Here is a 72,089-nt window from a genome sequence, read left to right on the forward strand (position 1 = left end):
GCTCACGGGTTTGTCAACATAGTTACATTTTTAGGTGCTTCAACGTAGTTACTATAGGAGATAAATTCACAACGAAGTTGGGGAGCTAGCAGGTATCATTTATTATCACTGAGGCAGCAAGTATCAGCTGGGTTTTGGGCAGCCCCGTCTAGGCTTTCTTTTTTAACATGCGCAGCCCACGACCTCGGATGGGAGGTCCATAGGCATGTTTGTATTTTCTTGAGGGCCATCATGTATCGACCGGCCTATGGACCTCCCATCCGAGGTTTTATTTTTCCTAAAATATCGGCAGCCCAATTTATGTATTTTTTTGAAGAAAACGCAGAGGTCTGTTCAACTTTTCTATATAAGAATAGGAACGCCTCGTCCAACTTATGTTTCCCTTCTAACTATATTATATATATTTAAATTATTTATATGTTATTATATATTATTTTTATTGTCATCATATATTTAACAGATACTTACATATGTAAGAAAACAATATCCCACATCTTATTAACTTATAAAAATAATTTCTTAAAAATAAAATCCTGGATTGTTTTGGCACGAAAATCCTAGTGATTGTTTACAAAAACTTGGTAAGATTTAAGGACGAATGTAATAATATCACTTATTATTTAAATATATTTATAACAAAATGCTCAGCCCCTGTTTATTTTTTGATAACATTGCTGGTGTCGGATATCGTGTTCCGGCAAAACCCTTAAGGTTCGAACACTGGGGTGCACACGAAGTTTTCCTCCTACCGAATCTCGCTCTCAACCTCGCCGCAATCCCTAAGCTAGATCGATGAACTCACAGGATAAGAGACACAAGATTTATACAGGTTCGGGCCACCGTTGTGGTGTCATACTCTACTCCTGTGTGTGGTGGTGGATTGCCTCTTGGGCTGATGATGAACAGTACAAGGGAAGAACAGCCTCGCGAGGAGAGGTGTTCTTGAGCTGGTATGGTGTGCTGCTTTGGAAGGATTCAATCCCCTTCTATGGTGGTGCCTAGCTCTATTTATAGAGGCCCTGGTCCTCTTCCCAAATATTGAGCGGGAAGGGATCCAACAACGGCCATTTTGAAAGGGGACAACTAGTACAAGCTATCCTGACTAAAGGTGATCTTCGTTTGCCAAAGGCGCTGGTGATGACGCCGTCTTGGGCTCCATGGTGACTTCCGTCCTGCCGTCCTGCTGGTATTGGTCTTGTTGCACCGATATGGAAACCTTTGCCTGAAGCCTCGGTACTCCGCACCTGCGCTTGCCCCTTTAGCACCAAAGGGGAAACGAGGACACTGTGCAGCTGGCGCCCGCCTGGCCTTGATCGTCATGGCTTGCATCATGGGAGACCTCGCGAGGTACCCCTTGCCTTGATCTCTCCGCCTACTTGCGAGCCTGCCTGGTGAGGCCGCCCCTGAGGAGGCCTTGCATCATTCACCCCGCGAGGCTTGGCCCCTCGCGATGGTCTTGAGTGTTTGGCTGATGAAGATGGGCCGTACTGGGCCACTGGTTGAGCCACACCGCAGGCTGATGTCTACTACACAACCTTCTTCTTGTAGACGTTGTTGGGCCTCCAAGTGCAGAGGTTTGTAGGATAGTAGCAAATTTCCCTCAAGTGGATGACCTAAGGTTTATCAATCCGTGGGAGGCGTAGGATGAAGATTGTTTCTCTCAAGCAACCCTGCAACCAAATAACAAAGAGTCTCTTGTGTCCCCAACACACCCAATACAATGGTAAATTGTATAGGTGCACTAGTTCGGCGAAGAGATGGTGATACAGGTGCAATATGGATGGTAGATATAGGTTTTTGTAATCTGAAAATATAAAAACAGCAAGGTAACTAATGATAAAAGTGAGCGTAAACGGTATTGCAATGGTAGGAAACAAGGCCTAAGGTTCATAATTTCACTAGTGCAAGTTCTCTCAACAATAATAACATAATTGGATCATATAACTATTCCTCAACATGCAACAAAGAGTCACCCCAAAGCCACTACTAGCGGAGAACAAACAAAGAGATTATGGTAGGGTACGAAACCACCTTGAAGTTATCCTTTCTGTTCTATCTATTCAAGAGTCCGTAGTAAAATAACATGAAGCTATTCTCTCCGTTCAATCTATCATAGAGTTCATACTAGAATAACACCTTAAGACACAAATCAACCAAAACCCTAATGTCACCTAGATACTCCATTGTCACCTCAAGTATCCGTGGGCATGATTATACGATATGCATCACACAATCTCAAATTCATCTATTCAACCAACACAAAGTACTTCAAAGAGTGCCCCAAAGTTCCTACCAGAGAGTCAAGACGAAAACGTGTGCCAACCCCTATGCATAGGTTCATGGGCGGAACCCGCAAGTTGATCACCAAAACACACATCAAGTGGATCACGTGATATCCCATTGTCACCACAGATAAGCACGACAAGATGTACATCAAGTGTTCTCAAATCCTTAAAGACTCAATCCGACAAGACAACTTCAAAGGGAAAACTCAATTCATCACAAGAGAGTAGAGGGGAGAAACATGATTATATGTCATAACAGTAGTTCATCTCATAAAACTTCTCACGAACAAGTAACAAGCAATTCACATGTTAAAGCATAGACCATAAACTTTCTTGGAAACTAACAAACTTCATTCTTAGTCATCAAACAATTGCAATTGATCTTACTTTCAGGAAGGGTCTATGTCAGAGCTTTGATTTAGCAAACTTCACATACTCAACCATCATATAGTGTTCTACAATTGCTAACACTCACGCAATACTAATGGTTATGGAGTTTTAATCAGACACTGAGAAAGATAGGGGCTTATAGTGTTACCTCCCAACGTATTTACCTTTGGGTGATGTCAACAATAATAGTTCATGCTAACTTACATCCAATTGGATATATATATCAAGATCTTTCCAACACGAGGAAGGATAAAATGGAAAAGGGAAAGGTGAAGATCACCTTGACTCTTGCATAAAAGTAAAAGATAGGCCCTTCGTAGAGGGAAGCAGAGGTTTTCATGCGCTTTTATGGTTGGATGCACAAAATCTTAATGCAAAAGAACGTCACTTTATATTGCCACTTGTATATGGACCTTTGTTATGCAGTCTGTCGCTTTTATTTCTTCCATAACAAGATCGTATAAAGCTTATTTTCTTCACACTAATAGATCATACATATTTAGAGAGCAATTTTTATTGCTTGCACCGATGACAACTTACTTGAAGGATCTTACTCAATCCATAGGTAGGTATGGTGGACTCTAATGGCAAAACTGGGTTTAAGGATATTTGGAAGCACAAGTAGTATCTCTACTTGGTGCAAGGAATTTGGCTAGCATGAGAGGGAAAGGCAAGCTCAACATGTTTGAATGATCCATGACAATATACTTTAACTGAGATGTGAGAAAACATAAACCATTACGTTGTCTTCCTTGTCCAACATCAACTCTTTAGCATGTCATACTTAATGAGTGCTCACAATTATAAAAGATGTCTAGGATAGTATATTTATATGTGAAATCTCTCTTCCTTCAATATTCCTTCATGAATTGTTCAAATGACCAATACAATGCTTGCTAACCTTCAATAAATTTACAACCTCTACTTCTTAGATGTGAAGTCATTACTCCCCATGGGATAAGCAAATGAAACATATATAATTTCAGATTTATGACATTCAAATCATTCAACCATTTACTCATAGGATAAAAGTGAAGCACACGAGTAAATGACAGACTACTCCAAAAATATGTAAGTGAAGATAAGTGAGTAGCTAAATAATTATGTAACTATGTGAAGACTCTCTCTCATTTCAGAATTTCAGATCTTGGTAAAACAGCAAACAAAGCAAAATAAAAAGATATTGCAAGGATAGCACAACTCATGTGAAGAAGCAAAAACTTAGGCTCAACCGATACTAACCGATAGTTGTTGAAGAAGAAAGGTGGGATGCCTACTGGGGCATCCCCAAGCTTAGATGCTTGAGACTTCTTGAAATATTATCTTGGGATGCCTTGGGCATCCCCAAGCTTGAACTTTTGTGTCTCCTTAATTCCTCTCATATCATGGTTTCTCTTTTTACCAAAAAGCTTCATCCACACCAAACTCAACAAGAACTCGTGAGATAGGTTAGTATAAACCAATGCAAAACCTTATCATTTTCTACTGTAACAAATCACTAAAATTATTATTCAACATTGCATACTAAATTCCTCTGCATATTTAATACTCCTATCCTCAAATAGAATCATTAAACAAGCAAACATATGCAAACAATGCAAACATAACAGCAATCTGCCAAAACAGTATAGTCTGTAAAGAATGCAAGATTCATCATACTTTCCTAACTCCAAAAATTATTAAAAAATACCTCACCGTAGAAGTTTTATAAGATATCAATATGCAAAAAGTTTCAACATTATACCATTCTCCGACTTTTCTAGGGAAATTTTGCAACAACGGTAAACTTTCTGTTTTCAAACAGCAACATGTATACTTGCAAAATAAGCATGGTAAAAGCTATCCTTGACATTTTTATTGAAACTAAAGATGCAAAACATTATTCTAAATAACAGCAAGAAAATACTAACAAAATCAAATGACGCTCCAAGCAAAACACATATCATATGGTGAATAAAAATATAGTTGCAAGTAAAGTTACCAATGGACGAAGACGAAAGAGGGGATGCCATCTGGGGCATCCCCAAGCTTAGGCTCTTGGTTGTCCTTGAATATTACCTTGGGGTGCCTTTGGAATCCCCAAGTTTAGGCTCTTGCCACTCCTTATTCCATAATCCATCGAATCTTTACCCAAAACTTGAAAACATCATAACACAAAACTCAACAGAAAACTCGTAAGCTCCGTTAGTATAAGAAAATAAAACCACCACTTAGGTACTGTAGTGAACTCATTCTAAATTCATATTGCTGTAATATCTACTGTATTCCAACTTATCTATGGTTCATACCCTCCGATACTACTCATAGATTCATCAAAATAAGCAAACAATACATAGAAAACAGAATCTGTCAAAAACAAAACAGTCTGTAGTAATTTGTATCAAACTTATACTTATGGAACTCCAAAAATCCTACCAAATTAGGAAGTCCTAAGAAATTTGTGTACAAATCTATAGCAAAAATAATCAGATCATAAGCACGTTCCTGTGAATTATCAAAACTAATTTACTGAGTGCAAAAGTTTCTGATTTCAGCAGGATCAACACAACTATCACTGTAAGCTACCCTAAAAGGTCTTACTTGGCACTTTATTGAAACAAAATCTATAAAACATGATTACTACAGTAGCATAATCATGTGAACACACAAAAACAGTAAGGATAAATATTGGGTTGTCTCCCAACAAGCGCTTTTATTTAATGCCTTTCTAGCTAGGCACAATGATGACAATGATGCTCACATAAAAGATAAGGATTGAAACATAACGGGAGCAACATGAAGCATATGACTAGGACATTTAAGCCTAACCCACTTCCTATGCATAGGGATTTTGTGAGCAAACAACTTATGGGAACAATAATAAACTAGCACAGGAAGGCAAAACATGCATAAGTTTGAAATTTGAAGCACATAGAGAGGAAACTTGACATTATTGAAATTCCTACAAGCATATGTTCCCCCCTCATAATAATTTTCAGTAGCATCATGAATGAATTCAACAATATAACCAGCACCTAGAGCATTCTTTTCATGATCAACAAGCATAGAAAATTTACTACTCTCCACATAAGCAAATTTATTCTCATCAATAGTAGTGGGAGCAAACTCAACAAAATAATTATCATGTGCGGCATAATCCAATTGAAAACTAAAATCATGATGACAAGTTTCATGGTTATTGATAACCCGCAAGTATATGGGATAGTTGTAGCCTCTTTCGATAAGTAAGAGTGTCGAACCCAACGAGGAGCTAAAGGTAGAACAAATACTCTCTCAAGTCCTATCGGCCACTGATACGACTCTACGCATGCTTGACGTTCGCTTTACCTAGAACAAGTATGAAACGAGAAGTACTTAGATAATAAATAACATGTAAATAAAAACTAGGGGCTGTTTAGATAAAGATGCAATAAAGTAGATATAGCGAGTGTGGAAAAGTGGTGATAGGAGTTGTGGAATTGTCCCTAAGCAACTGACTATGTTACTAGACCGGTAATCACTATTGCAATTCTATTTGAGGGAGAGGCATAAGCTAACATACTTTCTCTACTTGGATCATATGCACTTATGATTGGAACTCTAGCAAGCATCCGAAACTACTAAAGATTCATTAAGGTAAAACCCAACCATAACATTAAAGCATCAAGTCCCCTTTATCCCATACGCAAACAACCTACTTACTCGGGTCTGTGCTTCTGTCACTCACGCCACCCACCATAAGCAAATCATAAACATATTGCAAACCCTACAGCGGGAATCCCTCACACTTGTGCGACACGGAGAGCACAATAGGACAGCACCAATAATAAAACATGTAACTCAAACCAATCATAGCAATTCATCAATCACCGATAGGACAATAGGAATCTACTCAGACATCATAGGATGGCAACACATCATTGGATAATAATATGAAGCATAAAGCACCATGTTCAAGTAGAGGGTACAGCGGGTTGCGGGAGGGTGGACCGCTGGATATAGAAGGGGGAAGGTGATGGAGATGTTGGTGAATATGACGGCGGTGTTGGTGAAGATCGCGGTGATGATGATGGCCTCCGGCGGTGTTCCGGCGCCACCAGAAGCAAGGGGGAGAGAGCCCCCCTTATTCTTCTTCTTCCTTGACCTTCTCCCTAGATGGGAGAAGGGTTTCCCCTCTGGTCCTTGGCTCCCATGGCTTGGGAGGGGAGAGAGCCCCTCCGAGATTGGATCTATCTCTCTGTTTCTGCGTTTTCCGCGTTGGCAGATTCTACCCCTTCACCGTTTTTTTATATCCGGAGATCCATAACTCCGATTGGGGTGAATCTTTCACTCAGACCTTCCTTGTAAAATTAGCTTTCATGCGCCAGAAGGAGAGCATCAACCGCCTTACGGGTGGACCACGAGGGTCAGGGGCGCGCCTGGGGGGGGGGAGGGGTAGGGCGCGCCCCCTACCTCGTGACCACCTTGGACACCGTTTCGTGTTGATTTTACTTCCATAAAATCATAAATATTCCAAAAAAGATCTCCTTCCGTTTTTATCCCGTTTGGACTCCGTTTGATATTGGGTTTCTGCGAAACAAAAAACATGCAACAGACAGGAACTGGCACTGGGCACTGGGTCAATATGTTAGTCCCAAAAATAGTATAAAAAATTGCCAAAAAGTATATGAAAGTGAATAATATTGGCATGGAACAATCAAAAATTATAGATACGACGGAGACGTATCAGCATCCCCAAGCTTAATTCCTGCTTGTCCTCGAGTAGGTAAATGATAAAAAAGAATAATTTTTGATGTGGAATGCTACCTAGCATAATCTTGATCATATGTCTAATCATGACATGAATATTAAGACATGAGTGATTCAAAGCAATAGTCTATCATTTGACATAAAAACAATAATACTTCGAGCATACCAATAAAGCAATCATGTCTTTTCAAAACAACAAGGTAAAAGCAAGCTTATCCCTACAAAATCATACAGTTTGGCCATGCTTCATTTTCGTCACACAAAGTGCCCCCATCATGCACAACCCCGATGACAAGCCGAGCATTAGTTCATACTTTTTAACGCGCTTCAGCTTTTTCAACCCTCACGCAATACATGAGCGCAAGCCATGGATATAGCACTATAGGTGGAATAGAATATAATGATGGAGGTTAGGTGGAGAAGACGAAAAAGGAGAAAGTCTCACATCAACTAGGCGTATCAACGGGCTATGGAGATGCCCATTAATAGATATCAATGTGAGGAGTAGGGATTGCCATGCAACGGATGCACTAAGAGCTATAAGTGTATGAAAGCTCAACAAAAGAAACTAAGTGGGTGTGCATCCAACTTGCTTGCTCATGGAGACCTAGGGCATTTGAGGAAGCCCATCGTTGGATTATACAAGCCAAGTTCTATAATGAAAATTCCCACTAGTATATGAAAGTGACAACATAGGAGACAATCTATATGAAGAACATGGTGCTACTTTGAAGCACAAGTGTGGAAAAAGAGATAGTAACATTGCCCCCCTTTTTTCTTTTGCTGGGCTTCTTTGGCCCCCTTTTTTATTTAGGCTTCTTTGACCTTTCCTTTTTTGGGCAATGTTCTGTAATGATGATCATCACACTTTTATTTACTTACAACTCGATATTACAACTCGATACTAGAACAAAGATATGACTCTATATGAATGCTTCCGGCGGTGTACCGGGATGTGCAATGATCTAGCATAGCAATGACATCAAAAAACAGACAAGCCATGAAAACATCATGCTAGCTATGTTATGATCATGCAAAGCAATATGACAATGAATGCTCAAGTCATGAATATGATGATGATGAAAGTTGCATGGCAATATATCTCGGAATGGCTATGGAAATGCCATGATAGGTAGGTATGGTGGCTGTTTTGAGGAAGATATAAGGACGTTTATGTGTGATAGAGCATATTGTATCATGGGGCTTGGATGCACCAGCGAAGTTTGCACCAACTCTCGAGGTGAGAAAGGGCAATGCATGGTACCGAAGAGGCTAGCAATGATGGAAAGGTAAAAGTGCATATAATCCATGGACTCACATTAGTCAGAAAGGTAAAAGTTTATTAGCGGGATAGATTGGTAGGAAAATACCATCGCTCGTCCCCGACCGCCACTCATAAGGAAGACAATCAAAGAAACACCCCATGCTTCAAATTTGTCACACAACGGTTACCATACGTGCATGCTACGAGACTTGCAAACCTCAACACAAGTGTCTCTACGATCCACAACCACCCACTAGCATAACTCTAATATCACCATCTTTATATCGCAAAACTATTGCAAGGAATCAAACATATCATATTCAGCTATCTACAAGTTTATATAGGATTTTATGACTAACCATGTGAATGACCAATTCCTGACATCTCCCTAAATAGATATAAGTGAAGCAAGAGAGTTTAATTCTTTCTACAAAAGATATGCCCACGCTCTAACAAGTATAAGTGAAGAAAAAGAGCATTCTACAAACGGCGGTTTTCTATGTAAAGGGAAACAGGCAATCCAAACTTCAAATGATATAAGTGAAGCACATGAAGCATTCTATAAAGCCACACTCAAAAGATTTAAGTGAAGTGCAACAAGCATTCTATAAATCAACCAAGGACTATCTCATACCAGCATGGTGCATAAAAGAAAAAGAAAAACCTAATTGCAAAAGACGCTCCAAGACTTGCACATAATGCATAAACGAAACGAATTCGAAAACATACCGATACTTGTTGAAGAAAGAGGGGATGCCTGCCGGGCATCCCCAAGCTTAGACGCTTGTGTATCCTTGAATATTTACTTGGGGTGCCTCGGGCATCCCCAAGCTTGAGCTCTTGCCTCTCTTCCTTTTCCTCATATCGAGACATCCTCGATTAGACACTACATCCACACAAAACTTCAACAGAAAACTCGGTAATATCCGTTAGTATAATAAAGCAAATCACCACTCTAAGTAATGTTGCAAACCAATTCATATTTTGTTTTTGCATTGTGTCTACTGTAACGTAAATTTTTTATGGCTTAATCCATTGATATAAATTGATAGATTCATCAAAACAAGCAAACTATGCATCAAAAACAGAATCTGTCAAAAACAGAACAGTCTGTAGCAATCTGAACATCCACCATACTTCTGTTACGCCAAAAATTCTACCAAAATTAGGAAAAATAAAAAAGTTGTATAGAAAGACAGTACAAAAGGAATCAGAACCAATTGACGTTCCAGTTAAAAATGTAAAATTGCGCACTACAGCCAAAGTTTCTGTCCTGCACCGTACAAACCAACAAGCATTGTAAACATCCTAAAGGCAAACCTTGGCACATTATTTTTATAATACAACGGAATTGTACAAGGGGATAATTATTTTTTATGAAAAGTTTCTGTAATTAAGATTCACAAAGTTTTGGTGAGCATGAACAAAGTTCAAGGAGCTCTCCCACTTCAACAATGCTTGTCTCTCTCACTTTCACTTTCCTTTTTGAAAAGTTTTAGGTTCCCCTCTTTATTTTGTTTTTGCTTTTTAAACTATATGGAAGCACTCAACAGAAATAAATGACTCTCTAAAACTTCTGGGTTATCTCCCCGGCAGCGCTTTCTTTAAAGCCATTAAGCTAGGCATATAGTGCTCAAGTAATGAATCCACCCAGATCCCAAGGTATATCAAAGCCAATTTTAATTAACAATGATTTGTAATTTAGCAGTGAGCACAAAGTAACATAAATCATGTAATGACGAAGTCTAACTCTCTTCCTATGCATCAGCATGTCATAAAAGAACAATTCATGCACACATAGTAAAGGCCAATGCATAGTATAAACAGTTTCTTGCAATTTTATCGTGTGGGAAACATAGAGAGGTGGAGATATAGTTCCTCTCTCATAATAATTGCAAGTAGGAGCAGCAAGCACATGCATATTATATCTATCAAAATCATCATGTGCAATGGTAAAAGGCAACCCATCAATATAATCCTTAATAAGCACAAACTTCTCCGATATAGTGTAGTTTGGAGAATTCAAAAAGATAATAGGACTATCATGCATGGGTGCAATAGCAACAATTTCATGTTTAACATAAGGAACTATAGCAAGTTCATCTCCATAAGCATAATTCATATTGGCATCTTGGCCACAAGCATAGCAAGCATCATCAAAAAGGGATATTTCAAAAGAATCAACGCAATCATCATAGCAATCATCCTTCGGTAAGCACGAAGGGGAATTAAAAAATGTATGAGTTGAAGAGTTACTCTCATTAGAAGGTGGGCACGGGTGATCAATCCGCTCTTCCTCCTTTTGTTCTTCGCTCTCCTCATCATCTTTTTCATCCAATTATCTCACAGTTTCATCAATTTCCTCTTCCATAGATTCCTGCAAAATATTAGTCTCTTCTTGGACAACGGAGACTTTCTTAATAAGTGCATTAATTTCATAATTGTATTTATAATTCTCATAGCAATATTTGAGGATAGCTAAATTTTCAGATCTATAAACATCATCATCAAAATCCTCAAACTCTTTACACATAGCTTCAATTTCATAAGCACCCATAAAAGCAACAAATTCTTCTATTTGTTCCACATCATAGTAATCATATATGCCATTAGCATAAGAAGCTAAGGTTTTATTATCATTAAATTTGCATGAAAAGGGAAGGTGCGGAGAATTCATCCTAGAGCAACAAGTATAATCATATTCCACGCATAGTTGCCAAGCATACCACTTCAATATATGAATTTGATCCCATAATAGTTTCCCTTTTTGTGTCAAGCGATAATCCCTAAAGTATTCACGTTGATCCAACGTTACTCCCATTACATAGTTGAATGGGGTTTTCTCAGGATTATCAAAGTAGCACATAATATCTTTCACATAACCAACATCGAGGGTTTTAGGAGGTTCCCCATCTCCATGAGTAGCAAGTACACCTATTTTGTTGGTATTTCATGTTCCATATCCATAACTAAAGATAAAGAACAACTAAGAACAACAAATAAAAATTACTTAGTGACAAAGCAAACAAGCACACACGAGAATATTCACCCCACGCTATTGCTCCCCGGCAACAGCACCAGAAAAAGGTCTTGATAACCCGCAAGTATACGGGATAGTTGTAGCCTCTTTTGATAAGTAAGAGTGTCGAACCCAACGAGGAGCTAAAGGTAGAACAAATACTCTCTCAAGTCCTATCAGCCACTGATACGACTCTACGCACGCTTGACGTTCGCTTTACCTAGAACAAGTATGAAACTAGAAGTACTTTGTAGGTGTGATAGGATAGGTTTGCAAGATAATAAATAACACGTAAATAAAAACTAGGGGCTGTTTAGATAAAGATGCAATAAAGTAGATATAGCGAGTGTGGAAAAGTGGTGATAGGAGTTGTGGAATTGTCCCTAAGCAACTGACTATGTTACTAGATCGGTAATCACTATTGCAATTCTATTTGAGGGAGAGGCATAAGCTAACATACTTTCTCTACTTGGATCATATGCACTTATGATTGGAACTCTAGAAAGCATCCGCAACTACTAAAGATTCATTAAGGTAAAACCCAACCATAGCATTAAAGCATCAAGTCCCCTTTATCCCATACGCAAACAACCTACTTACTCGGGTCTGTGCTTCTGACACTCACGCCACCCACCATAAGCAAATCATAAACATATTGCAAACCCTACAGAGGGAATCCCTCACGCTTGCGCGACATGGAGGGCACAATAGGACAGCACCAATAATAAAACATTCAACTCAAACCAATCATAGCAATTCATCAATCACCGATAGGACAATAGGAATCTACTCAGACATCATAGGATGGCAACACATCATTGGATAATAATATGAAGCATAAAGCACCATGTTCAAGTAGAGGGTAAAGCGGGTTGCGGGAGAGTGGACCGCTGGATATAGAAGGGGGAAGGTGATGGAGATGTTGGTGAAGATGACAGCGGTGTTGGTGAAGATCGCAGCGGTGTTGGTGATGGCCTCCGGCAGCGTTCCAGCGCCACCGGAAGCAAGGGGGAGAGAGCCCCCCTTCCTCTTCTTCCTTGACCTTATCCCTAGATGGGAGAAGGGTTTCCCCTCTGGTCCTTGGCTCCCATGGCTTGGGAGGGGCGAGAGCCCCTCCAAGATTGGATCTATCTCTCTGTTTCTGCGTTCTCCGCGTTGGCAGATTCTACCCCTTCACCGTTTCTTTTATATCCGGAGATCCGTAACTCCGATTGGGGTGAATCTTTCGCTCAGATCTTCCTTGTAAAATTAGCTTTCATGCGCCAGAAGGAGAGCATCAATCGCCTTACGGGTGGACCATGAGGGTCACGGGCGCGCCTGGGGGGGGGGTAGGGCGCGCCCCCTACCTCGTGACCACCTTGGACACCGTTTCGTGTTGATTTTACTTCCATAAAATCATAAATATTCCAAAAAATATCTCTGTCTATTTTTATCCCGTTTGGACTCCGTATGATATTGGGTTTCTGCGAAACAAAAAACATGCAACAGACAGGAACTGGCACTAGGCACTGGGTCAATATGTTAGTCCCAAAAATAGTATAAAAAATTGCCAAAAAGTATATAAAATTGAATAATATTGGCATGGAACAATCAAAAATTATAGATACGACGGAGACGTATCAGTTATCATCATTCTTAATAGCATACAAGTCATGACAATAATCATCATAGATAGCAACTTTGTTCTCATAATCAATTGGAATCTCTTCCAAAATAGTGGATTCATCACTAAATAAAGTCACGACCTCTCCAAATCCACTTTCATAATTATCACAATAATATTCAACATCCTCCAAAATAGTGGGATCATTACTTCCTAAAGTTGACACTCTTCCAAACTCACTTTCATCATTATAATCATCATAAATAGAAGGCATGCTTTTATCATAGTAAATATTCTCATCAAAACTTGTGGGACTAAACATATCATCTTCATAAAACATAGCTTCCCCAAGCTTGTGGCTTTGCATATCATTAGCACCATGGATATTCAAGGAATTCATACTAACATATTGCAATCATGCTCATCATTCAAATAGTTAGTGCCAAACATTTTAATGCATTCTTCTTCTAGCAATTGAGCACAATTTTCCTTTCCATCATACTCACAAAAGATATTGAAAAGATGAAGCGTATGAGACAAACTCAAATCCATTTTTTGTAATTTTCTTTTATAAACTAATCTAGTGATAAAACAAGAAACCAAAAGACTCAATTGCAAGATCTAAAGATATACCTTCAAGCACTCACCTCCCCGGCAACGGCGCCAGAAAAGAGCTTAGTTGACGGGGTGTGAGTGCCGCTTACCTAGCCTCCCCGGCAACGGTGCCAGAAAAGAGCTTGATGTCTACTACACAACCTTATTCTTGTAGATGTTGTTCGGCCTCCAAGTGCAGAGGTTTGTAGGATAGTAGCAAATTTCCCTCAAGTGGATGACCTAAGGTTTATCAATCTGTGGGAGGCATAGGATGAAGATGGTTTCTCTCAAGCAACCCCGCAACCAAATAACAAAGAGTCTCTTGTATCCCCAACACACCCAATACAATGGTAAATTGTACAGGTGCACTAGTTCGGTGAAGAGATGGTGATACAAGTGCAATATGGATGGTAGATATAGGTTTTTGTAATCTGAAAATAAAAAAACAGCAAGGTAACTAATGATAAAAGTGAGCGTAAACGGTATTGCAATGGTAGGAAACAAGGCCTAAGGTTCATACTTTCACTAGTGCAAGTTCTCTCAACAATAATAACATAATTGGATCATATAACTATCCCTCAAGATGCAACAAAGAGTCACCCCAAAGCCACTAATAGCGGAGAACAAACGAAGAGATTATGGTAGGGTACGAAACCACCTCAAAATTATCCTTTTTGTTCTATCTATTCAAGAGTCCGTAGTAAAATAACATGAAGCTATTCTTTCCATTCAATCTATCATAGAGTTCATACTAGAATAACACCTTAAGACACAAATCAACTGAAACCCTAATGTCACCTAGATACTCCATTGTCACCTCAAGTATCCGTGGGCATGATTATACGATATGCATCACACAATCTCAAATTCATCTATTCAACCAACACAAAGTACTTCAAAGAGTGCCCCAAAGTTCCTACCGGAGATTCAAGACGAAAACGTGTGCCAACCCTATGCATAGGTTCATGGGCGGAAACCGCAAGTTGATCACCAAAACACACATCAAGTGGATCACGTGATATTCCATTGTCACCACAGATAAGCACGGCAAGACATACATCAAGTGTTCTCAAATCCTTAAATACTCAATCCGACAAGACAACTTCAAAGGGAAAACTCAATTCATCACAAGAGAGTAGAGGGGGAGAAACATTATAAGACCCAACTATAATAGCAAAGCTCGCGATACATCAAGATCGTGCCATAGAGAGAACACGAGAGAGAGAGAGATCAAACACATAGCTACTGGTACATACCCTCAGCCCCGAGGGTGAACAACTCCCTCCTCGTCATGGAGAGCGTCGGGATGATGAAGATGGCCACCGGTGAGGGATCCCCCTCCGGCAGGGCGCCGGAACGGGCTCCCGAGAGGTTTTTGGTGGCTACTGAGGCTTGCGGCGGCGGAACTCCTGATCTATTGTCGCCTTCGATGGTTTTAGGGTATATGGGAATATATAGGTGAAAGAAGTTGGTCGGGGGAGCCTCGAGGGGCCCATGAGACAGGGGACGCGCCCAGGGGGTGGGCGTGCCCTCCTATCTCCTGGCCTCCTCGAAGCTTCCCTGGCTTGTACTCCAAGCTCCCTGGATTGCTTCCGTTCCAAAAATAACTTTTCCGAAGGTTTCATTCCGTTTGAACTCCGTTTGATATTCTTTTTCTTCGAAACACTGAAATAGGGAATAAAACAGCAATATGGGCTGGGCCTCCGGTTAATAGGTTAGTCCCAAAAGTAATATATAAGTGTATAATAAAGCCCATAATCATTCAAAACAGATAATAAAATAGCATGAATGCTTCATAAATTATAGATACGTTGGAGACGTATCACAGGCCGCAGGCAGGCAAGTCTGGGGACCCCCGTTCTCCGAACACCAATAGTAGCCCCCGGGCCTAAGGCGCGCTCGGACTTGGCTTAGCAGCGAAGCCAAAGGGTAAGTGCAGAGCGCTGTGGGCCCCAACAGCGTACAACTTTGGTTGCCATGTGGCGACTGATTGGGCGTGGGCGTCTCTGTTTCCCCACGCTGTCTCGGCAACTGCCCGATTTGACAAGTCCCTGCTGCATAAAAGAGTCATCATTACCTGCGATCGTGGAGGTCGACGATTGGCCTTCCCGGGACTATAAATGAGGAGGGGCAAGAGCCCCCTTGCCCATCCTTTCTTGCTCCGTCTGCTTCTTCTCCCTTGCTCCATCTCCATTCTCGACGCCAATGGTACCGATCCGCAAATTCTTGGCCGAAGGGAAGGGGAAGGCTCCCCGGGAGGGACCTGATCCACTCTCGCCGAAGAAGAGGCCGTCCCACCGCCGCGGTGGAGTCGTGGGGCTGGAGATGATGAGGCCTTGGTTCGAGCGGCCACCTCCAGGGTTCCCGCTACCTGTGTATGCCCAAGCCGAGGGCTACGGAGAAAGGGATGGCGAGCGACGCCGCCCGCGCCACAGGCGAGGTCGACGAGCCGTGGCGGCGCGTGCCGTTGCTCCTGGAGTTCATGTCGCAGACTCCTCTCGCGAGCTCGTGCTGCACGTGGCGATGCCTCCAAGTACCTGGATCTGCTTCCCTTCGTTCTTCGCCACCGAGATGCCGCCGAAGGAGCCTCTCGAGCTTTGGCTGCAGCACGCCGACTGCGGCGCCCCGGCGACCAGAGTGGAGGTTGAAGTCGTTGCCCCGGGCAAGGTCTTCATGACCCGAGGCTGGGGCGAGGTCACCTGGGCTTGCCGAACGGGAGGCGCCCTCGTGATCCATTTTGAATACAATGGCGCCTCCTTGTTGCCCTTCAAAGTCTTCGACACAGAAGGCCGCCGCCTGGAGTGCTGCCCCAGAGGAGGCAGTCAGGACATCGACATGGTAGGGGCTAGGCCTGCCGTTCGCTTCCCCAATGGCTCCTCTGGCAGCAGCAACGATGCTTGGGTGTCCCGCGACTCTACCAAGTTCTTCGTGACTCCGGAGACGAGCGATGACAGCTATGTGCCCCCGAGCTTGCGCCGTGCTCGGAGCAAGGCGGCTGCATCAGGCTGTCGCGACAGCTGATCTGGATGGGGTTCGCACTGGCCTTCCGTGGCCCACTGATGATGGCGTCGGCCATGGAGGCACGTGTAGTTAGGGCTCCTCAGAGTTCTCTCCTTTTGTTCCCTGTGAGGAACCGAGAAAACACCCCGTGGGGGCATGTAAAGGGTCCGCGATGTGTTTCGCTGATGCGATCCTTATTATGAAACTGTGCGAATGCTTGTCCTGTCCCGGCTTGGTTCCCCCTTTCTAACCTCGCGAAGGTTTAGCGCTCTATGCTGACAGGTCCCGATCCCCAGGCAGGCTGCAGCCGTCGCTGGTATGCCAGGTCGCGATGCCGTGGTGAAGGCCAGGAGGTGAGCGGCCTGAGGTCCAGTAAGAGCCCCTGAGGTGCGATGCTCAGGAGGTCCCCTTTAGCATGCAAGCAGCCGTCGAGAGGTGAGAAAGGAAGGCAACGTTGCCGTCACAGAGCCGCATCATGTGAGGATTCTGCGCTGCATCAATTAGCTGTTCCAGGCGTGAAACTTATCTTGGTAATATGGAGTCGTTCCCTCGCGTTGCGCCGGACTTGTACGTCGGCAGCTATGGTGCAGCTAGGTTAGGCCCTCGCGAGCTTTCCCTTTCTTCCCCACACTCTCCTTCGTGCTCTACATCCTCAGGTCCCGACCCTCGAGCGAGCTCAGCCGCTGCTGGTATGCCAGGTCGCGATGCCGTGGTCAAGGCCAGGGGGTGAGGGCTAGAGAGCCAGTAAGAGCTCCTGAGTCGCGATGCTCAGGACCCCCCCTTTTAACGCGAAAGCTGATTGCATGGGAAAGAGAGAGAGCTCATGGTGCCGCCCACTGTAGACCTCAGGAGGTTCCTGTAAATCAGCACGAGGGAAGCACGGGTTGCCATTATGATTGTCGGCCGGCCATTGGTTGCTCCGAGAGAGAGGTGAGGGCACTGAGGGCCTGGTGAGGTGACGCGTGCGGGGATGCCGCGGGCCAGAGCTCGACCACTCAGATTTGTCGATGTTTGATAACCCACAAGTATAGGGGATCGCAACAGCTTTTGAGGGTAGAGTATTCAACCCAAATTTATTGATTCAACACAAGGGGAGCCAAAGAATATTCTTGAGTATTAGCAGTTGAGTTGTCAATTCAACCACACCTAGATAACTTAGTATCTGTAGCAAAGTGTTTAGTAGAAAAAGTTGTATGATAATAAAGGTAACAGTAGCAAAAGTAAAGATAAATGTTTTTGGGTTTTTGTAGTAGTTGTAACAGTAGCAACGGAAAAGTAAATAAGCGAAGAACAATATGCGAAAAGCTCGTAGGCAATGGATCAGTGATGGATAATTATGCCGGATGCGATTCCTCATGCAATAGTTATAACATAGGGAGATATAGAACTAGCTCCAATTCATCAATGTAATGTAGGCATGTATTCCGTAAATAGTCATACGTGCTTATGGGAAAGAACTTGTATGCCGTCTTTTGTCCTACCCTCCCGTTGTAGCGGGGTCCTTACGGAAACTAAGGGATATTAAGTGATGAGGACATCAATACAATTGTTACACCCACAGCCCCTGCTGCTATACATACTGGACCAATTACTAGAGCTCGCGCACGCCAACTAAATTACCAGGTACTTTCGTTTCTTGGTAATGATTCTAATGTTCATGAGAATATGATGCTGCCTAAACTGGATACATTTGTTTTGCTTACAAATGAAGGGCCTAGCTTGGAGAAGGATGAACATTGGAGCAAGAACAAGCATGGAGATGATGGCATGCGCAAGGGGAACAAGAACAGAGTTACAAGTGATGATTTCAGGACTTTGAAGCCACCATAATGGGTGCATGAAGCCTTGGACGAAATATACAAGATGCCACTTCATAAATTTCGTCCCAAGGCTATTATAGGTGCCGCGTCACCTTATTATTGGGCCAGGCCCATGTAATTTCGAAATACATAAGTATAGGCTATTTTTAGAGTCCGTATGTGTGGGGAAACAAGAGATAGGGTTGATTTCGGACCCCTCCACCAAGGGCCACGAAATTCCCCCCTCTTCCTCCATATATACAGCCCTTAGGGCATCGTTTAGACTTTGGGTTTTTGTTTAGATTAAAATTCGCCATAGCTGCAACTTCGCGTACTTCGTTTGTGTTCAACGACCAGACAAAGGTGTCACAAAACCCCACCTTGATCAATAAAGCTTTCATCTTATATTCGCAATATCCAGATTGCAATCTTAGTTTCTTGCTTGTTCTTCGTTTGCTCGCAGGAAACAGACCCTCGTGGTCAGGTTGATCGTGCTCCGGCGTGGTCAATAACCTCTCGGAGTTGGTTTAGCGATTGCTAAGGCGCGACGTCCTCGCACGTTCATAGTCGGATCGTCAAAGTCGACTTCCACCAAAGCGATATCCATCATCTCATCGAAAGACGGGACACCTTTGCCTCTATCAAGTGGTATCAGATTTCCAGGTTGCTCGGTGAGATTTTACAGTTTTTCGTAGTTTAGATCGAGTCTGTTCTTCATACCTACAGTCCACGAAAAAGCCAAAAAAAAATTAGGGTTAGTTCATCATATCCGAACCAATCTGAGCCTTTGCATAATCTTTTTAGGGTTTTGCTTTGTTGAATTTGCGGTTGCATCGTCGTGTCTAGTTGCTGGTCTTAGCATTAGTCTTTTAGATTTTGAGTTCTGGTCATAAGTTGTCATGCCGCCACCGCACCATCATCATCGCCCCTGTCACCTACCACCACTGCTCCGAATCCGTATCCATATACCACCACCAATCCGTATCCATATACCACCACCGATCCATATCCATATATTACCACCGCTGCCATATACCACCACCGCTGCCATATACCACCACCATATATCCACCACCAATCCGAGTTCTTGTCATATTAGGTTTGTTTTCGAGATCCATCTAGTTTCCGATTCGTGTTTCCTTGCTGGAGTAGGTTTCGAAAAAAAAGAGTCTGGAAACCACCCTCCGTTTAGGCCCAAAATTTTTCGAAAACGCATTTTTCGAAAAAATTTCTGGCTATCCTATTTTTAGGTGTTTCTGAGTGTTTTGAGACAGGTTCCGTTATAGGAAGTTTTTTTTGACCCGTTTCCAGTTTTTGGGTCCGGGCAGTCGAAAAAACGAAAAAAAATTGGTCGAAAAAATTTCGTGCCCATCCTGTCAGTTTGACCTAGGAAGAGTTTTGAGACACTCGCCATTATAGTGATTTTTCGCAAAAAAAAATAAGCAGCGCAAAAAAAAGAGCGCAAAAAAAAGAGCGAAATTTTTTTTCCAGAGTGTGCTTTTCCCTTGTTTACATGCAGCGCCGTGATTTTGTTAGTGTTCTAGGCTAGCGTCTCTAGCACGGTCTAGCCTAGGACCAGCACAGTACCGTCGTTGAGCGTTTATTCAACTTTGCATCTCTGAATTGATTTTTGCTGACCCCTTTTGCTACCATATTATAAGCCTTCCCAGCTCCACATACATCTACGTCGTGCGTTTGACTCTCCCTGGTAATCGCTCTATCCACACTTTGAGAGTTTTGACTACAACGGTTGCCGATCACCACCTGCTGCTGGGTAAGAACTGGTAAGAATTTGAGATTTGCTTGACGGGTTTGTGATACACCACCACCACTTCTTAGTAGTCTGTAGGATCATATTCTTGTGTGTTTATATTTGCTGCTAACCATGGTAGGATCACAAGCCGATGAGACTGATTGGGAGAACCTGACGAACAAACAGCTACATGATAAATTTCAACAAATGATGAGTGGACAGGTGCAAGATGTGCTAAACAGATTTGACGAGGCCATGGAGAAGATAGATGGCATGGAGAAGACGTTCGAAACAAAGCTTGATAGCAAGTTTAATGAATTGCTCGCGCATTTACCACCACCACCGCCGGCTGCACCTATCGCACCTCTGCAACACCAACAACAACGCCTCCTTCCGAATCAGTATGGACGAGCGAAGCGTGTTCCTATTGAGGATGGCCAAACTTCTGGTGCTGCTGTTCCTGTTATTGATGCTTCTTTGGCTCCTGCTACTGCTGCTGCTGGTACCCAGGAGGATGATGAGTATGCGGGCGATTATGAGGATGAGGTTGATCAAAATCCGAACTACGTGCAGCCACCAGCACCACCACCAGCAGGTCGACCTCAGGTATATATTCGTAATGGTAGGCCTGCACCACCACCTCAGGTACGAGATGATGTCCATATTCCTAAACTGAAATTGAATATTCCACCATTTGAGGGTAGATATGTTCCTGATATATATCTTACTTGGGAGTTAGAAACTGAACAACGTTTTACATGTTTACAATATCCCGAGGAGAGACGGGTTGCTGCTGCTGTTTGTGCTTTCACTAGTTTTGCATGTGTATGGTGGTCTGAACATTGTAGATTATATCCTATTCCAACTACTTGGGCTGCTTTGAAAACTGCTATGCCTACGCGTTGGGTTCCACCATATTATCAATGTGAATTGCTTCAAAAATTGCAGCGTTTAAGACAAGGGAAAAATTCTGTAGAAGAATATTATCAGGAATTACAAACTGGCATGATTAGATGTGGTATTGTTGAGGAGAATGAAGCTATGCTTGCACGTTTTCTGGGTGGATTAAATAGAGAGATTCAGACCATTCTAGACTATAAGGAGTATACTAATATCACTCGTTTATTCCATCTTGCTTGTAAAGCTGAACGTGAAGTGCAGGATCGACAAGCATTGGCGCGATCTAACTTTTCCGCAGGCCGACCTTCATCATGGACACCGCGTGCATCTTCTACTTCAACTGCATCAACACCTCAATCAGGTGCCTCCTCCAGTCGTGATACAAGAAAACAAGCACAACCACCATTATCTGCCAAGAGCGCACCTGCTGGGCCTGCACAGAGTTCTTCTTCTTCCATGGCATCAACAGGGCACACAAGTGATATTATTTGTCGTCGTTGTAAGGGAGGAGGTCATTATGCGAGAGAATGCAAATCTCCGCGTGTGATGATTGCTACCGCGGATGGTGGATATGAGTCCGCTAGTGACTATGATGAGACTTTGGCTCTTATTACACGTGAAGAACATGGTGGAGATGATTCTGATCATGAGATGCAATACATGGCTCCTGAAGACGCTGATAGGTATGAATGTTTAGTTGCTCAACGTGTTTTGAGTGTGCAGGTCACACAAGCTGAGCAAAATCAGAGGCACAATTTGTTCCATACCAAGGGAATTGTGAAGGAACGTTCTGTGCGCGTCATAATAGACGGAGGGAGCTGCAACAACTTGGCTAGCATGGAGATGGTGGAGAAGCTTTCTCTCACCACAAGACCACATCCACATCCTTACTACATCCAATGGTTCAACAACAGCGGCAAGGTTAAGGTAACATGTACCGTTCGTGTGCATTTTAGTATCTCTACATATGCTGATTATGTTGATTGTGATGTTGGTACCTATGCAAGCATGTTCCTTATTACTTGGTAGACCATGGCAATTTGATAAAAATTCTGTACACCATGGTAGAAACAATCACTATACTCTTGTTCATAAGGATAAAAATATTACTTTGCTTCCTATGACTCCTGATTCCATTTTGAAAGATGATATTAATAGAGCTAATAAAGCAAAACAGGAGACGAATAAGAGTGAAAATCAGATTGTGGCAAAAGAATTTGAGCAACAAATGAAGCCTAATAATAAACCATCTAGTGTTGCTTCTGAAATTAAATTGAAAAGTGCATGTTTATTTGCCACCAAATCTGATATTGATGAGCTAGATTTCAGCAAATTTGTTTGCTATGCTTTTGTGTGCAAAGAGGCATTATTTTCATTCGAGGACGTGCCTTCCTCTTTGCCTCCTGCTGTCACTAACATTTTGCAGGAGTTTGCTGACGTCTTTCCACAAGACGTGCCACCGGGATTACTGCCTATTCGAGGGATTGAGCATCAGATCGACTTAATTCCCGGTGCTTCACTGCCAAACCGTGCACCATACCGTACCAATCCAGAGGAGACGAAGGAGATTATGCGTCAAGTACAAGAGCTTCTCGACAAAGGTTATATACGTGAATCCCTTAGTCCTTGTGCTGTTCCTATTATTCTAGTGCCGAAAAAGGATGGTACATCATGTATGTGTGTTGATTGTAGAGGCATTAATAATATTACTATTCGTTATCGTCATCCTATTCCTAGGCTAGATGATATGCTTGATGAATTGAGTGGCTCTACAATATTCTCCAAAGTTGATTTGCGTAGTGGATACCATCAAATTCGTATGAAATTGGGAGATGAATGGAAAACAGCATTTAAAACTAAGTTTGGATTATATGAGTGGTTAGTCATGCATTTTGGGTTAACTAATGCACCTAGTACTTTCATGAGATTAATGAACGAAGTTTTACGTGCTTTCATTGGACGATTTGTGGTAGTTTACTTTGATGACATATTGATTTATAGTAGATCTTTGGAAGAACATTTGGAACATTTACGTGCTGTTTTTATTGCTCTACGTGATGCACGTTTGTTTGGTAACCTTGGGAAGTGCACCTTTTGCACCGACCGAGTATCTTTTCTTGGCTATGTTGTTACTCCGCAGGGAATTGAAGTTGATAAAGCCAAGATTGAAGCTATTGAGAGTTGGCCGCAGCCCAAAACAGTCACACAAGTGAGGAGTTTTCTTGGCCTCGCTGGATTCTATAGGCGTTTTGTGAGAGATTTCAGCACCATTGCTGCACCTCTCAATGAGCTTACAAAGAAAGATGTGCCTTTTCTTTGGGGCACCGCACAGGAAGAAGCTTTCTCGGTATTGAAAGATAAGTTGACACATGCTCCTTTACTCCAACTTCCTGATTTTAATAAGACTTTTGAGCTTGAATGTGATGCTAGTGGAATTGGATTAGGAGGTGTGTTATTACAAGATGGCAAACCTGTTGCATACTTTTCTGAAAAATTGAGTGGGCCTAGTCTGAATTATTCTACTTATGATAAAGAATTATATGCTCTTGTTCGGACTTTAGAAACATGGCAACATTATTTATGGCCCAAAGAATTTGTTATACATTCTGATCATGAATCTTTGAAACATATTAAAAGTCAAGCTAAACTGAATCGTAGACATGCTAAATGGGTTCAATTCATTGAGACTTTTCCTTATGTCATTAAACACAAGAAGGGAAAAGAAAATGTTATTGCTGATGCATTGTCTCGCCGCTATACTATGCTTTCGCAACTTGACTTCAAAATATTTGGTTTGGAGACCATCAAAGATCAATATGTGCATGATGATGATTTTAAAAATGTAATGCAGAATTGTAAAGAAGGAAGAATGTGGAACAAGTTCGTCGTTAATGATGGATTTGTGTTTCGTGCTAACAAGCTATGCATTCCAGCTAGCTCCGTTCGTCTTTTGTTGTTGCAGGAGGCGCATGGAGGAGGATTAATGGGACACTTTGGCATGAAGAAGACGGAGGACGTACTTGCTACACATTTCTTTTGGCCAAAGATGAGACGGGATGTTGAGCGTTTTATTGCTCGCTGCACTACATGTCAAAAAGCTAAGTCACGACTCAATCCTCATGCTTTATATATGCCTTTGCCTGTACCTAGTGTTCCTTGGGAGGATATATCTATGGACTTTGTTTTAGGTTTACCTCGAACAAAGAAGGGGAGGGATAGCATATTTGTTGTCGTGGATAGGTTCTCGAAAATGGCACACTTTATACCATGTCATAAAAGCGATGATGCTGTTAATGTTGCTGATTTGTTCTTTCGTGAAATTATTCGCTTGCATGGTGTGCCAAATACTATTGTTTCAGATCATGATACTAAATTTCTTAGCCACTTTTGGAGATGTTTATGGGCTAAGTTGGGGACTAAACTGCTTTTTAGTACTACTTGTCACCCCCAAACTGATGGACAAACTGAAGTAGTCAATAGAACGTTGTCTACTATGCTTAGGGCTGTTTTGAAGAATAATAAGAAAATGTGGGAGGAATGCTCGCCTCATATTGAATTTGCTTATAATCGTTCATTGCATTCTACTACTAAGATGTGCCCTTTTGAAGTTGTGTATGGTTTCCTACCTCGTGCACCTATTGATTTGTTGCCTCTTCCATCTTTGGAGAAGATTAATTTTGATGCTAAACAACATGCTGAATTGATTTTAAAAATGCATGAGTTAACTAAGGAAAACATTGAGCGTATGAATGCTAAATATAAACTTGCTGGAGATAAGGGTAGAAAACATGTTGTGTTTGCACCTGGAGATCTTGTTTGGTTACATTTGCGTAAGGATAGATTTCCTGATTTGCGCAAATCAAAGTTAATGCCACGTGCTGATGGTCCCTTTAAGGTGTTAGAGAAAATAAATGATAATGCATATAAACTTGAGGTGCCTGCAGATTTTGGGGTTAGTCCCACTTTTAACATTGCAGATTTGAAGCCTTATTTGGGTGAGGAAGATGAACTTCCGTCGAGGACGACTTCATTGCAAGAAGGGGAGGATGATGAGGACATCAATACAATTGTTACACCCACAGCCCCTGCTGCTATACATACTGGACCAATTACTAGAGCTCGCGCACGCCAACTAAATTACCAGGTACTTTCGTTTCTTGGTAATGATTCTAATGTTCATGAGAATATGATGCTACCTAAATTGGATACATTTGTTTTGCTTACAAATGAAGGGCCTAGCTTGGAGAAGGATGAACATTGGAGTAAGAACAAGCATGGAGATGATGGCATGCGCAAGGGGAACAAGAACGGAGTTACAAGTGATGATTTCAGGACTTTGAAGCCACCATAATGGGTGCATGAAGCCTTGGACGAAATATACAAGATGCCACTTCATAAATTTCGTCCCAAGGCTATTATAGGTGTTGCGTCACCTTATTATTGGGCCAGGCCCATGTAATTTCGAAATACATAAGTATAGGCTATTTTTAGAGTCTGTATGTGTGGGGAAACAAGAGATAGGGTTGATTTCGGACCCCTCCACCAAGGGCCACGAAATTCCCCCCCTCTTCCTCCATATATACAGCCCTTAGGGCATCGTTTAGACTTTGGGTTTTTGTTTAGATTAAAGTTCGCCATAGCTGCAACTTCGCGTACTTCGTTTGTGTTCAACGACCAGACAAAGGCGTCACAGAACCCCACCTTGATCAATAAAGCTTTCATCTTATATTCGCAATATTCAGATTGCAATCTTAGTTTCTTGCTTGTTCTTCATTTGCTCACAGGAAACAGACCCTCGTGGTCAGGTTGATCGTGCTCCGGCGTGGTCAATAACCTCTCGGAGTTGGTTTAGCGATTGCTAAGGCGCGACGTCCTCGCACGTTCGTAGTCGGATCGTCAAAGTCGACTTCCACCAAAGCGATATCTATCATCTCATCGAAAGACGGGACACCTTTGCCTCTATCATTAAGGCCTCCTTTTAATAGAGAACCGGAACAAAGCATTAGCACATAGTGAATACATGAACTCATCAAACTATGGTCATCACCGAGAAGTATCTCGATTATTGTCACTTCGGGGTTGTCGGATCATAACACATAATAGGTGACTATAGACTTGCAAGATAGGATCAAGAACACACATATATTCATGAAAACATAATAGGTTCAGATCTGAAATCATGACACTCGGGCCCTAATGACAAGCATTAAGCATAGAAAAGTCATAGCAACATCAATCTCAGAACATAGTGGATACTAGGGATCAAACCCTAACAAAACTAACTTGATTACATGGTAAATATCATCCAACCCATCACCGTCCAGCAAGCCTACGATGGAATTACTCATGCACGGCGGTGAGCATCATGAAATTGGTGATGGAGGATGGTTGATGATGACGACGGCGATCAATCCCCCTCTCCGGAGCCCCGAACGGACTCCAGATCAGCCCTCCCGAGAGAGATTAGGGCTTGGCGGCGGCTCCGTTCGTGAAACACGATGAAACTTTCTCCTTGATTTTTTTCTCCCCAAGACGGAATATATGGAGTTGGAGTTGAGGTCGGAGGAGGTCCAGGGGGCCCACGAGATAGGGGGCCACACCCTAGGGGGGGGGGCTCTCCCTATCTCGTGGACAGGCCGTGGGCCCCCTGGCACTAATTCTTTCGCCAAAAATTCTTACTAATTCCAAAAAGTGCCTCCGTGGATTTCCAGGACATTCCAAGAACTTTTCTTTTCTACACATAAAACAACATCATGGCAGTTCTGCTGAAAACAGCGTCAGTCCGGGTTAGTTTCATTCAAATCATGCAAATTAGAGTCCAAAACAAGGGCAAAAGTGTTTGGAAAAGTAGATACGTTGGAGACGTATCAACTCCCCCAAGCTTAAACCTTTGCTTGTCCTCAAGCAATTCAGTTGATAAACTGAAAGTGATAAAGAAAACTTTTACAAACTCTGTTTGCTCTTGTTGTTGTAACATGAAAAGCCAGCATTCAAGTTTCAGCAAATATTATGAACTAACCATACTAACAATAGCACATAGGTCTCACAATTACTCATATCAATAACATAATCAGCTAGCGAGCCATAATAATAAAACTCGGATGACAACACTTTCTCAAAATAATCATAACATGATATAACAAAATGGTATCTCGCTAGCCCTTTCTGAGACCGCAAAACATAAATGCAGAGCACCTTTAAAGATCAAGGACTGACTAAACATTGTAATTCATGGTAAAAGAGATCCAGTCAAGTCATACCCAATATAAACCAATAATAATGAATGCAAATGACAGTGTGCTCTCCAGTGGGTGCTTTTTAATAAGAAGGGTGATGACTCAACATAAAAGTAAATAGATAGGCCCTTCACAGAGGGAAGCAGGGAATTGTAGAGGTTCCAGAGCTTGATTTAAAATAGAGATTGAATAACATTTTGAGCGGCATACTTTTGCTGTCAACACAATAACTATGAGATGGTTGTATCTTCCATACGACACGCATTATAGGCAGTTCCCAAACAGAATGGTAAAGGTTTATACTCCCCCAACCACCAACAAGCATCAATCAATGGCTTGCTCGAAACAACGAGTGCCTCCAACATACAACAACCCTGGGGGAGTTTTGTTTAATTATTTTGATTTGCTTTGATCTTTTTGGATCATGAGATTGGGCATCTCGGTTACCGGCCCTTTCTCGTGACTGAGGAGCGGAGTCCACTCCTCTTGAGAATAACCCACCTAGCATGGAAGATATAGGCAGCCCTAGTTGAAACATGAGCTGCTCGAGCATACAAAACAGAATTTCATTTGAAGGTTTGGAGTTTGGCACATAAAAATTTACTTGGAACGGCGAGTAAATACCACATATAGGAAGGTATAGTGGACTCATGTGGAACAACTTTGGGGTTTAAGGAGTTTGGATGCACAAGCAGTATTCCCGCTTAGTACAGGTGAAGGCTAGCAAAAGACTGGGAAGCGACCAACTGAGAGAGCGACAACAGTCGTAAACATGCATTAAAATTAATTTACACCGAGTACAAGAATGAGTAGGATATAATCTACCATGAACATAAATATCATGAAGGCTTTATTGATTTGATTCAACTACATGCGTGAACATGTGCCAAGTCGAGTCACTTAATTCATTCAAAGGAGGATACCATCCCATCATATCACATCATAATCATTCTAATAGCATGTTGGCACGCAAGGTAAACCATTATAACTCATAGCTAATCAAGCATGGCACAAGTAACTATAATCTCTAAATGTCATTGCAAATATGTTTACTTCATAATAGCTGACTCAGGAACGATGAATCATCATATTTACAAAAACAAGAGAGGTCGAGTTCATACCAGCTTTTTTCATCCCAATAAGTCCATCATATATTGTCATTATTGCCTTTCACTTGCACGACCGAACGATGTGTATAATAATAAGAGTGCACGTGCATTGGACTAAGCTGGAATCTGCAAGCATTCAACTCAAGAGAGAAGACAAAGTAATATGGGCTCTAAGTAAAATAAACAATCATGCATATAAGAGCCACTAAGCATTTTCAATATGGTCTTCTCGACCCCCAAAAGAAAGAAAAGAAAATAAAACTATTTACACGGGAAAGCTCCCAACAAGTAAAAGAAGAACGAGAAATCTTTTTGGGTTTTCATTTTAATTTCTACTACAAGCAAGGAAATTAAACTAACTAATTTTTTTGGTTTTTCTTCTGGTTTATCAAACACACAAGAAGAAAGCTAGAAAAATAAATTTAAACTAGCATGTATAATACAATGAAAGAGTATGAGCACCGACGACTAGTGTGTGAACATGAATGTAAAGTCGGTGAGAAATACGTACTCCCCCAAGCTTAGGCTTTTGGCCTAAGTTGGTCTAATACCAATGACCGCCTGACTGATATCCATAAGTGAAACTGGGGTAGTACTAAGATGAAGAGGCGACCGCCTCCTGAGCAGCAGCGTGTTGGCGAGCTACCTCCATTCCCCTCTCATATTCAGTTGCTTCTTCCCTGGTGACAACATATCTTCCTTTTGCCTGATAATCAAAAAGGTAGGGAGCAGGAAGAGTAACAGGGACGACGTTGCGTCTGTCATAGGTTAGTCGATAATGGAGGAATTGTTCATTCCTCTCAAGAAAATGATGATCAAACATAGCTTCTTTATCCAAATAAACAGGAGGTACAATCATGTCCCCCTCTCATGGAGCTATATTAAGAAACTTAGTCACACGGGTTGCATAAATTCCTCCAAAGAAATCTCCCCTTCTACTATGATTCTGCAACCTACGTGCAACTATTGCCCCAAAGTTATAACCTCTATAAACTGACACAGCACTCTTGAGGACACTAAGATTAGGGGCACACATGTGACATACCTCGTCCTTGCCGTTATTGCATCTAGCAATAAGGAGAGAAAAGTAATGTATAGCAGGAAAATGAATGCTCCCTATGGTAGCTTGTGTTACGTCCCTAGATTCTCCCACAGTAATACTAGCAAGAAAATCTCTAACTTCAGATTTGGGAGGATCATTAACATTACCCCACCGCGGGAGTTTGCAAGCAGTTGTGAAATCCTCTAAATCCATGGTATAAGATGTATCATAAATATCAAACATAACACTAGGAGAATTACGCGCAGAAATATATTCGAACCTCCGCACAAAGGAATCAGTCAATTGATAATATTGAGGACACTTATCTTGTAAGAAGTCCTCCAGCTCGGCATTACGCACATACGCGTCAAATTCCCCCTTGAAGCCTGCTTCGACCATAAAATCATCGGATGGCCACTCACAAGCCCGAACATTTGCGTCCCTTGGCAAATTAACATCTTGTTCACGTATAGCAATCCTTGGCCCTTTCTTTGCCGAGGAACCACCTTGGTACATTCTTCTAAGCATATTTCTTTTTCTGAAAATTTCTGAAATTTTAGTAACTTCAAAATAAAAGTGAATAAAACTAAACAAGATTGATAGCAACTACTCCTACAAGTGCCTAGAGCCTATATCATGCATTGGAATTGCTTGGGACCTCAAAAATTTAACATGCAAGCTCAAGAACATGGTCACCTATGCAGCAAAAATTTGCAATGAATAAAGCACTAGAACAAAAACTAATTGGACCAATGGAGGAGTCACATACCAAGCAACAATCTCCCAAAGCAGTTTTGTGAATGGAGCTTTGAGCTAAGAGATCGAAAATCGCAGCAAAACGAGCTAGAACTCGGCTTGAGCTGGATGGGGATTTTTTTGGGTAGAAGATGAAGTGTGTGGGTGCTGGCATAAGTGGAGGGGAGCCACCAGGGGCCCACGAGACAGGGGGGGCGCCCTCCTCTCTCGTGGCCTGGTGCTTGCCCCTCCTGCAGTGTTTTCAGTGCCTAAAATCCTCAAATATTCCAGAAAAAATCATACTAAATTTGCAGGGCATTTGGAGCACTTTTATTTTCGGACTATTTTTTAATGCACGGATAATTCAGAAAACAGACGGATAATACTATTTTTGCTTTATTTATTCTAAATAACAGAAAGTAAAAAGAGGGTACAGAAGGTTGTGCCTTCTAGTTTCATCCATCTCGTGATCATCAAAATGAACCCACTAACAAGGTTGATCAAGTCTTGTTAACAAACTCATTCCGAATAACACGGAACCGGAGAAATTTCGAATAACACTAAGTTACCTCAACGGGGATATGAAAATCCCCAACAATAAGAATATCATACTTTTTCTTGACAGTAGGGAGAGGAAATTCAAAACCTCCAAAAATGATAGTTGGAACTTTTTCAATAGAATTGATGCTATGAACTTGAGATTGTTTCCTCGGAAAGTGTACCGTATGCTCATTACCATTAACATGAAAAGTGACATTGCCTTTGTTGCAATCAATAACAGCCCCTGCAGTATTAAGAAAAGGTCTACCAAGGATAATAGACATACTATCGTCCTCGGGAATATCAAGAATAACAAAGTCCGTTAAGATAGTGACATTTGCAACCACAACAGGCACATCCTCACAAATACCGACAAGTATAGCAGTTGATTTATCAGCCATTTGCAAAGATATTTCAGTAGGTGTCAACTTATTCAATTCAAGTCTACGATATAAAGAGAGGCATAACACTAACACCGGCTCCAAGATCACATAAAGCAGTTCTAACATAATTTCTTTTAATAGAGCATGGTATAGTTGGTACACCCGGATCTCCAAGTTTCTTGGGTATTCCACCCTTAAAAGTGTAATTAGCAAGCATGGTGGAAATTTCAGCTTCCGATATCTTTCTTTTATTTGTGATGATATCCTTCATATACTTAGCATAAGGATTTACTTTCAGCATATCAGTTAAGCGCATACGTAAGAAAATAGGTCTAATCATTTCAGCAAAGCGCTCAAAATCCTCATCATCCTTTGACTTGGATGGTTTAGGAGGAAAGGGCATGGGTTTCTGAACCCATGGTTCTCTTTCTTTACCGTGCTTCCTAGCAACAAAATCTCTCTTATCATAACGTTGATTCTTTGATTGTGGGTTATCAAGATCAACAGCAGGTTCAATCTCTACATCATTGTCTTTGCTAGGTTGAGCATCAACATGAACATTATCATTAACATTATCACTAGGTTCATGTTCATCACCTGATTGTGTTTCAGCATCAGAAATAGAAATATCATTGGGATTCTCAGGTGTGTCTACAGTAGGTTCACTAGAAGCATGCAAAGTCCTATCATTTTTCTTCTTCTTCTTTTTAGAAGAACTAGGTGCCTCTAAATTATTTCTCTGAGAATCTTGCTCGATTCTCTTAGGGTGGCCTTCAGGATACAAAGGTTCCTGAGTCATTCTACCAGTTCTAGTAGCCACTCTAACAACAAAGTCATTTTTATTATTCAATTCATCAAGCAAATCATTTTGAGCTTTGAGTACTTGCTCAGCTTGAGTAGCAACCATAGAAGCATATTTGCTAACGCGGTGAAGTTCATCTTTAACTCTAGCCAGATTATCACCTACGCGTCCTATCTCGAAAGCATTATTCTTTAACTCTCTACCAACATAAGCATTAAAACTTTCTTGTCTAGCCATAAAGTCATCAAATTCATCTAAGCATGGGCTATGAAATTTAGTAGAGGGTATTTCAACTTTATCATATCTATAGAGAGAATTTACCTTTACTACCTGTGTCGGGTTATCAAGACAATGTGGTTCTTCAGGCGGTAAATTAAGACCATGTATTTCTTCAATAGGAGGTAAATTCTTAACATCTTCAGCTTTAATACCTTTTTCTTTCATTGATTTCTTTGCCTCTTGCATATCTTCAGGACTGAGAAATAAAACACCTCTCTTCTTCGGAGTGGGTTTAGGAATAGGCTCAGGAGTTGGCTCAATTGGTTCAGGAATTACTTCAGGAACTGGCTCAGGAAGAGTCCAATTATTTTCATTAGTCAACATATTATTCAATAGTATTTCAGCTTCGTCGACTGTTCTTTCCCTGAAAACACAACCAGCACAACTATCCAAGTAGTCCTTGGAAGCATCGGTTAGTCCATTATAAAAGATATCAAGTATTTCATTTTTCTTAAGAGGATGATCAGGCAAAGCATTAAGTAACCGGAGAAGCCTCCCCCAAGCTTGTGGGAGACTCTCTTCTTTGATTTGCACAAAATTATATATTTCCCGCAAGGCAGCTTGTTTCTTATGAGCAGGGAAATATTTAGCAGAGAAGTAATAAATCATATCCTGGGGACTACGCACACAACCAGGAGTAAGAGAATTATGCCAAGTCTTAGCATCACCCTTTAATGAGAACGGAAATATCTTAAGGATATATAAATAGCGAGACTTCTCATCATGAGTAAATAGGGTGGCTATATCATTCAACTTGGTAAGATGTGCCACAACAGTTTCAGATTCAAGGCCATAAAAAGGATCAGATTCAACTAAAGTAATAATATCAGGATCAACAGAGAATTCATAATCCTTATCAGTAACACAGATAGGTGAAGTAGCAAAAGCAGGATCGGGTTTCATTCTAGCATTAAGAGACTGCTGCTTCCATTTAGCTAATAATTTCTTAAGATCATTTCTATCATTGCAAGCAAGAATTTCCATAGCAGCTGTTTCATTCATAACATAACCCTTAGGAACAACAGGTAATACATAATCATTGGGGGAACCTTCATCATCACTATCATCAATAATAGGTTCTTCAATATTTTCATTCCCCCTAAACTCTAGCAAGTTGTTCATCTAGAAATTCACCTAATGGCACAGTAGTATCACGCACAGAAGTAGTTTCATCATGCATAGCAGAAGTGGCATCATCAATAACATGCGACATATCAGAATTCATAGCAGTAGCAGGTTTAGGTGTCGCAAGCCTACTAATAACGGAAGGAGAATCTAGTGCAGAGCTAGATGGCAGTTCCTTACCTCCCCTCGTAGTTGAGGGAAAAATAGTAGTTCGATCGTCTTTCAAGTTCTTCATAGTGATCAACAGATATAAATCCCAAGTGACTCAGAGAATAGAGCTATGCTCCCCGGCAACGGCGCCAGAAATTAGTCTTGATAACCCACAAGTATAGGGGATCGCAACAGCTTTCGAGGGTAGAGTATTCAACCCAAATTTATTGATTCGACACAAGGGGAGCCAAAGAATATTCTTGAGTATTAGCAGTTGAGTTGTCAATTCAACCACACCTGGATAACTTAGTATCTGCAGCAAAGTGTTTAGTAGCAAAAGTGGTATGATAATAAAGGTAACGGTAGCAAAAGTAAAGATAAATGTTTTTGGGTTTTTGTAGTAGTTGTAACAGTAGCAACAGAAAAGTAAATAAGCAAAGAACAATATGCGAAAAGCTCGTAGGCAATGGATCAGTGATGGATAATTATGCCGGATGCGATTCCTCATGCAATAGTTATAACATAGGGTGATATAGAACTAGCTCCAATTCATCAATGTAATGTAGGCATGTATTCCGTAAATAGTCATACGTGCTTATGGAAAAGAACTTGTATGACATCTTTTGTCCTACCCTCCCGTTGCAGCGGGGTCCTTACGGAAACTAAGGGATATTAAGGCCTCCTTTTAATAGAGAACCGGAACAAAGCATTAGCACATAGTGAATACATGAACTCCTCAAACTACGGTCATCACCGAGAAGTATCCCGATTATTGTCACTTCGGGGTTGTCGGATCATAACACATAATAGGTGACTATAGACTTGCAAGATAGGATCAAGAACACACATATATTCATGAAAACATAATAGGTTCAGATCTGAAATCATGGCACTCGGGCCCTAGTGACAAGCATTAAGCATAGCAAAGTCATAGCAACATCAATCTCAGAACATAGTGGATACTAGGGATCAAACCCTAACAAAACTAACTTGATTACATGGTAAATCTCATCCAACCCATCACCGTCCAGCAAGCCTACGATGGAATTACTCACGCACGGCGGTGAGCATCATGAAATTGGTGATGGAGGATGGTTGATGATGACGACGGCGACGAATCCCCCTCTCCGGAGCCTCGAACGGACTCCAGATCAGCCCTCCTGAGAGAGATTAGGGCTTGGCGGCGGCTCCGTGTCGTGAAACGCGATGAAACTTTCTCCTTGATTTTTTTCTCCCCGAGACGGAATATATGGAGTTGGAGTTGAGGTCGGAGGAGGTCCAAGGGGCCCACGAGATAGGGGTCCGCGCCCTAGGGGGGCCCGCGCCCCCCTGTCTCGTGGACAGGCCGTGGGCCCCCTGGCACTAATTCTTTCACCAAAAATTCTTATTAATTCCAAAAAGTGCCTCTGTGGATTTCCAGGATATCCCGAGAACTTTTCTTTTCTACACATAAAACAACATCATGGCAGTTCTGCTGAAAACAACGTCAGTCCGGGTTAGTTTCATTCAATCATGCAAATTAGAGTCCAAAACAAGGACAAAAGTGTTTGGAAAAGTAGATACGTTGGAGACGTATCAACGCTGCAGGGACAGACCCATGGACAAGCGCCGTGCCAGCGTGAGCAGCTCCCGTGGTAGATGTCAATCGAACATGCGATAATCACATGCAGGTTAGGCTTGAAAGGCAAATCAACTTAGGTAAACGCAGAATGGATACATGCCACTGGGTCAGGCCCGAGTGGCTTGGGGATGATGCAGCCCGAGGGGCGCCCCCAGCAAGGTAAGCTAAAGACATAAGAAAAAGGGGTACACGCCGTAGGGACAGACCCATGCGGCCTGGGAATGATGCAGCCCTAAGGGCGCTCCCAGCTGAAATGAACTTGGAAGAGGTCACCTGGTACCGTTGTAGATGGGGGTGTTGAGGTAGTTGGAGATGCGCGATGAAGAGGCCGACCCTCACGGGCTGCCGGGGCCCTGAGCCTTGGGAGGCTCTGGGGGTCCGGGCGGTTCCTTGAGGACGGTCTCCATCTCTGCCAGGACCGCGTGATGTCTGGCCTCCTGAGCCGCGAGAATGCTCCGTAGGTGACGCTGGTAGGTGGCAGCCGCGTTCGGCAGGCCTAAAGGCATGCGAACGTAGCTGTGCGGCGGACCCTCGTAGCGTCCCACGCGCGAAGGCTAGAAGCGCTCCTAAGACGCGGATCGGTTGAGCCCGGGGACGTCGATGCAAATGCGCAGCCCACCTTCCTTGCTTGGATGGGGGGCCACGCTAGGCAAGCGGCGGTCGCCGCGCATGGCTCTTGCTTCCTAAAGCTCCTGAGTGGTCTTGGTGATGAACTCCTGAATGTTGGGCTTTCCACGCCCTGAGACTTCCCGAGGGAAACGTGCCGCGAAGCACGCCTCCAAGTGGTGCCCGAGGGCCTCCCTTGTGATGTTGGCAAAGTCTGAGGCCCTCCAGAAGAGAGCCCCCGAGCCCTGCCCGAGGAGGGCGCCGGGCACCCCTGCCTATGCGATGGAAGGAGGTGCCCCTTGCACGGGCACTGATCCAGACGCGACACCTCCTCAGATGCCAACCTCCCGAGGCCTTGAGCTGAGCGATATCTTCTTCTTCTTGGGGACTGCCTCGGGAGGGTTCTCGCCCTTGCTGTCTGGGTCCTTGATTGATGCAGCTTGGAGGGCGCGCTCGAGGGAGCACACCGCATCTCTCTCTTCGCAGGGGACCATGATGACTCCGCCGCTTCTTGGCATCTTGAGGACATTGTAGCCGTGGTGGGTCATTGCCATGAACTTGGCCAGGGCTGGATACCTGAGGATGGCGTTGTACGGCAGGTGGATGTGGGCGACGTCGAAGTCGATGAGCTCGGTGCGGTAGTTGTTGCGCTTGCCCAAGGTGACAGGGAGTCGGACTTGCCCTATCGGGGTGGTGGAACCGTCGGTGACTCCTGAGAAAGGCTTGGTCAGCTGGAGCTGATCGTATGGCACTTGAAGGTTGTCGAACATCTCGACGGACAAGACGTTAAGCCCTGCGCCGCCATCGATGAGGGCCCTGGTGACTTGCACGTTGCTGATGACTAGGGAACAAAGCATCGAGAGGACGCCAGCAGTAGCCGCGCACTTGAGTTGATCTGCTGAGCTGAAGGTGATGGCGCACTTGGACCACCTGAGCAGACACGTGGCCTCCAGTTTGGGGAGGACTGCGTTCACCTTGCAAGCGAACTACTTGAAGATGCACTGAGAGACTGGGGCCTGAGCTCCGCCCAAGATGCAAGCGATAGCACGCGGTTCCTAGAAGCCCCCAGCCCCCTCGTCCTAGTGATGATCGTCATTCCTTCTTGGCGGTGGCGGTAGAGGTGGAAGGCCTGCATTGCCCTGCGGGCGGTCCTCGCGAGGCTGATCCCTCCAGGCGCCCTCGCGAGACTGGTCCTGCCAGCAATCCTCACGAGGTCGGTCGTGCCACTCCTGGCGAGGGCCACAGTCGTCCCATCGTCCTCCACCACCTCCTCCTCCTGGGCCGTAGCCCCGGTCGTTGCACTCGAGGCGTCAACTGAAGCATCCTTCTCGAACGGCTCTGAGCTCCTGGCATTCGTTAGTGTGGAGGTTGTGGTAGGCGTGAACGGTCGGCTACCCTTGGACGACTCCGGCTGGTCCCTGCCGCGCTTCGTGTCAGGTTCTGCCGCGAGCACGGCTGCTCCCTTGCGCTTCACGTCCTTGGCCTTGGCCTTCTTTTCTTCTGGGTCAGCAGTTGGAAGCTCGAGGAGGGAGAGACGCCCTTCCTTAGCTCTTGTGCACTTAGTCGCCAGGTCGAACAGCTCCAGGGATGTGCACAACTCCTCGTGGATGGCGAGCTCCTCCTTCATCTTGACGTCACGGACGCCATCAGAGAATGCTGTGATGATGTCCTCATCCGTCACCTTGGGGATCTTGAGGCGGGCGCTATTGAAGCACTGAATGTATTTCTGTAGGGTCTCCCCAGGCTGTTGCTTGATGCGTCACAGGTCACCCGCGACCAGGGGGCGGTCGCGAGTGCCCTGGAAGTTGGCGATGAAGCGACTGCGCATCTCGCCCTAGGAGGAGATCGAGCCGGGAGGTAGATTCAGGAGCCACGTGCGGGCACCATCCTTGAGCGCCATGGGAAACCAGTTCGCCATGACCTTCTCGTATCCGTTGGCCGCCTCGATGCCCAACTCGTAGAGCTACAAGAACTCCCCGGGGTCGGCGGTACCGTCATAGCGAGGAGGCAGGTCCGGCTTGATCTTGCTCGGCCAGGCGCCGTACGCAGCTCGGTGGTGAAGGCACGACAACCTGCTGTGGTCACTAGAGCCCTTTGCTGACGCGGGGCTTGCTCTTGGTGGTACCCGTGCACTACCGCCAGGGGCAGTACGGGGTCTTGGCACGCCGGTGCAGGGACGCGGTCTTGTCGTGCTGGTGCAGGAAGCACGGGAGCGCCTTCTTGAGGTCGAGGGATTTCTTGGCGGCTTCTTTCTTGCCGCGCGGGCGCTGGATGTGGTGGGTCACGTCCAGGGGCGACGCGCCTTGGAGCCAGGGCACCGTCTTGGGGCGGAGGTGGTGGAGGCGCTCCCTGAGCCGCGTCGCCCATGCCTGGCGGAGGGCGAGGTAGCGAGAGGGACGACGCGGGAGAGCCCCCTGCGGCGCTGACAAGCTCGGTGATGCGAGTGAGCCACTCTTCGTAGAGGTCGTCGACGGGGCGGTAGTGTAGGAGCTCACGTGCCAGGAGCAATGTGGCCTGCGCGTCCGTGGGGGCGTGACGAGCGTGGGATGACGAACCAGCTGGGGTCAGCGACGGAGTGGCGGTGCGGCCTTCCCGCCGCACCGAGGGGTGCAACGAAGATGCTTGCTGCTCGTTCCCTGCCGGGCCGGTGGCGGCGTTGGCGGCAAGCGATGGAGAACAATGAGGAGGCCCGCCGACAAGAGCTGTTTGGGCGACACGAGTGGCGAAAGCAGCCCGGCGCTTGGTGCAGGCTCGGCGGGCGTCGGACATGGATGCGACGAAGCGATGGGACGCAGATCAGCGGAAGGAAGATTCCGGCGCACCCCTACCTGGCGCGCCAAATGTCGGATATCGGGTTCCAGCAAAATCCTAAGGTTCAAACACTGGGGTGCGCACGAAGATTTCCTCCTACCGAATCTCGCTTTCAGCCTCGCCGCGTTCCCTAGCTAGATCGATGAACTCACAGCACAAGAGACACAAGATTTATACAGGTTCGGGCCACCGTTGTGGTGTAATACCCTACTCCTATGTGTGGTGGTGGATTGCCTCTTGGGCTGATGATGAATAGTACAAGGGAAGAACAGCCTCGCGAGGAGAGGTGTTCTTGAGCTGGTATGTGTGCTGCTTCGGAAGGATTTGATCCGCTTCTATGGTGGTGGCTAGCTCTATTTCTAGAGGCCCTGGTCCTCTTCTCACATATTGAGCGGGAAGGGATCCAACAATGGCCATTTTTAAAGGGGACAGCTAGTACAAGCTATCCTGACTAAAGGTGGTCTTCGTCTGCCAAAGGCGCTGGTGATGATGCCGTCTTGGGCTCCATGGTGACCTCCATCCTGCTGTCCTGCTGGTCTTGGTCTTGTTGCACCGATATGGAAACCTTTGCCTGATGCCTCGGTACTCCGCGCCTACGCTTGCCCCTTTATCACCAAAGGGGAAACGAGGACACTGCATGGGCTGGCGCCCGCCTGGCCTTGATCGTCATGGCTTGCGTCATGGGAGACCTCGTGAGGTACCCCTTGCCTTGATCTCTCCGCCTCCTCGCGAGCCTGCCTGGTGAGGCCGCCCATGAGGAGGCCTTGCATCGTCCGCCCCGCGAGGCTTGGCCCCTCGTGAGGGTCTTGAGTGTTTGGCTGATGAAGATGGGCCGTACTGGGCCACTGGTTGAGCCACGCCGCAGGCCGCAGGCAGGCATGTCTGGGGACCCCCGTTCCCAGAACGCCGACAGCTGGCCCAACCCAACATTATAACTAGAATCAGCCCAGCAAAATCATGTATTTCGAGAAAGTGCAAATGTCCTGTAATTTTTTAGGAAAAAAATAAATGGGCCGCATGGACGCTACATTATTTGTCACCCAGCCCAGCTAACGGACTGTAATTAAAAAAAGATCAAATTGACTATAAATTCTACCCCGCAAGAAAAGACTGTAAATTCTGAAAAAATGGGTTGAATACGTGCCACATTTTTGGAGGCTGAAATGCAGGCCAATAGGTCGAAGCCAACGCAAGTCGTTGTCAACTTAGTAAACAAATGATTCTGACATCGTTAGCCGTTGGATTGACATCCAATGACCGGCATCCATCTTCAATCTCTTGTCTTCTTTCTCCAGCACCGTCGGGACCACCTCCCGCCTCCTGCTGCTAGCAGCTCTGCTTAGCACGCTTCACTGTGAAGCGCTACTCCACCGTTGGCCAGGCCATCCCTCCACCCCTCCACACCTCCTGTTCTTCTCCACCGACTACCGAACCACACCACACTAGAACCAGTTAAACCTCGTACACCTCTCCGTCTGCGACTCTACTCCCGCCTCTTCCCATCTCTGGCTCGTTGCTGTCCCCGGCCTCGCCGTCGTCCACCACCTTGGATGCGCTCGGCGCGGCGTGGTCAACGTGGTCAACAAACGACACCAACAGAAGTAGACTGTGCATGGAGAGGCTGACAGCTGGGTCCACGGCCGCACACAAGGAAATGCCTCGTTATTACGCGCAAAATAATGATTCCTCCACCTGACATCCGGGACCCACTGAAAGGGCCTTTGTATTTCGCGAAAAAATGTGCCCCCCCCTGACAGGTCGGACCTGCCAGCTATCTTTGCACGCAAAGAAGTGCCTCCTTATTACGCACAAAAAAATGAATACTCCCCCTGTGAGCTGGAACCCAGCATAGTGGGAGGCTGACTTGTGGGCCTACCAAGTTTACGGGGACGGAGGGCTTTGTCAACTTAGTCAATATGAACAATTCTAGCTCCTGTTACTGTACGATGTTCATCCAACGGCCGTAGTGCTTCTTCAACCTCTGATCTTCTTGCTCTAGCCGCCCAAACCAGCGCCGGTCGTTGCTCCTACCTCCCGTGGCCGGCTGTGATGCCGCGGAGGCCTCACCGCCCCCTACTACTCCCACTGCTGGCCAGGCCATCCCTCTACTCACCCACACCCCCTGTTATTCTGCGGCGACGACAGCCTCACACCGCAGCCGAACCAGTGAACCCTCGTACTCCTCTCCGCGCGGGCTTCCACTGCCACTTCTTCCCCGGCTCCGCGTTGTCCCCTTCCTAGGCCTCACCGTCGTCCACCACCCTGGTTCTCTCAATGCAGCGTGGTCAACGTGGTCAAGGAACAACTTCCATCGGACGTGGACTGTACGTGGAGAGGCTGACAGCTGGGTCCACGGCCGCAGCAAGGAAGTGCCTCCTTATTACATGCAAAATAATTATTCCTCCACCTGACAGCAGGGACCCACCGGACGGGCCACCGTATTTTGCAAAAAAAACGTTTCCCCCCTAACTGCTGGGACCCACCAGCTACATCTTCGCACGCAAGGAAGTGCGTCCGGGCAAAAAAAAACAATTCCCCCTTGACTGCTGGGACCCACCAGCTACATTTTCGCACGCAAGGAAGTGTCTGACAATCGGGACTCACCTAGTCGAAGCGTATGTAGCATTGTCATTCTGGTTGCGAATGTGTATGTACATACTGGTCGATGTAGAGGCGCGCATGTTTCATAGTAGAGGCGCGCACATAGCATGTACACGTACGTACATCGGTCAGGGTGCAAGAAAGTAAATACAACCACGTATGTACATACGGGCGGGGTCTCGAACGCCTACTCGCGCATACGTACGGCCAAGACTCGTGTACATGGCTGGGTCGGAATGGAGAAACAGCGTCGTCATCGTGTTCATGGGGAGCCAACCAGCTGGGTCGGAACGGAATGCGTCGTCGTGTTCATCGGGAGGGCTTGGATGGAACTGCCGATGGAAACGAGGCCTAGCGTACCATAGAACGGAGGAAACGACCTTGTGTTCGACCGACCATGTTCGAAACGGGATCCTGTTCATTGACAGGGGTCCGGCGTACCACAAAACAGAGGAAACGGACTTGTGTTGGACCTCCTACGGTCGAAATGGGGTCCTGTTGATCGGGAGGGGTGTGGCGTACCGCAAAACGGAGGAAACGGACTTGTGTTGGAGCACTATGGTCGAAACGAGGGTCCTGTTCATCGGGAGGGGTGTGGCGTACCGCAAAACGGGACTCCACGAGATACTGTTCATCTTCACCGTCGACCTCCTTTAGCTTCCACGGGCTACTGTTCATCCGCCGTTGACCTCCTCCAGCCTCCACCTGCGACTGTTCATCCACGGGCTCCTGTTCATCCAGCCTCCACCGCGCGCTACTCCACCGGCTACTGTTCAACCACCCCTGTCCACGGGCTCCTGTTCAACCACCCCTCTACGGGCTACTGCTCATCCACCCCTCCACCATCTACTATTCATCCAGCCCTCCACGGGGTCGTCCTATTCATACAGCCCTCCACGGGGTCCTATTCATCCAGCCCCAACCGGCTTGATTGATCGGGGTCCTGTTCATCCAGAGGCAACACCACGGGGTCCTGTTCATCCACCCCCACTACTCACTGTTCATCCAACACCGCCCTGCAACGCTAACTATTCATCCAGAGGCAGCATCAATCGGCTTCAGTTAGCAGCAATAGCGAAGGAATCGCTCGATCGGGTTCAGTTAACAGCCATCGATCGACCGCTCGGGTTCAGTAACGCGTAGCCTGCAGTGCAATCGCTCGGGTTCAGTTAGAGCCCAACGCCTCGCTCGGGTTCAGTTATAGCCCAATGCCTCGCACACACGCGCGTACATGTACGAGAGAAACGCGCATCGCTCGGCCCCCGACCACCCACCGTAATCGGGAACTCGCCAAAATTTTCCTCGCCCTTGCTTCTACCACAGTTTTTTTCCGTCATGGACGGCCCAAAGAATGTCATGCAACTGCATCTCCGGCCCGCCCAGGACGAAAAGCCCATTTTTGGTCATGATTTTTTTTTCATAGAAGTAGGAGCCCACCACATCTATGATGATACCGGGTTTTGTCACAATTATTGTCATAGAAGTGTCATAAGTATGACATATTTTTTTGTTTAGCCCAAAATGTCACAGATGTTCTTTTTTTGTAGTGATGCTGACCACCGTGTCGGCGTTCTGGGAACGGGGGTCCCCAGACTTGCCTGCCTGCGGCCTGTAGTGTGGCTCAATCGGCGGCCCAGTACGTCCCGTCTTCATCAACAAAACACTGAAGACCCTCGCGAAAGGGCCAAGCATCGCGGGGCGGACAATGCAAGGCCTCCTTGCTAAAAAATAGATGTAGCATCGTAGCAGTAGCGCGCCTGCCCGCGCTACTAATAGCCAAAAAACCAGCGCTACTGGTAAGGGTTTTCCTAGTAGTGCACCCCCATTTACCTCCATGGACAGCAACTTCTCTCTCTCTCTCCCTGAACCCCCCTCCACACTCCAGTCGCTCCCCAGGGAATCCAAGGCCATAGCCCACTTCTTTACTTCCCCCTAGAGCTACCAGACACCTTTGGCCGCGCCCACATTGCATAGAAAATGGCCATGCCAGCAATTTGGGCACTCTGGAGCGCGCTACAGTGCGCTCCCGCACTGTAGCCGCCCCCTGCCAAGCACCTCCGGCCACCTCGGCTCTCCCCCGCATGCCAGCCGACGCTCCTCGACGTCCGCAACACGACACGCCACTGTCCCCCTCCTCTTTCTCCCTCCTCTCGCCCCAGCTCGCACGCACGACGACCGCCCGAGGGCACCAGTGAGCGTGCTCACACGCGCGACACCTCTGGCCGCTCCTGCTCCCTCTCTCTTCTTTCCCTAGCTATGGACCGAACCCACGAGCACCCCAGACATGCCCACGCGCGCCCCCGTGACCCACAGCAATGGCAACGACCTCGCCGGCTCACGGGTCTACGGTGAGCCGTGGCTCGCCTACTTAATGGCCTCCCCGAGCCTCTCCCTCACCACCACTCGCTCCTACCCACTCCAAATCGGCCCCCTATGCCCTCAGCTCTCCTCCAGGAGCACCCGAGCTCGAGATCGAGCTCGAGCTCCTCCGCTTCGGCTCACCGGAGTTCGCGAGGTACATGCCTCCCCCACTCCTCTTCTGTCCCGATCTGGAACCCCCGAACACCAATGATCGTTTCTCCCTTATTCCCCCTCTTTGTAGCTGCCAGAAATGGCCGAAACCGCCGCCACTCGAAGCTCCTCCGCCGTGCCTCCTCGTCGCCAGTGAACCGGGCCACTCTAGCGACCGCAACCACCACCACCCGAACGGTGACACTATGCTGAGCCCAGCCGTGCCCTCGCCCGAGCTCGCCGTGCCCTGCATCATCGCCGGTGAGCTCGCCGGCCGTCTGGACTCGGGGTTAGGGATGACAGGCGAGCCCCGCCTGTCAGCCTCTCCTCTCCATCACCCCTCTCTCTCTCTCTCGCTGACGCCTAGGCCCCGCTCATCAGGTTTAAACCTGGCGTACGCGCGTGCACCAGTGCGGTGGGCCGCCTCTCTGACTCGGCCTGCTGCGCTTCAGCTGTTCTGGCCCAGCAGGCATAGTGCCCCTTTCCCTTTTTCTTTTCGTTTAAGCTTGCAAAATTTCCACAGGGTTAAGTATTAATCCAAATGCAATAATTCCAGTTCCTAAAATCTTGTAAAAATCCTACCTATTTAATGGTGTAACTTTCATCAATGTCCGCGAAACTTTTCTGCACTGTTCAAATTTAAATTCAAATTTGAGCATTTATATTCCGCTCTAAAAATCCATTTCTCCTATTCTATAACTCCAAATCCAGAACTAGGAATTTTCCCCTTCTTTGATTTCCCCCTAGTATTTATCAAAAATAAGTTGACATTTTTCTGAGCACTTTGGTTTTTCTATTTTATTATTGACTTATTTTTTTCTCGTTATTATTTTGCGACGATAGATTGCCTTGCTAATGAAGGAGTTGGACCAGAAGACTTTGAAGACCCAGAAGACTTTGCTAAGCCAGGCAAGCAACCCTTTGACCATACCGTGAAAACTTTGAAGACCCAGAAGACTTTGCTAAGCCAGGCAAGCCACTGGTTATTTAATTGGCCAGACATGGAAGAACAGGAGTTCGAAGAAGAGTTCTTTAGAGACGAACATGCGAACTAGGACATTTCCTAGTAAGAATGCCTGTAGGGTTAAGGCAGATGGCATGGGTTCTACTTGTCGATGAAGATTTCCGCTGCTTAAGTTTATTTGGTATTCAGCCCTTGTGGCTTTATCTATGTAAGACTTGACCTTAATGGTCATAATTTGTGTAAGACGATATGTATGAATGTAAGACTCTTGTTATTCAGCTTCTGTGTGTTCAGTGAGCATTGATCTCTAGGATCACTGTACACGTGCAATCGGTGATCACGACTTACGAGTCGGGGTCCCCACACTTCGCTTGCAAAAGCTTCTTATCGTGACATTGTGGTGGGCTCGACGATGACATCCATCCTGCCGTTCTGGTGGCCCTGGTCTTGTTGCACGCAAACGACAACCTTTGGCAGATTCCTTGGGACTCTGCACCTGCACTTGCCTCCTTAGCACCAAAGAGGAAACCTGCCACTCTGCACCCGCTGGCGTGCGCCTGGCCTTGGCCATCATGGCTAATGTCACCTCAGCCTCATGAGGTGAGTGCTTGCATAGAAATCTCCACTCCTGAGGAGGCCACCTAGAGAGGTTGCTCCTTTAGTAGGTCTTGATGTCATCCGCCTCATGAGGCTTGGCCCCTCGTGAGGGTCTTGTCTTGTCGTGGTTGAAGATGGGTCATGCCAGGCCTTTGATGGAGCCACGCCGTGGGCCGCAGGCAGGCAAGTCTGGGTACCCCGGTTCCCAGAACACCGACAGTAGCCCCCGGGCCCAAGGCGCGCTCGCACTTGGCTTTGAGGCAAAGCCAAAGGGCATGGGCGGAATGCTGCGGGCTCCAATCACCTGCGAGCCGGGTCGACGCGTGGCGCTCGATAAGACGTGGGCGCCTCTGCTTCCCCACGGTGCCTCAGCAACCGTATGATTTGATAACCGCCTGTTGCGAGCGCAACCTTGCCATCATTGTCCGTCGCGCTTGTCCTCTACTCCCTTGTTTCCTTGTGAGCTTGTGCTCCCTTCCCCAGACGCTGCACCCCGCCCATCTTCCTTCACAGCCATGGCTCCAAGATCGAAGAACAAGGGGGGAGTCCGCGCGCCCTAGGATCCCTCACCGGGGTTGGGGCCTGCGATGGATCGGTCGATAGTGATCAACCAGGAAGGGTTTGACAAGGTCCGCCTATCCCTTGCGACCGATTCCAATGAGTAGAAGCTGGTGAAGGCGTGGCCTGCCTCTCAAGATTTGATTGGGATGGGAGCCACCAAGACTCCTCTTCATCTTCATGCCCTCCCGGCCGGCGTGATCCCTCCTTTCTCCGATTTCTTCAACGCCGTGCTGTCATATCACCAAATCCAGGCATTGCACCTGGATCCTGCCTCCATCATCCTCCTTTCCTTCTTCGCCTTCTTGTGCGTGGCCCTCGTGGGCATTTCCTCATCCATGGCCTTTCTCCGTCACTTCTTCTTGCTCCACCTTGTCGATTACCGGCAACGCTCTGGGTGCATGTTGTTCTAGGCGGTGGCGGCAACGGCTAGCTCCGGCATCGACTTCATGTTCCGCATGGACACCACGGGATTCCGGAAGCGGTGGGTGTATGTGGATGCCACCGTGCTTACCCCCCTGCTCCTTCTTCCGAGCTCACCGGCGATCCCAAGCTCCGGCTGGGGGCATGTGGAGCTGGTTAACCGCCGGCTCAGGCGCGTCTGGTCCAGGTTGGCCATGCTGATGGAGGCAGGAGTGACGGCGCCGATGGTAGCGAGGGAGTTCATCCGGAGGCGTATCGCACCGCTCCAACGCCATTTACTCCCAATGTGGACCTTCACGGGCCCCAAAGATCCCATGAGGATTCAGGTGACTTCACTTCCCTCCAAGACGCTGGGCACCGTGCTTGAGCTCCTGGGAGGCAACCCAGCTCCTACCGCGCTCCCTGCTGAGGGAAGCCTCCTCTTGTACCATTGCTCGAATGGTGAAGCCTTCGTCAGGCAGATGCCGCACTTCGACAAGTGGGGGCTGCTCCCTGCGGGCCACGAGGGGCCTCGCAAGAACCCTGTGGTTGTGGCTCCGTGCTTGCCCTTCAAACGGTAGTGGGAACGTACGCGCCGTCAAATGCCCCCGAGGCGGCCCCGGGAGGTCGGGTGCATCCTAATGCCGCTGAGACGGCCCTCAGAGGCTAGGTGCCGCCAGATGCTCCTGAGGTGACTCTCCGTGGCCCTGAGGGCGGCCCAAGGGGAGCCCCGTCCATAGCTGCGATCGTCTCCCCCATATACAGGGGCAGCGCGCCCCTTCCCAGTGGGTCTCCTCCGGCCGTCGGGGTCTCCCGCAAGATGAGGTTTGGCAGCTGCCACGGTATCGCCCCGCGGGCCTTGAAATAGAGGATATGGGTAGCCATTGATGAGTAAGTACCTTGCTCCTTTAGTTTCTTTCGTGACGTGCTCCTTCCTGACATTTTCCCCAAGCCCCCTGAAGCAGGCGGCCGCCCAGGAGGTGGTGCCAGCCCAAGAGTCGAAGTCGCCGGAGAAGGATCGCGAGCCTATTCTCCAAGTGCCTTACCAACAAAGCAGCTTTTGTGGCATGGAGGCCGCACCGAGAGCCCTTCCGATGATCCTCGCGAGCGATTGGGCATCCTACAAGGCGGCTTCGTCCTCGAGTGGAGGGGCCGCGTCCTGCTGAGCGGAGCTCGAAGGCCGAGGGATGACCGGAGAGGCTCCGACCATCGAGCCCTTGCCAAGGGCTGGCAAGTCATCCCGCGCCCCTTCAGTGGGCCATGGCGTAGAAGAGAGGCCCGACCGAGTACTGGATCTTGCACGTGGGCGGAGCGCCATCCACCACAACCTTCTGCAGGTAGCGGCATGTGCACTAGTCTTGCTTGAGGAGGAGCTTGCTGATGTCAACTCTCGCCTTGGGGTGGAAAACCTCTGCCTGGCGTGCGATTGGCATCAGCTGAAGGTCGTGATCAATCTCGTGCACTTGCAGCATGAGCGTAGCCGCGCGGATGTCGAGGGATCTATCGGGAGGCCTGCACCCGTGCCCAGGAGGAGGCCCGGGCCACAGAGCAGCGTTGCAAGGCGGCCGAGGAGCGCGAGAGGGAGCTTCGAGTCTTGAATGCTGATCTTGAGTGACAGGTCTAGGCGCGCAGGGCTGCCCTTGCAGTGCGGCCAGGCAAGGTCCCTACCGACACGACCGAGGCTCAGGGTCGCGAGGAGGCGTTGGCACTCTAGACGTTGGTGCAAAGCTTGGAGCGCGACTGATTGGAGGTGATGGAGCCCCAAGTAACTTTGGCCGAGGAGGCCCTTGCTTCTCGAGAGGCGAAGATTCAGCTGGAGGTCGACCAGAAGGTGGTGGAGGTCCACCGATCCCTTGTCACGGTATGACCGCTGGAAGTTGGGGCTTCAGGAGACCCGCTTCAAGCAACGGAAGGCCGAGCTGCAGGGCAAAGCCGATGCTCTCCAAGCCTAGCTTTCCGCGCAGAGCGGCACGGGAAGGCCGCCGAAGAAGCCCAAGTCGCCTCCAAAACCGAGCTGTCCTCTCTTCGGTAGAAGGTCGCGGGTGTCTCATCCCTCCTGGAGAGGGCGTCGAACAATGCGAACCACGGCCGAATGCTACTTCGAGAGCACTCCAAGATGCTTGACGACTTCAGGGCGAGGGCCAACCGCACCTTGGACACCATTTGCGAAGGGAGTGTCGCCCGCCCGCATGAAGCTGACTACATCGGCTACCTGCACTTCTTTACTCAAGTCGTGACCTGCCTAGAAAGCAGGGCCGCGAGGGCTCGCCAGCTCGTCAAGGACAAGAGCCGGGACCTCCTTGGGCGCGCGTTCTCGCGCGTCTTCGGCTTCCTCCTCAACTTGGCTTCGAATTTTGACTTCAAGACCGCGATAGCCCCCCTACCCGGAGTCGTATAGGGCGACCTGGTGGGCTGGCTAGATAATCATGTAGACGACCCGATTAAGGAGTTTGCTCTTGCTGACGACGTGGCTGCACTAGCGGCCGAGGAGGACGGAGCCAACGATGATGGCGACGACGGTGATATGGGCGACAACGCTTCTTGCTAGGCTTGTACTTCTCTGTTCTTCATGTAAGGATTTTTGGACATTGCCCCATGGGGGTGAAAGAATTTTTCCTTTAATGGGAGGGTGGTCTCCTTGTAATGTATGGAATGATGATATGCTTCCAGAGTTAATTTCAGCATGCGTTGTCCTGAGCCAGGGGGCTCTTGACTAGAGTAGCTAGTGTGATTTACCTTTCGTGTTCACGACCTTGGGCTAGTTCTTGCATCACGGAGGCACCTTCCTCCCGGGCAAGCCCTCCGGGGCGCTCCCAAGGGAGGGGCTTCTTGGCGTGATTGCCGGCCCGCTCGCGAGGAGCCAAATGCCAAAGATTTTTGCAAGGTGTGTATGCAGGCAGGCATGCGGCAGTGGCGTCCTTGGCCCCGGGGGACCTTGGCCTGCCTAGGTGCACACACCACACCCAGCCCCCGCTCGCGGGACGCTCACGAGGAGGGGTAGCAAGCAGGCGCCGTGCTTTCACAGCAAAAAACGAAGAGCAAAGAACATTGCAAGTCGCGAAAAATTCCCCCCTCCCTTTTCTTTTAACAAGCACACGAAACTCCAAATTCATTCAAAGGTAGAAAATCGAGTTATAGAAAAAGGGCAAGGGGAATAGCCGCGTCCGGCGCCTATGCTAGTCTTCTCACTAGCACGGAGCTAGGTGCTTCCACTGGGCGTGGGCATAGTCATTGGGGGATAGTGTGGACGGCCAGCGCGGAGCATTGTGCTTCCACTTGGGCATGGGTGGGAGCCCCCGTGAGGCCCAGGGGCGGCACTCAGGAGACTCCGGGGCGTGTACAGCCCCAACTCCTTATTACGTGAGAGTTTCACGAGCGGGGATCTTCACCTGCGCTCCTCGCTCCTCACGGCAACCCCGCGAAGCGCATCCTATTGCCACTGTTTGGGTGTCCGGAAACCAGGACGAGACCAAGGGGCAAGGGGGTACGCTGGCGGTGGTCGGGCGATCGCATGCCCTCAATCGGGGAAGGGCTCGTTGGCGCCTTCCCCGGTGGAGGACCTACCTCCGGACGACATGCGCCACCGTTGGGGTGGCGCCCTGCGCCGTGAGGCATGGAGAGAGCTCTGGCGCCTGGCTCCCTCCACGCGGCCCCCATGGCGCTCCTCCTACCCAGGGCAGGTTCATTGTCTCGAGATACATAGTCGTGGCAAGGTTCACCTGCGACCCAAGGTTAGCGTAATCGTGTCCAGAAAAGGTTGATTGTAAATGGTGGTCGTTGGCGTCGAAGGTGTTGGTGAGATGCTGAGCCGACTCGTGAGGGGTCCCCGTCCCTCACGACCTTGGCATTCCTGACGCCCGGGCCAGTGCAGGAAGCATGAACAGGCTTCTCCCTTGCTCGTGCGGCACTCCCACCATCGATTGTACTAGGGTCCCGGTGGCTATTGGCCCGAGACCAGCCCTCGGGCCCTGTGCTCTGCCACCCGCCATGCCCGAGGCCCTGGCTTGCCGGCCTGAGAGCGAGTCCTTGCCGCTGTTGAGGTGGAAGCCGCCTGTCCCAGCTACTCCCAGGGAACGTGCCCCTTGGGTTGGGCGGACGATGCCATATGCCGAGCTGCCTCCACAGGGCCCGCCGGGCTCCTCCCGAAGGGGCGAGCAGACGCGGCTGGTGTGGGCACGAGCCTCCTGAGGTGTCCCCAAAGATGGCATGATGCGGAAAGGCGTTGTCCCCTCCCAGGCAGCATCGAGCAGCTCGACGACAAGGGAGAGCATTGCGTCATGGCCACCCTCAGCCAGCCTACAATGCAGCAGCTCGCGGGCCATGACGAGCGCGGCCCGCGCGTTTGACTGCTCCCGGGGAGTGTGCAGTGATGACGCTGCTGCATAGGTGGAGGATCTCGTTGCCGCTCGGTCGCGGCGCCGACTAGGAGGGGGTGGAAACGACCAACGACGCCATTGACGGCTATCGCCGGTGCTTACCCCAGCCGTGGCAAGCAAGATATGATGACAAACTTCATGGCCAGGTAGTGCCGTCTGGGTGGCGTGTGCGTCCCATTGCCCGGTGCTGGCTCGTGGAGCTTCTGCCATGGAACAACTTAGGTTTGGCTAGGACGAGAGGGGCAACCTTGACACACCCCTACCTAGCGCACCAAATGTTGGATTCCGGGCTCTGCAGACCCAAGAAAGGTTTGAATTCAGGGGCGTGTGTGAAGAACTCGACCTTTCAAGCCAATTGACTTGCTACTCTCATGACCTATCTCGATGAACAAGAAGGAAATGGACACAGTAGTTCACCTAGTTTCAGGCCACCTTGCGGGTGTAAAACCCTACTCCTGCTTTGTCGTTGATTAGCCTCGCGGGGGTTAAGGATGAACTAGTACAAGGGGAAGAACAGCCTTAGGAGGCGTGTCCTTGTGATGAGCTCTAGGTATTTGGTCTCGGGGGATCCGATCCCTTCTATGGTGGGGCTAGGCTATGTTTATGGTGGCCTCGGTCCTCTTCCCTCGAAACTTAGGCGGGAAGGGATCCCATAGTGACGAATTTTGAAAGGGGACAAGTAGTACATCTGATCCTGACGAAAGGTGGTATTCGCGTGCAAAGCTTCTGATCATGATGTCGTGGTGGGCTCGACGATGACATCGATCATACTGTACTGGCGGTCCTAGTTTTATTGTACACAAACGGCAACCTTTGGCTAATTGCTTGGGACTTTGCACCTTTGCTTGCCTCCTTAGCACCAAAGAGGAAACCCGCCACTCTACGCCCGCTGGCGCGCGCCTCGCCTTGGTCGTCGTGGCTGATGTCACCTCAGCCTCATGAGGTGAGTGCTTGCATAGAAATCTCCACTCCTTAGGAGGCCACCTGGAGAGGCCGCTCCTTCAGGAGGTCTTGATGTCGTCCGCCTCGCGAGGGTCTTTGTCGTGGGAAACCACAACCACCTATGGGACCAGGGTGGCCCCTTGCTGGTTCGGTAGGGGGACGTCGCGTTGCACAAAGAGCAGACCAACATGGGCAGCACAACATAGGACTCACGGGCAGTTTTACCCAGGTTCGGGCGCCGCAAGGTGTAAAAGCCTACTACTACTTTTGTGGATTGATGGTGTAAATGTGGTGGCGAGGCATAGTACACTTCCTCGGCAGGGGTTGCCTCAGGGCGGCAGCGACTACGCGTGTATGGGGGTGTGAGTTCTCCTACTGTCCAACCTCACAAACCGTTGCAATGGGCCTCCTATTATAGGTTAAGGGGTCACCACAGTGGCAAATCAGTCATTAGACACTGATAAGATAGCAAACAGTGCTACCATACCTAACTCTGTAGGCTGTCAGGGTGCATTTAATGCACCACTTAATGTCACGTCGTTGCTTGCCCGTCAGGGCTTGCCGGGCTATCTCGCCGGCTCCACACCTGCTCGTCTGACACATTATAGGACAAATGTCATCTGTGAGTTTTCTTGGTGGAAAGGGGCTGCCATGTGGCGAATGGCTGCCACATAATCACTCTGCGGCTTGACACCGCACTGATCGATGACATGAGTCATGGTGGAGTGATCGATGAGGTGATTTCGCCTTCGTAAGTCCCGGTAGGGCCTGCCGGCACACCTTGGTCATCTTCTTCTAGGGACGGCCTCATCCCTTGCTGGGCTCGCTCGCCCGGCAGAGGAGGCCCTTCTTCACGATATCTTGCTTCCTTGGCTTGGCCTTGGTCTCTGTGATCTGCTTGGTTGTTTCTTTGAATCTCCTGCTTTCTCGTACTCTGTCTTGGACTGGTGCTTCAATCTTGATCTTGCGCATGTGCACAGACAGGGCAATAGACCCAGGGTTTGTTGCACCGACAGAAGCCCCCGGGCCTGCCCCGAATGTGCTACCAAGCGTCGTCGGGGTAGGGCCTAATAAGTGCAGATGAAGAGTTGGTGAAGAGGTAGGTCTTTTGAGATCTTCTTTGCTTCTTCATTAGTCTTGATTTCGGGCCAGTTTTTGGTTTCCCCGCGTGTCGTGTAAAGCCAATATTGGTGGGGCCCTCTAGTAATGGACCGTGAATGACATTAACGCACGGGGTAGAAACTGCCAATTCACTCTTCCCACACGCCCTTATCATTAGCCACGTATGATGCATGCATCGCACGGGGTAGGTAACGGAGGCACGTGGTGTTGGAGAGCATAATGGCAGGGGCCCAGCCTCCTGGAATTGGTGGAGGAGGGCGGTGGTTACTTGTTGCGGAACCAGCCTCCAACCCCCCGCTTGCCTATAAAGGGAAGAGAGGGGGAGGAGTGGAGGGATTCATCTGCACTCTTGTTCTCCTATGTCTTGCTTCATCTTGGATATGCTAGAAGGGAGAGCCCAGGGCTGGCTCCCTGATCTAAGTTTTGGGCTCATGATGCCGTGTAGTGGTGTTACCGCCTGGGGAGTGAGCTTGGTCCAAGTCTGAGGTGAAGGGTTTCGAATCGTTTGAAATCCCAGCACAGTCCCTCTCCTCGGAACCAGGGTCGATGTCGACGAGAGGCGCGCCTTCCAGCCCGCCAAGTGGGGAGTGGCGCGCCTCAAGGCCCTTGGCCATCTTGGTCGCTCGTCGTTTCTCCGGGAAAGCGCCGAACTAGTGTCTTGGCGCTTCTCGGGAGCAGTGGTGATGGAGAGAAAAACGAGGGAAGGCAGCGATAGCAGGTGGTGGAGGGCCAGGTTAGACTATGATGGCATGGATGCCTTCACCTCTGACCGGTGTCCTGCCGCCTCGTCTTCGCCCTTTCCTTCCCTCCCTGGTACTGTCACCATCGGCCTCTTTGGGCTATGGCCGGGGAGGGATGCCTCTTTGGTGTCTTCGTCTTTCCTCCAGTGATCTCCCAACTGAGCCTCCGAAGGTGACCCTGCCATGGCTCGAGTCAGGTCTTATCGCTAGCGATAGCAACCGGGGGCGCATAGCCCTGCTCCTACGCTTCTCCTCCACACCTTCACCAGCCCCGGTCTCGTTCGGCCACCTCCGGGCGGGTCGTGACGAGACCGGGACGGGCTCTCGTGCGGGTGCTTTCCTCGTCTTTTCCTCCTTCCACCGCAGTGCCTGGGGGAGGGAAAATGAAAAGAGGAGATCACAGGGCACTTATCTTTTTCAATCTTAAACTTGTAGGCACTTGCCAAATTTTTATCCAAATAATGTAATCTCTCCAGTCCATGTTTGTGTTCTGTAATGTTTGTACTTGTATCAGCATGTTAATGAAAAAGATGAACCTTGCCAGGGACCCGCGCATGTATATGTCCATGTAGAGGCGAGAGGCCTCTTTAATATAAATAAATGAGTTTTTCCTGGCAGGCTACCTTGCTAGCACCCTTTTTGTCTGCTGGACAGCCATATCTGTGGGGTTATAGACAAAGGGACCAACCCCCTGCCAACTTCCTTTTACCAAAGGCCACTGCGACCATCCCGACCGAAGCAACGTTCGAGTCAGGAATGGGAGCACCTAAGTATAAAAAGAGTAGCTAGGTTTTCTAATGCATAAATTATAGCTTACAGAACATGAACGGACAAGAGGTAGAACTTATCCGTTTGGCTTGCCGGGGATCGCAGCGACGGGCAATCTTCCCAACTCCTTGTCGAAGCCAAGTTCACGACCAGAACCTGCAGCTTCATGCAGATGAGAATGAATGCAGGATGTGATCCTATCTATATGCATATGTAAATGCTCATGAAATGCTTATGCTATGATCTGGAATGCTCATGCATGCATGCAGTCTAGGTTGGCCCCCCCTATAGCACTTCTTTATTTTCTCTTTCACGGGGTCATCACCCCGGCTTTGTACAAGGGGTTACATGCAGCTGAGGCAAGGCCTGTACAAATGGGTGGCTGCCGGGTAGGGCCCGACAGCCTCGTGCCTTATGGGTAGAACTTGCGGAGATGCTCAATATTCCATGAGTTTTTCAACTGAGTGCCATCTCTGGTCTCCAGATGGACTGCGCCAGGTCTGGTCACTCGTACTACCCAGTAAGGGCCTTCCCACTTTGGTGATAACTTGTGTGTACCCTTGGCGGACTGAACGCGCCTAAGGATGAGGTCACCTTCCTCAAAACACCGGGCATGAACCCTGCGGCTATGATAGAGATGCAGGGCTTGCTGATAGCGTGCAGCACACGTAGCAGCCCGGCGACGGTTCTCCTCTAGTAGCATAGCATAGTCACGCCGGTGCTGATCTTGCACTATTTTATCATAGGCAAGCACTCAAGGTGACCTGTAAATGATTTCCATGGGCATAACTGCTTCTGCCCCGTAGAACAGGGAGAAGGAAGTCTACCCGGTAGCTCGGTTTGGTGTCTTTCTGAGGGTACAGAGAACTACCGACAGCTCCTCGATCCACCGCCTGCCGTGCTTTTGTAGCGTATCAAAGGTTCTTGTCTTGAGTCCATGCAGCACTTCAATGTTTGCCCTCTTAGCTTGTCCATTTCTCCGGGGGTGTGCCACAAAGGCGAATGAGATCTTGAATCCGAGGGCATGAACATATTGCAGGAAGGCGCGGCTCGTGAACTGGGTGCCGTTGTCGGCGATGATCCTTGCCGAAACTCCAAAACGACACACCAGATCTTTCAAGACCTTGATAGCTGATTGGGCAACCACCTTTCTCATGGAAGTCACTTCCGACCACTTTGTAAACTTGTCGATGGCAAGGAATAAGAACTCAAAGCCCCTGATTGCTCGGGGAAAGGGGCCAAGGATATCGAGCCCCCAGACCGAAAATGGCCATGATAGAGGGATTGTCTGAAGAGCTTGGGTAGGCAGGTGGTCTTGGAATGGAACTGGCAGGTTTCACACGTAATGACGAGCTCAACCGCATCTTGGAGGGCTGTGGGCCAATAGAATCCTTGCCAGAATGCTTTCCCAACTAACGCCCTTTATCCAATGTGGCAGCCGCACATTCCTCTGTGTGTCTCAGCCAGCAATTCCTTTCCTTCTTCCCGGCGGACGCACTTAAATTTCACACCATTGGGCCTCCTTCTGTACAAAGTGTCATCGACAAACTGATACATACTGGCCCTCTGGGCTACTTTTTTTGCCTCGTCTTGATCGGCTCGAAGCTCTCAGGTGTGGAGGAAGCGGACAATATGTCTTTCCCAAGTTGGAGCCTGGGCTCGGCAACAAGGACTAGAGCCACATCCTCTGCTGCAGTAGCACCAGCCTCGTACGTGGGGTCCATGGGCCCGACTGGAGGGGGCGGTCCAGCAGGCTGCGAGGAGTTGTTTCCGGCAGGGTCTCCGCCGTGAGTGGACGGCTCTACTGGGAGAGGCTTACCGGTGTCCAACTTTCTTCTTTTTCAGGCCATTGTTGCTGGGGATACGGAGGGCTGAGTAAGACGGAGAACAAACGTTCCTGGTTATACAGGAAGCTTATGCGCAACACACTTTGACACATGATCAACTATGCTGTTTTTGGCATGGGGTACGTGCTCTGTTTGCACTCTGTCAAAGTGCTCCTCCAATCTTCTTACTTCCTCGACGTATGCCTCCACCAATGGACTTTGATAATCCTTTTTGACTTGTCTCACCACCAGCTATAAATCTCCTTAAATGATCAGCTTCTTAATTCCCAATTCAGCTGCAATCCTGAGCCTGGCAAGGAGCCCTTCATACTCTGATGTATTGTTGATCGCTTCTTCCCGGGGGAAATGCATTTGGACGACATACTTCAAGTGCTCCTCGGAGGGGGCAACAAGAAGCATGCCAGCTCCTGCACCTTGTAGGGAAAAAGCAACATCAAAGTACATAATCCATTCTTGGGGCAATTCCCTGCTAGGGATAACTGTCTCAGTCACTTCCTCATCAGGGGTTGGAGTCCATTTTGCAATAAACTCTGCCAACACCCTGCTCTGGATAGTTGATGTGCTCTCAAACTTCAAACCAAAGCTGGATAGCTCCAAATCCCACCCTACTATTCCACGAGCGGCCTCGGGGATTCGGAGTATCTGTTGCAACGGGAAACGAGTGACAACCGTGATCTCATGGGCTTGGAAGTAGTGGCACAGTTTCCTCGAGGCCATGATGTAACACCTCGGATGTAACTTTCCATCTTTGAATCTCCAACTCTTGCCATTTTCGGCTATGTGATATGATTTTCCCTCCGTGGTTGGGTTTTGTCTTTTGTTTTGCATTTTATTTATGTCATGCATATCATATCATGTCATCATGTGCATCTCATTTGCATACGTGTTCGTCTCATGCATCCGAGCATTTTCCTCGTTGTCCATTTCGCAATCCGACACTCCCACATGCACCGGCGCACCCCTCTTGTCTCCTTTCGTGTGCGGGTGTTGAACGTTCTCGGAATGGACCGAGCCTTGCCAAGTGGCCCTGGTATAGCACGGGTAGACCACCTGTCAAGTTTCGGGTCATTTGGAGCTCGTTTGGTACTCCAACGGTTATCCGCATATCCGCAAAGGCCTCTTTTGAGTTGCAGCCCAACACCCCTCCAAAACAGCCCAATAACCCATCTAAGGCACTTCCATGCTCTCAGCCGTCGGATCACGATCGTGTGGGCGAAAACCGCACCTCATTTGGACACTCCTAGCTACCTCTACCTATAAATATAGATCCCTTCCCCGAAATCCGGACGAAACCCTAGTCTCCCCGCTCCCCTCGCGCCGCCGGACGAAATCCGGACGGCCGGACACGTCCGCCCGCGCCACCGGACGAATCAGGCCGCGCCACATGTCGCCGCCATGCCAGCCCCCGCCGCCGGCCCGCGAGGCCCGCCGCGGGCCCTCCCGCACACATTCCCGGGCCGCGCCCGCGCCCTGCCGCCGCGGTCCCGCGCCGCCTCCGGCCGCAGCCCGCCGCCGGCCGCCTCGGCCGCCGTCGCCGGCCCCGCGTCGCCGCGCGCCCGTCGCCGGTCTCCTCCGCCGCCGTCGCCGTCCTCGGCAACCGCGCCCTCCGCTCCACGCCGCCGGCCTCTGGCGAGGATCCGGCCGGAGCAGCGCCGCCCCGGCCTTGTCCTCCTCCCCTCCGGCTTCCCCGACTCCGGCCGCCGTTGCCGCCTGCTCCGGCATCGTCCTCGACGTCCGAGCCGCGGTCGGACCTAGATCCGATCTAATCCAAGGTTGACTTCCTCTTCCCCCCCCCCCGTTTGTTTCACTGTCAATAATCTGCATTAAAATTTGTTGCATCTTCATCGCATCACAACTTTGCACCCCTGTCTCCGTTTTGGGCGAATAATATACCGAATTGTTCGCCTCGAAGAGTACATCATTTCATTCCATTTCATCATTTGCATTTGAGCTCACCTTGATGCCCGAAATCCTGTTGGAATAGGGCTTCATAATGTTAGTTTCAGATTCTTATCAGCACGAGCTCTTTTGTCATTTTTGCCATGATTGATGTGTGCATCCTATGGACTTGGTCCCTAAATGTGTTTTGAACTAGGCTATGTCTTCTTTACAGAGGTGCTTACCATGTATTTTTGTGATCAATGTGGTGACTAGCACAAGCATGCAAACTAGGCTTCATGATAATGCTGATTTTAGTTCCTGTTCTGCTGTAATTTTGATGCCATGTAAACATGTTGCTACAGAGAGATACATGCATAATTTGAGATACTTCAGTAAGGGTGTTTTGAAAACATGGTTATGCTCTATCCATCCATGGTCCTGGTTGCAATTATGGAGTAGCCTAGCATGTCATTTTTGTGCTCTACTTTTGCTTCAAAATGTTTCCTGACAGATTGTTTACATGTTATTCAATTTGGCCAAGGTTGTTGTAGTTGGTGCCATCATATTTTCTGATCCTTTTTGGCTTATGGTCAGTAAGGGACTTTTGATCTATGCTTTGAGTAGATTCATGCCATGTCTTGTTTGGATATTATAAGTTCCTGTAGCATGTTGATAACCTGCTCTGAACATTGCTTCGTGATGTTGTTTATGCCATGTCCAACCTGATATTTTTTTGCACTTTCTCCATGCTTGTTTGAACCTGTTATGATGTGATTTAGCCATAGCTCAGTGTTCCTCTTTTGTAAAGAATCTCCTGTAGATCATTGCCATATGCTTTGTTTTTATGTTGGGGTGCTGTAGCATAGTTTCTTGTTGCATGCAAAGTAGCATCGTGCTGTTAATCGCAGCTTTGTGCCATACTTGTCTTGCTTGCCATTTGCAAACCGTGCATCCGTTTCCGGTGATCTTTATATCGATTTCAACCGAAATCATCTCATCTTTCCAGGGGCATACTTGGTTTGCCAAGTGGATGCCTTGTTCATCATCTTTCCTTCCGAAGCACGCATATGCATTGCATATCACATCTCGCATATCATGACATGTATTGCATCATGTTGTTTGTGCATTGCACCGTGATTTATTGTGGTTCCTTGCTTGTGTTCTTGCTTTGGGTAGAGTCGGGAGACGAGTACGTGCACGAGGAACCTGTTGAGAACGCTTACGAGGATCCAGCCTTCGATAACCCTGAGAACCTTGCAGGCAAGATGACCATACCTTCGATATCACTTCTATCTTTGCTTGCTAGTACTCGCTCTATCGCTATGTTAGTTCTACCTGCCTTTGTTTACCTTGCCTCCCTATTGCCATGTCAAACCTCTAACCAACCTGTCCTAGCAAACCGTTGTTTGGCCATGTCACCGCTTTTGCTCAGCCCCTCTTATAGCATTGTTAGCTGCAGGTGAAGATGAAGGTTGTTCCAGGTCGGAACGTGGTTATTTTGGGATATCACAATATCTCCTGTTTAATTTAATGCACCTTATATACTTGGTAAAGGGTGGAAGGCTCGGCCTTATGCCTGGTAACTTGTTCCACTCTTGCCGCCCTAGTTTCCGTCATACCGGTGTTATGTTCCTTGATTTTGCGTTCCTTACACGGTTGGGTGATTTATGGGACCCCCTTAACAGTTCACTTTGAATAAAACTCCTCCAGCAAGGCCCAAACTTGGTTTTACCATTTGCCACCTAAGCCCTTTCCCTTGGGTTTTCGCGAGCCCAAGGGTCATCTTTATTACCCCCCCCGGGCCAGTGCTCCTCTGAGTGTTGGTCCAAACTAGAGCCCTTTGCAGCGCCACCTCGGGGAAACTTGAGGGCTGGTTTTAGTTGTATGGACTGCTCATCTATTTGTGCACTGAGAACGAGATATGTGCAGCTCCTATCGGGATTTGTCGGCACAGTCGGGTGGTCTTGCTGGACTTGTTTTACCATTGTCGAAATGTTTTGCGAATCGGGATTCCGAGACTGATCGGGTCTTCCCGGGAGAAGGTTTATCCTTCATTGACCGTGAGAGCTTGTGATGGGCTGAGTTGGGACACCCTGCAGGGTATACAATCTTTCAAAAGCCGTGCCCGCGGTTATGAGGCAGATGGGAATTTGTTAATGTCCAGTTGTAGATAACTTGACACTTGACCTCTTTAAAATGCATCAACCGCGTGTGTAGCCGTGATGGTCTCTTCTCGGCGGAGTCCGGGAAGTGAACACGGTTTGAGTTATGCTTGACGTAAGTAGTTTCAGGATCACTTCTTGATCACTTCTAGCTTCTCGACCTATGCGTTGCTTCTGTTCTCGCTCTCACTTGCGTATGTTAGCCACCATATATGCTTAGTGCTCGTTGTAGCTCCACCATATTACCCATTACCTACCTATGAGCTTAAATAGTCTTGATCTCGCGGGTGTGAGATTGCTGAGTCCCCATGGCTCACAGATTCTACCAAAATAGATGCAGGTGCCAAGGATACTGGTGCAGATGGCGCAACTGAGCTGAAGTGGGAATTTGATGAGGCCCTTGGTCGTTACTATGTATCGTTTCCAGATGATCAGTAGAGGAGCCTAGTCGGGACGATCGGGGATCTAGCATTTGGGGTTGTCTTATTTTCATTTGAACTTGACCGTAGCCGGTCTATGAGTGTATTTGAATGATGTATGATCTTAATTTATGTATTGTGTGAAGTGGCGATTGTAAGCCAACTCTCCTTATCCCATTCTTGTTCATTACATGGGATTGTGTGAAGATGACCCCTCTTGCAACAAAACCACCATGCGGTTATGCCTCTAAGTCGTGCTTCGACACACGGGAGATATAGCCGCATCGTGGGTGTTACAAGTTGGTATCAGAGCCATCCCCGACTTAGGAGCCCCCTGCTTGATTGTTTTCTGGCGATGTTGAGTCTAGAAGAAAAATGTTTTGAGTCTTAGGATTATATATATCGGAGAGTAGGATTCTTTTTACTCCTCAGTCCCTTCATCGCTCTGGTGAGGCCTCCTGACGTAGATGTTTTGACTGTCCTCTTCTCAAATTTCACTAATTTTTTTTAGGATCACGCGGGTGTCTTGGAATCGTTCCGATGGTTTTGTGACGAGAACATTGTTCTTGGTGCCTCCTGACATTTAGGGGTTGTGGCAGTGTCCCGGGGAGTTGAGCTCCGAGTTGTTGTCGTCACAATTTTATCGTTGCAGTTCTGGAATACCTGAGCTTTGCCGACATCGAAAATCTCTTTTGTACAGTTGTTGGTGAGATAACCCCGATAACCCAGTACTGGGGCAAGCTCGGGAGTATTGCCATAACTCGTATAACGGATGCTTTTCGAAGGTTGAGGTACACGATTTCCGAAGGTTTCTTGGTTATGTGTTGACGGATGGATACAGCTGGATGTAGGGATTGCTAGTTTGGGTGAGATATATTGCTTCCCCTGTATCCCCAACACCTGATTGCATAACCAGAAAGTTTCGGGAGTTTATAGGTGGGATTCAAGTAGCTCTAGCATTTCTTCCCGCAGATATTTGGTTTGTGATTGGGTAATCCTTACCACTTATTTGTTCCAGTTGTACCTTGTTTATTTCATTCATCAATATCTATTCAAGTGGCTTCTCACCTTTATGGACGTGTGATGTTTGCTTTGGAATTCATTCGTTCATCTTTGTTCGAATGTTTATTGTGAAGACTATATGTTGCAATTTCTATCTGTTGATTCAACTTGTCTATATGTCTATCAAGATGCTAACGGATGTCACCCTCTCAGGATGGCTCCACCAACGCGTCAGAATCCGGAACACAATGATGGGAGTCAGGCGAACCCTCCACCTCCACCTCCGCCTCCGGAGGCATGGCAAGCTTTGATGGCAGCCTCTAACGCCCATGCTCAGATGATGATTCAGCTCATGCAAGAGCGCAACCAAGGCCAAGGCAACCAAGGGAATCAAGGTCAAGGGCAGTTCAATCATCAGCCTCTATTTCCTACCCTCAACCAATTCCTTGCAAATCAGCCCAAGTCTTTCAGCTACTATGTCGAGGCCACAGACGCCGATGATTGGCTCGTGGATATCAACAAGCATTTTGAATGCAGCAATGTCAGGCCTGAGGACTATGTCAAGTTCGCTTCTTTTTCAGCTCAAGAATCAGGCAGCTGATTGGTTCCAGCAATACAAGGATTCCAGAGGTGGTCGAGTGATTACTTGGACTGACTTCTGTCGTGACTTTAAAGCTCACCATATTCCTACCAGTGTTGTTGAGAGCAAGCGAGAGGAGTTCCGCAATCTCAAGCAAGGCAACATGTTAGTGTACGAATACAACAAGCAGTTTCAGAAACTTGCTCGCTTCGCTAAGCAAGATGTTCCAGATGAGAAAAGTATGATCTATCAGTTCAGAGGTGGCCTTAGAGAGGATCTGCAGTTAGCTCTCGTTCTTATTGAGCCTACTCAGTTTGATCAATTCTACAATATGGCACTCAAGCAAGAAGGTGCCCAGCTCAAGTGTGAGGCTTCTAAGAAGAGAATCAGGGATGCAGTGCAATCTTCTTCTTCCTCACAAGTGGCAGCTAAGCAGCAGAAGTTTTATCTTCCTCCTCCTCCGTTTCGTCAGCCTTACCAACAGAAGAACTCAGGTGGCCGTGGATCTTCCCACCCACCCAACCCAAGCTATCAAAACGAGTCTCAGCCTCAAGCTTCAAAGTCGAATGCTCCTTATCATCGTCCGCTCTCAGAAGTGACTTGCAACAAGTGCCAGCAGAAAGGTCACTACGCGAACAAATGCATCAATCAAAGGCGCCTTCCTCCTCCTCCTCCTGTGAGATCTTCAAGCAATGCAGTGGTCAATCATAATTCCAAGTTTGCAAAGGTGAACATGATGAATGCAGCTCAGGCAGAGGATTCTTCAGATGTGATAATGGGTAATCTTCCTGTTAATGATATTCCTGCAAAAGTCTTATTTGATACTGGTGCATCGCATTCTTTCATTTCAAGACCTTTTGTGGCTATGCATGATTTGGTTACTTAAGTATTGCCGAGTCCTTTGTCGATTGTTTCCCCAGCTCGGCAAATGACTTCTCGAGCTTTCGGTCTAAATGTCGATATCAAGATGGGCGACTATAAATTTCTGTCTTCTCCAGTGGTTCTTGGTGACTCTGATATTGATCTAATTCTCGGGATGGACTGGCTTTCTAAGCACAAGGCTCAGCTTGATTGTGCCGCCAGGCAAATTCAATTGACACACCCTTCTGAGGATGTTATCATCTATGCCACTCGTGGCGAAACCATTCGGTTGTTTTCTCTCAATGAGAAGGGCGAGTTGGATGCTATTTCTCAAATTCCAGTCGTTTGTGAGTACCAAGATGTCTTTCCAGAAGAGCTTCCGGGTATGCCTCCTCATCGGCCAGTCGAGTTCGTTATTAATCTTGAGCCTGGAACTGAACCCGTTTGCAAGCGTCCATACAAGCTTGGACCCAAGGAGCTGAAGGAATTGAAGAAACAGCTCGATGAACAAGAGCGTCCGGGTTTGATCAGACCGAGTTCTTCCCCATGGGGTTGTGGAGTTCTTTTTGTCCAGAAGAAGGATGGCACGGACTGACTTTGCGTCGATTACCGTCCATTGAACAAGAAGACAATCAATAACAAGTATCCACTTCCCAACATCAATGAGCTTTTCGAGCAACTCAAAGGTGCTAAAGTATTCTCCAAGCTTGACCTTCGTATGGGTTATCATCAGATTCGCATTCGTGAACAAGATATTCCCAAGACAACATTCAGAACAAGCTATGGTTCTTATGAATATACTGTCATGTCTTTCGGCCTTGTCAATTCTCCTCCAACGTTCTCTCGCATGATGAACTTTATCTTCAACCCCTACACCAATGAATTCGTTCTGGTGTATCTCGATGATATTTTGGTCTTCTCCAAGAATAAGCAGGATCATGCCAAACATTTGCGATTGGTGCTCGACAAGCTCAGAGAGCATCAATTCTATGCGAAGTTTTCCAAATGTGAGTTCTGGCTTGATGAGGTTCTTTATCTTGGTCATATCATCTCTGCCAAGGGCATTGCTGTTAATCCCGCAAAGGTTTCTGCAGTTCTGAATTGGGAACCTCCTCAGAATGTCAAGCAACTCCGCAGTTTTCTCGGTCTTGCAAGCTATTGCCGAAGATTCGTTGAGAACTTCTCTAAGATTGCAAAGCCTCTTTCCAACCTCCTCCAGAAGCATGTCAAGTATGTCTGGACGCCTGAGTGTGACGTCTCTTTCAACACCCTCAAAGAGAAGCTAGTCACAGCTCCTGTTTTGACTCCTCCTGATGAATCCAAGCCATTCGAAGTTTTCTGTGATGCTTCCCTTCAAGGTCTCGGTGCTGTGTTGATGCAAGAGAAAAAATTTGTGGCCTATACCTCTCGTCAGTTGAAGCCCAACGAAAAGAACTACCCCACTCACGATCTTGAGTTGGCGGCAGTTGTCCATGCACTGATAACATGGAGACATCTCTTATTGGGAAGGCAAGTGGACATTTTCACCGATCACAAGAGCCTCAAGTATATCTTCACTCAACCCAACCTTAATCTCAGGCAAACTCGATGGGTCGAAATGATTCAAGAGTACAATCCGAGTATTGAATATACTCCTGGCAAGGCGAATGTGATTGCAGATGCTCTGAGCAGAAAGGCTTATTGCAACAGTCTAATTCTCAAGCCGTTTCAACCGGATTTTTGTGAAGCCTTCCGCAAGCTGAACCTTCAAGTTGTTCCTCAAGGCTTTCTTGCCAACCTCATAGTCTCTCCTACTTTGGAAGATCAAATTCGTGAGGCACAACTCCTGGATACCATGGTGAAGAAGGTGAAACGTGGTATTGACAAGGGCATTCCCAAATACAAGTGCTATCGCTTGGATGACAAAGATACTTTTTTCTTCGAGGATCGAATTGTGGTTCCAAAAGGTGATTTGAGAAAAGTCATCATGAATGAGGCACACAACTCCCCCCTATCCATTCATCCTGGAAGTACAAAGATGTACCATGACCTCAAGCAGTCATATTGGTGGACTCGAATGAAGCGAGAAATTGCTCAATTCGTGAATGAATGTGATGTCTGCAGAAGAGTGAAAGCAGAACACCAAAGACCAGCTGGTCTCCTCCAACCTCTTGCTATTCTGGAATGGAAGTTTGACCATATCGAGATGGACTTCGTGACTGGTTTTCCTAAGTCTAAGCGTGGAAATGATGCTATCTTCGCTGTCATTGACAAGCTTACCAAAGTGGCTCATTTTCTTCCTATCAAAGAATCTATCACAGCAGCTCAGCTGGCAGAGCTATACACCTCCAGAATTGTCTCCTTGCACGACATTCCACAATTGATATCTTCGGATCGTGGAAGCATCTTCACTTCTAAGTTCTGGGACTCCTTTCAGACGGCCATGGGCACCAACATTCGTTTCAGCACAGCTTTCCATCCTCAAACAAGTGGCCAAGTCGAGCGAGTCAATCAAATCCTTGAAGATATGCTCAAGGCTTGTGTCATCTCTTTCGGTATGAAGTGGGAAGATTGTCTTCCATATGCCGAGTTCTCCTACAACAACAGCTTCCAAGCGAGTTCGGGCAAGGCCCCATTTGAAATTCTCTATGGCAGAAAGTGCCATACTCCTCTCAACTGGTCTGAGACAGGTGAACGCCAACTTCTTGGTGACGACTTGATCATAGAAGCCGAAGAAATGTGCAAAGTCATTCATGAGAATCTCAAAGCCGCGCAATCGCGACAGAAGAGTTACTATGATAGCAAGCACCGTGACTTGGCTTTTGAAATCGAAGACCATGTCTACCTCTGCGTCTCTCCAATGAAAGGCACTCGTCACTTCGGTATCAAAGGGAAACTTGCCCCTAGATACGTGGGTCCTTTCAAGATCATTGGCAAAAGAGGCGACCTCGCCTATCAACTTGAGCTTCCATCCAACTTTGCAAACGTGCACGATGTGTTTCACGTGTCACAGCTTTGCAAGTGCTTCAAGACTCCTGAGCGCACTATCAACTTCGAAGAGATCGACCTCCAAGAAGATCTCTCTTATCACGAGCACCCCGTTGCTATTCTCGAAGAAACCGAGCGCAAGACTCGCAACAAGTCAATCAAATTCCTGGAAGTGAAGTGGTCACACCATTCCGACCGAGAAGCCACCTGGGAGCGCGAGGATCACCTCCGTTCCGAATATCCGGAGTTCTTTCAGTCCTAGATCTCGGGACGAGATCCTCTTGTAGTGGTGGAGTGTTGTAACACCCCAGATGTAACTTTCCATCTTTGTATCTCCAACTCTTGCCATTTTCGGCTATGTGATATGATTTTCCCTCTGTGGATGGGTTTTGTCTTTTGTTTTGCATTTTATTTATGTCATGCATATCATATCATGTCATCATGTGCATCTCATTTGCATACGTGTTCGTCTCATGCATCCAAGCATTTTCCCCGTTGTCCATTTCGCAATCCGACACTCCCACATGCACCGGCGCACCCCTCTTGTCTCCTTTCGTGTGCGGGTGTTGAATGTTCTCGGAATGGACCGAGCCTTGCCAAGTGGCCCTGGTATAGCACTGGTAGACCACCTGTCAAGTTTCGGGTCATTTGGAGCTCGTTTGGTACTCTAACGGTTATCCGCATATCTGCAAAGGCCTCTTTTGAGTTGCAGCCCAACACCCCTCCAAACCAGCCCAATAACCCATCTAAGGCACTTCCATGCTCTCCGTCGTCGGATCACGATCGTGTGGGCGAAAACCGCACCTCATTTGGACACTCCTAGCTCCCTCTACCTATAAATATAGATCCCTTCCCCGAAATCCGGACGAAACCCTAGTCTCCCCGCTCACCTCGCGCCACCAGACGAAATCCGGACGGCCGGACACGTCCGCCCGCGCCACCGGACGAATCAGGCCGCGCCACGTGTCGCCGCCGCGCCAGCCCCCGCCGCCGGCCCGCGAGGCCCGCCGCGGGCCCTCCCGCACACGTTCCCGGGCCGCGCCCCGCGCCCCGCGCCCCGCCGCCGCGGTCCCGCGCCGCCTCCGGCCGCAGCCCGCCGCCGGCCGCCTCGGCGGCCGTCGCCGACCCCGCGCGCCCGTCGCCGGTCTCCTCCGCCGCCGTCGCCGTCCTCGGCAGCCGCGCCCTTCACTCCGCGCCGCCGGCCTCCGGCGAGGATCCGGCCAGAGCAGCGCCGCCCCGGCCTCGTCCTCCTCCCCTCCGGCTTCCCCGACTCCGACCGCTGTCGCCGCCTGCTCCGGCGTCGTCCTCGACGTCCGAGCCGCGGTCGGACCCAGGTCCGATCTAATCCAGGGTTGACTTCCTCTCCCCCCCCTTTTTTTTCACCAAGTCAATAATCTGCATTAAAATTTGTTGCATCTTCATCGCATCACAACTTTGCACCTGTGTCTCTGTTTTGGGCGTGTAATATACCGAATTGTTCGCCTCAAAGAGTACATCATTTCATTACATTGAATCATTTGCATTTGAGCTCATCTTGATGCCCTAAATGCTGTTGGAAGAGGGCTTCATAATGTTAGTTTCAGATTCTTATCAACACGAGCTCTTTTGTCATTTTTTCCATGATTGATGTGTGCATCCTATGGACTTGATCCCTAAATGTGTTTTGAACTAGGCTATGTCTTCTTTACAGAGGTGCTTACCATGTATTTTTGTGATCAATGTGGTGACTAGCACAAGCATGCAAACTAGGCTTCGTGATAATGCTGATTTTAGTTCCTGTTCTGTTGTAATTTTGATACCATGTAAACATGTTGCTACAGAGAGATACATGCATAATTTGAGATACTTCAGTAAGGGTGTTTTGAAAACATGGTTATGCTCTATCCATCCATGGTCCTGGTTGCAATTATGGTGTAGCCTAGCATGTCATTTTCGTGCTCTACTTTTGCTTCAAAATGTTTCCTGACAAATTGTTTACATGTTATTCAATTTGGCCAAGGTTGTTGTAGTTGGTCCGGATATGCTATGATGTTGTTTCTTGCCATGTATAGCTTCTATGACATGTCTTCTTGATGGATGTATGCTTAGTTTATCATGGGATGCTCTGTAGTGAGTGCATCGAGCTCACGAAGGTGCCTTCGTAATTATGTCAATGCCATGCTTTGTTTGCTGAATCTGTTAACGGAACTTGCTATGTTTACGTGGGTGCCATCATATTTTCTGATCCTTTTTGGCTTATGGTCAGTAAGGGACTTTTGATCTATGCTTTGAGTAGATTCATGCCATGTCTTGTTTGGCTATTATAAGTTCCTGTAGCATGTTGATAACCTGCTCTGAACATTGCTTCGTGATGTTGTTTATGCCATGTCCAACCTGATTTTTTTTTGCACTTTCTCCATGCTTGTTTGAACCTGTTATGATGTGATTTAGCCGTAGCTCAGTGTTCCTCTTTTGTAAAGCATCTCCTGTAGATCATTGCCATATGCTTTGTTTTTATGTTGGGGTGCTGTAGCATAGTTTCTTGTTGCATGCAAAGTAGCATCGTGCTGTTAATCGCAGCTTTGTGCCATACTTGTCTTGCTTGCCATTTGCAAACCGTGCATCCGTTTCCGGTGATCTTTATATCGATTTCAACCGAAATCATCTCATCTTTCCAGCGGCATACTTGGTTTGCCAAGTGGATGCCTTGTTCATCATCTTTCCTTCCGAAGCACGCATATGCATTGCATATCACATCTCGCATATCATGACATGTATTGCATCATGTTGTTTGTGCATTGCACCATGATTTATTGTGGTTCCTTGCTTGTGTTCTTGCTTTGGGTAGAGCTGGGAGACGAGTACGTGCACGAGGAACCTGTTGAGAACGCTTACGAGGATCCAGCCTTCGACAACCCTGAGAACCTTGCAGGCAAGATGACCATACCTTCGATATCACTTCTATCTTTGCTTGCTAGTACTCGCTCTATCGCTATGTTAGTTCTACCTGCCTTTGTTTACCATGCCTCCCTATTGCCATGTCAAACCTCTAACCAACCTGTCCTAGCAAACCGTTGTTTGGCCATGTCACCGCTTTTGCTCAGCCCCTCTTACAGCATTGTTAGCTGCAGGTGAAGATGAAGGTTGTTCCAGGTCGAAACGTGGTTATTTTGGGATATCACAATATCTCCTGTTTAATTTAATGCACCTTATATACTTGGTAAAGGGTGGAAGGCTCGGCCTTATGCCTGGTGACTTGTTCCACTCTTGCCGCCCTAGTTTCCGTCATACCGGTGTTATGTTCCTTGATTTTGTGTTCCTTACACGGTTGGGTGATTTATGGGACCCCCTTAACAGTTCGCTTTGAATAAAACTCCTCCAGCAAGGCCCAAACTTGGTTTTACCATTTGCTACCTAAGCCCTTTCCCTTGGGTTTTCGCGAGCCCAAGGGTCATCTTTATTACCCCCCGGGCCAGTGCTCCTCTGAGTGTTGGTCCAAACTAGAGCCCTTTGCAGCGCCACCTCGGGGAAACTTGAGGGCTGGTTTTAGTTGTACAGACTGCTCATCCATTTGTGCCCTGAGAACGAGATATGTGCAGCTCCTATCGGAATTTGTCGGCACAGTCGGGTGGTCTTGCTGGACTTGTTTTACCATTGTCGAAATGTTTTGCGAATGGGGATTCCGAGACTGATCAGGTCTTCCCGGGAGAAGGTTTATCCTTCGTTGACCGTGAGAGCTTGTGATGGGCTGAGTTGGGACACCCCTACAGGGTATACAATCTTTCGAAAGCCGTGCCCGTGGTTATGAGGCAGATGGGAATTTGTTAATGTCCGGTTGTAGATAACTTGACACTTGACCTCTTTAAAATGCATCAACCGCGTGTGTAGCCGTGATGGTCTCTTCTCGGCGGAGTCCGGGAAGTGAACACAGTTTGAGTTATGCTTGACGTAAGTAGTTTCAGGATCACTTCTTGATCACTTCTAGCTTCTCGACCGATGCGTTGCTTCTCTTCTCGCTCTCACTTGCGTATGTTAGCCACCATATATGCTTAGTGCTCGCTGTAGCTCCACCATATTACCCATTACCTACCTATGAGCTTAAATAGTCTTGATCTCGCAGGTGTGAGATTGCTGAGTCCCCGTGGCTCACAGATTCTACCAAAATAGATGCAGGTGCCGAGGATACTAGCGCAGATGGCGCAACTGAGCTGAAGTGGGAATTTGATGAGGCCCTTGGTCGTTACTATGTATCGTTTCCAGATGACCAGTAGAGGAGCCCAGTCGGGACGATCGGGGATCTAGCATTTGGGGTTGTCTTATTTTCATTTGAACTTGACCGTAGCCAGTCTATGAGTGTATTTGAATGATGTATGATCTTAATTTATGTATTGTGTGAAGTGGCGATTGTAAGCCAACTCTCCTTATCCCATTCTTGTTCATTACATGGGATTGTGTGAAGATGACCCCTCTTGCGACAAAACCACCATGCGGTTATGCCTCTAAGTCGTGCTTCGACACGTGGGAGATATAGCCGCATCGTGGGTGTTACACATGATGAGACCAAAAATCAACTTTTGCACACCAGAGTACCTCGATCTAGCCCCCTGTAACAAGGAGCTAACGAAGTACACTAGGCGCTGCACCACTTTCTTCCGCGCCACATCCTTGGGGCTGCCCTCGTTGCCGTGCTCACTTCATTCCTAATCCTTGTCTGACTTTGCCGGTCTCTGCTCACTCTCTTCCTCATTCACTTTTCACTGTGCTACCAAGGCTGCACTGACCACTTGGTTTGTTGCCGCCAGGTATAGCAGCAGCGACTCCTGGGTTTTGGGAGCAACCAGGGTAGGCACAAAAGATAGGCAGGCCTTCAATTCTTGCAAAGCTGCATCACATTCCGGGGTCCACTTCAAAGGATATGCCTTCTTCAAAATTTTGAAGAATGGCAGGGCACGCTCGGCAGACTTGGAGATGAATCTGCTTAGCGCGGCAACACATCCCGTCAGGCAGCTCACATCTTTAACTATCCTTGTTGCTTGGATCTGCTCAACTGCCTTGATCTTGTTGGGATTAGCTTCGATCCCCCTGTGGCACACAAAGTACCCAAACAGCCTACCGGAGGGAACGCCAAATACACACTTCTTCGGATTGAGCTTCAAGTTGATCTTGCACAAATTTGCAAATGTCTCCTCCAAGTCCTGGATAAGAGTTACTCTGTCCTTGGTTTTGATCACAGTGTCGTCCATATAAGCTTCAATGTTTCTGTGCAACTAAGGCTCAAAACCAATCTGGACTGCCCTTGCAAAAGTAGACCCAACACTCTTTAATCCGAATGGCATGCGGATAAAGCAGTATGTACCACACCGGGTGATGAATGAGGTCTTCTCTTCATCCTCTTTGGACAAGAAGATCTGGTGATATCCAGAATAGGCATCTGGGAATGAGAGCAAATCATAGCCTGAAGTGGAATCCACAATCTGATCAATACGCGACCACGGAAACATGTCCTTCGGGTAGGCCTTATTGAGATCTGTGAAATCAATGCACAACCTCCACTTCCCGTTTGCCTTCCGGACCACCACTGGGTTTGCTAGCCAAGTGGGATGTAACACTCCTCTGACCAAACCAGCTGCCTCAAGCTTCTTTATCTCTTCCGCAATAAACTGTCACCTCTTCAAGGCCTGCTTCCGGACTTTCTATTTAACAAGTCTGGCATGTGGCCAGACATCAAGGTGGTGCTCAATTACCTCCCTGGGAACACCGGGGATATCAGATGGTTGCCATGCAAACACAGCGATATCCGCCCACGGGAAGGCAACGAGCATGCTTTGCTATTTGTCATCGAGGGTGGCACTGATAGTGAAAGTACCATCAAAGCTAGCCAGCCCTGTCGGGACCCTTATCACTTGTGGAGCAGCAACCTTGGACCTCTTGCTGTTGGAAGACTCCGGCACGTCGTCAACGGGTGTCATGCACTCGGTGGGGGGCACGCTTCCCGGACTCTTTGTAAGAGGTCCTACAATCCTTCTTGTTTCCTTT

The sequence above is a fragment of the Triticum aestivum genome, chromosome 6B (genome assembly GCF_018294505.1).
Source record: "Triticum aestivum cultivar Chinese Spring chromosome 6B, IWGSC CS RefSeq v2.1, whole genome shotgun sequence".
Classification (NCBI taxonomy): domain Eukaryota; kingdom Viridiplantae; phylum Streptophyta; class Magnoliopsida; order Poales; family Poaceae; genus Triticum; species Triticum aestivum.